This window comes from Budorcas taxicolor, chromosome 19, assembly GCF_023091745.1.
Source record: "Budorcas taxicolor isolate Tak-1 chromosome 19, Takin1.1, whole genome shotgun sequence".
In the NCBI taxonomy this organism is placed as follows: domain Eukaryota; kingdom Metazoa; phylum Chordata; class Mammalia; order Artiodactyla; family Bovidae; genus Budorcas; species Budorcas taxicolor.
Window position 1 is genome coordinate 52960428 of NC_068928.1, and position 60948 is coordinate 53021375.

At 48.4% G+C, this 60948-nt stretch overlaps 1 protein-coding gene across 2 annotated transcripts; it reads left to right on the forward strand.

Annotated features, from left to right (window-relative positions):
• The first annotated feature begins 16863 nt into the window (after window positions 1-16863).
• Window positions 16864-56259, forward strand: CYTH1 (cytohesin 1). 2 transcript variants are annotated; one of them, XM_052658532.1, is made up of 13 exons: window positions 16864-17251; window positions 34835-34917; window positions 36043-36107; window positions 38240-38306; window positions 38581-38699; window positions 38988-39068; window positions 40912-41024; window positions 41789-41937; window positions 42316-42427; window positions 47618-47694; window positions 51437-51508; window positions 52391-52545; window positions 54398-56259. In XM_052658532.1, the coding sequence occupies exons 1-13, from the start codon at window positions 17224-17226 to the stop codon at window positions 54474-54476; spliced, it is 1200 nt and encodes a 399-aa protein (XP_052514492.1). In that variant the 5' UTR covers window positions 16864-17223; the 3' UTR covers window positions 54477-56259. The 2 variants fall into 2 exon arrangements, with proteins under 2 accessions (XP_052514492.1, XP_052514493.1); XM_052658533.1 differs by lacking the exon at window positions 16864-17251 and adding an exon at window positions 27701-27844 and having other exon boundaries at window positions 42316-42428; window positions 47616-47694.
• The last annotated feature ends 4689 nt before the right edge of the window (window positions 56260-60948 follow it).

Consider the following 60948-nt stretch of genomic DNA (forward strand, 5'->3'; position numbering starts at 1 on the left):
GGAGGCTTCCGGAAGGAGGAGTAAACTGTGGGGAGACTGGGTAACCCCTGTGTGCACTCTTTCTCTTGATGTATCCCTTGGATGTCTTGTTTCCCGACCAGGATCATATGTGACTTTTTTGGCCGGACTGTCTTTTACTAAACAAGAAGTTTTGTACTCTACAGAATATCCTTTGGTTTTGTGTTTAATTAGACGTTTTACATTTTCAATATAGGATTCAGTCTGGGCCATCACTTTGTGAAAAGGTGGCTGTGACATCACCTCCGTCTACTTGGTCAGTGTTAACAGACTCACTGGCGTGCTTTCGCATCGTTATCAGTCAGCCATTGTCTTAACCACTGACAACATCATTTGTCCCGATAATCCCAAGCCAGTTAATTGACGATATTCTCCTCCAGTTAGATACGTTTTAAAGGTAATCTCTATGGAAGTTGCTATGAAATGCAAATGATGAAGCTCTTTCCTTTCCAGGGAGGGAGAGCAAGCAATGAATAACAGTCTCTTCTTTCCCTGCCATGTTCTGAACTGCTGGATATAGAGAAAGGAAGGGGAAACTGGAGATCAAACCACCAGGCTTTGTGAAGAGGAGGCGTCCCCCTGATGCCAGGCATCGGGGAGCAGGTTGCAAATTTGTAAAGTAGGTCAGGTTTCTTTCTCTTTCTAATCCCTAATCGGATCTTTTGAACATTTGGGACCGCAGGCTTCCAGGACCTTCTGCCTTCCGTTTCAGTGCTCAGGTGGTAAGCAGGGGCCCTGGATCCACGCTGCTTAGTGCCATGTTTTTGGTATTTCTGTTGGTGATTTCTCTGTTTAAAATGGCCCCACACACAGTGCTGAAGTGCTGTCTGGTGTTTCCAAGTGCGAGAAGCTGTGATGCACCCACCGAGAACACGCGTGTTCAGTGAGCCTCCCTCAGGTGTGAGTTCATTGTCAGTGAGGCGTCCTGAAACATGCTCACATATTGGGCCATGAAGGAACTGGGGTCAGGGGCTCCCAGGAACCTAGCCCTGTATTCCCCTGGGACCTGGGTTCAGTATTTGGCAGTTCAGGGTTAACAGTGACTTTTCTAGGAGCCTTTCTAGGATGCTTGAATTAGGAGGACTGACTGGATTGCTAGCCTTCTTTCTCCCCTCTAAGTTTCAGGCTTAGATGGCTCACTGCCTCATTTCTCTTCCCTCCCCACTGAGATGTCTAAAGGGGGCCTTGTGCTCGGTGTGGCACAGAAGAACCCCCAGATATCCCCATTCTAGGAAGCAGCATGTCTACCCACATGGTGTGCAAACCGCATGTTGAGAAATCAACCCCGATTCCACCCTTTCTCTCACTTTGCACATTCAGTTTCTTAATGGTGCTGTCCATTCCACCTCCAAACATGTTCTAACCCCTGCTTGCTGCCACATGAGTGGAGACCCCGGCGTTGCTCCCGGGATGTGACTCCAGCTCCCTGTGTCGCCCTCACTGTGACCCTGTGTCCCGTGCTCTCCCCCTTATGGGCACTTGATCAGCTGTCCCTTCTCAGGTAGACCCAGAGGGAACAGGCTGAGAGAGATTTTGTGGTTTGAGCCGCTGACGTCACTCTGGGTGATGGTAGCTTCTGCAAACAGACCTGCCTCCAAACCTGGTAGGAATATTTTTGAGACTGGAAAGGAGGTTTGCTTTTTTATTTTTATAGGTAAAATAGACATCAGAACAGTGGTTTAAGAGCTTGAAGAAAATCTTGAAGAAATGCCCCTTCAAGAATAGATTATTAGAGTTTTCTTATTTGTTTTGTATTTCATTGAAACCACCTGTCTTCTAAAACAAGGAGATTAGATTTTAGACAAAACCATGGTTTCCGCTTAGTTTGTTTTTAGAATCAGTGACGGGCACCAAGAAGAAGTTCGGACTGGCTGTGTGTGTGGCACTGCCTTCCGCCTTCTCTGCCCTGCCCTGTGACGCAGGGTGAGCGTGGTCTGTCTCCTCCTGTTCCTCTCTCACGTGGTGGCTTCATCAGCAGGGCCCTGGCGCCTTTCCACGGGTTCACTTTGCACTCTGTCAGCTGAGTAAAAGGATGGGTGGAGTGCACCGATTTTATAACGTCCGTCTTGTGGTTTTACGAAGAAAAGGGGTGATGTATAATTAGTAAGTCAGAAAGGGAGGGAATGAAACAGGAAGAGAATTTGCAGCACTTGTGCATCAGAGTTGATGTAGAGGCAAGAAAGAGCGGGCAGGCAAGCTCTTGCATTCTCCAGCCCCACCTGTCCTTACTCTTGGAGCTGTCAGAGAGCTTTGCTTTCATATTCACGTGAATTTCACACCATAGTGACACTTGTTTTCATATTTGTTGAAGGCTGGCCACTTTTTCTAAAAACTACTAATTGAATTTGGTTTAAAAAAGTGCACAGTATACCCAATGAATTAATTTGATCATTCTCCCTGACCTTGTTCATATTCCCCTAAGTAGTAAAAGTATCAGAAAGATCATTTCTGGAAATATCAATTGAATTTATCTTCAATGGCTAGTGCTTTTCATGTATTACAGTTAAAGAATGAACTTGCCTGATAACTTAGTCACCGTTGTCCCCTACAAAACCTTCGGCTTGTTTGATCCATGAATGTTTTCCTTTTGATCCAGGACAGCGTTGAACCCATCCATTCATCATCCAGTGGGTGATGAGTATCGCATTGAGCTGATGGAACCCTGACATGATTGCTCTGTGATTACCTGAGACTGTAGGATGCTGGTTCAGCAGATGCTTTTCATCTTTGAGAAGGGGAATCTCAGTTCACAGAGTCATAAAATGTTTAGAGGGGAAGTGAAAAGTGAAAGTGAAGTCGCTCAGTCGTGTCTGACTCTCTGACCCCATGGACTGTAGCCTACCATGGGATTTTCCAGGCAAGAGTACTGGAGTGGGTTGCCATTTCCTTCTCCAGGGGATCTTCCCAACCCAGGGATCGAACCTGGGGCTCCTGCATTGCGGACGCTTTACCGTCTGAGCCACACCTACCATTAAATCTGAGTCAACAGCTTCAGCTTGTTTCCTGTGTATGTGGTGTAGCAGGTGGCAGTGAGAGGGTCATGGGACTCAGCGCTGGACTTTGAAGAACTGGTCTTGTAAATTTTGAATACAAACATTTACCATCTTGAAAAAAAGAAAACTGTGTTACAGAACTAAGAACAATAAAATGGAAAGCAGCAGCTCCCTGCACCACCTTGAGACCCTCCTCCTAGGGGGCAGCCACTTTGAGTTTTTTAAGCTGTTTAACAATATTCTCTTCTTGCTTCCTGATGGCCAGTTGCAGACCTGCTCTGCAGACTTTCTGTTGGGCACGGCATTGCCAAGCCATGTAGTATTCTGCAGTCATTCTGTCTTCCTGGTACCACTCTGTTTTCCCTGGAGCTATTAATTGCCTCAGCTTTTCCCTTTGCCCAGCTGTCTTTGAAATTATCAGTTGTTTTCTAGAGTACGGCAGCTGCACCGTAAGCTTGTCTGTGGTGGTCTGTCTGCTTAGGGGCCTCAGTCAGTTGTGCCCCCCTGGCCTGTGCCTGTCGTTTTTCTGCTCGGATCTAGGTCAGTTGCTCCTGGGTCTGCTGCCTGGCCTTTGTCTCCACTTCCCCCAGAGTCGTTTGGGATTACCTCTCTGTCGAATCACCTTTTCCTTGGTCTGTGTCTTTTCTGGTTTTGATTTACCTTAAGTACATTCTCTAGAAGTTTCCTTCGAAAGGGTATGTGGGAGGTCTGTGTTCTGAGTCCACATGTTAGAAAATGTCTTGGTCTGTCCTTAACACTTTTTGGACTTGGTATAAAATTCTTCTAGTGAAATTTTCTTCTGATTTTGAAGACTTTTAGTTTACTTTTTTTTTTTTTTTTTGCTTATCATTCTGCCTGTAAGATTTATCTATGTTGTTTCACATAGTTATATTCACTTTTACAAACATATGACGTTTTATCTTTTGGATATACCACTATTAAAAAAAATCTACTCCACTCTCATTGGCTATTTAGGTGGTTTCCATTGGGGGTTATTGCTGCAAGTGCCGCTGTGACCGTTCACGTTCGTATTTCCTGGCATTCATGGAATGGTGGATTCCCAGCAGCATTTATAGGAAACTCAGTCTGTGATTTTTTTTTTCCAGCTCTGTCATATGTCAAATGTTTATATCTACAAGAGTTTCTGGGCTCGTATTCTGTTCTGATGGTCTGTCCCATGCCAGAACCACCCATCTTGTAACCCCCAAAGCAGAAGTAAAAACCTCCCGGGATTGTGCTCCGCAGTGACGGGTCTGTGAATCCTGGAGGTCCTCTGGGGAAAGTGGCTGCTGAGAGTGCTGCATCCATCCTGAGTGTGCTTTCTCTCTCCAGGGACGTAGGTCCTCTCTCACGTTTTTCAACACAATTTTAGAATTTTTTCCATTAAACTCTTAAACATTGTTGAACTGATTCATCACCAAGTGTTGAATTTGTGGGCTTTCCTGGTGGCTCATGGTAAAGGACCCACCTGCCAATGCCGGGGACGTGGGTTCAATCCCTGGGTCAGGAAGATCCCCTGGAGAAGGAAATGGCAACCCACTCCAGTATTCTTGCCTGGGAGATCCCACGGACAGAGGAGAGTTGGACAGGACTTAGCGACTAAACAATTTAATATGTGCTTTTATATGCTGACTTCGTAACTAGCAGTCTTGTCAACCTCTGTGAATGATTCTAACAGTTTAGGTTTTTTTTTTTTTTAACCTTTTCTATGTGGATAGTCAGTCCACTAGTGAGATAATCATTTCCTTTTTTTTTTTTTTTCCCCCCTTCTTTACAATCTTTCTGCCCTTTTCCTTGCCCCTTTTCATTGGCTAAAGCATTTGGGCCCATTTCTGCTGGGGCTTCCTGACTGAGATTGAGCTAGAAAACCCTCCAGCACAGTGCCGGTGCAGTTGCTGAGTGTGGACCCCCTTCATTTCTTCCCCATCTTAAGGGAAAAGTTTCCAGCATTTCCCCACAAACTATAACATCTGCTGTGAGTTGTAAATACCTTTTATCATGTTGAAAAAACAATTCGTCCTGTTTCTAGTTTGCCAAAAGATTTTTTTCAGTCATGGACGGCTGTTCAGTTCTTCTAGTACTTTCCTTGTAGGTACATGTGTGATATTGTTGTGACAGTATATTATACAACTAAGTCGTGAACTAGTCTAGCCCTGCCTTGTCTCACGTGATAACCACGATTGAGTTCTTGAAGTATGTTCTAAGTGTAAAACAAATCCAGGATTTTGAAACCTTAGTACAAAAAAAAAAGCAGAATATTTATTATATTGATTATATGTAGAAATGATAATGTTTTAGATATATTGGGTTAAGTAAAACTTATTATTAAGGTTATTTTTTACCATTTATTTTTTAGTTGTTTACTGTGTAAGTAAGTAAGTGTAAGTGAAAGTTGCTCAGTTGTGTCTGACTCTTCGCGACCCCATGGACTATAGAGTCCGTGGAATTCTCTGGAATTCTCTAGGCCAGAATACTGGAGTAAGTAGCTGTTCCCTTCTCCAGGGGATCTTCTCAACCCAGGGATCGAACCCAGGTCTCCCACATTGCAGGCAGATTCTTTACCAGCTGAGCTACCAGGGAAGCCCCTGTTTACTGTGGCTGCTAGAAAATTTTAAAATACATATTTGCCTCATATTTTTTTTGGACAGCACTGGCTAGACATGCTGATGTTTGCATCCAAATGTAGTTTATAGTAAAGAATCTGCCTGCAATTCAGGAGACCTGGGTTCGATTCCTGGGTTGGGAAGATCCCCTGGGGAAGGAAATGGCAACCCACTCCAGTATTCTTGCCTGGAGAATCCCATGGACAGAGGAGCCTGGCGGGCTGCAGTCCATGGGGTCGCAAAGAGTCAGACAGGACTGAGCGACTGACACACTAACACAAGGTGTATTAAGTGTTTAATAGGCGTCCTCGTTATTTTAAGCATTATTACAGTAACCCAGTGAAGTGGGAAAAGTTTTCCATGTCTTGGATGAGAAAACTAAAAGTCAAGGAGAGAGTAACAAAGTAGCTAGTGGGCAGCAGAGCCAGGACTGTAACCCAAGCGGCTGACTCCTGTGCCTGCACTGTCGGTCACTCCCTTTTAGGGATCATATGACATTTTAGATCGCTGGGGAAAGGATGTGCTTTTCAGTGAACGGTGATGACAATTGATTACCCAGAAAATACTTAGATTCCCTTTGTCATTCTACACTTGAAAAATCAAACCAGAAGAACTCCAGATGGATTAGGCCAAAGTGTCGCTTATTTATGCATATACACTTTGACCTGTAACCCATCTGGAGTTCTTTGTTTTATTTTTTTAAGTATAAAATGACAAATACAAATACATGAATATATACATATATGCACATATATGTAATGAATATTACATATATTCATTAGAATATTTTTCTAATTTTATTGAGAAAGGAACACTACTTCCTAAGCAGGTCACAGAAACTTAGAATCTGTCATAAAAAAGCAATCAACAGACATGACATTGTATGAACAAACTTAATCTATATAAATGTATTATTTATATTCTTTTTTGTGTGACCGAAGCTTTCATAGAAAAGTAAAACAGGCAGTATAGTGGGAGAAAATATTTGCAGCACTTACAAGCAAAGATTGCTATCCAGAATATAGGAAGAGCACCTGCAAACCGGTGAAAAGACAAACAACAGTAGCAAAATAGGACAAAGGATATAAACAGTTCAGAGAAGAAACACAGCCAGCCAATAATCCTGATAGACAGGGAAATGTAAACTGCAACAACCAGCAGATTACCAGCCTGTTAAAGAGCGTAGGTGAGATTGTGGACAAGTGGACGTTCTCGTAGTGTTCGGTGGGGGGCATTTTGTGCCAGATTTCAGAAGGCAGTTTGGTAATGTCTGTCCCAGTTTAAAATGTTTATAGAGTACATCCTATGCCCAGAGCTTGGTTTCTAAATACCATTCTCCATTAAAAGGGACCTGTGATCCTTGGGGAAATGGTTGATTCTGGGGCTGGGTAGGGAAAAATACAAAGTGAGCCTGCCTGGAAAGTCTTGTAATGGCAGGAAGTGAAGAAGTGCTCAGCGAATGATGGGGACAAGTTGGAAGACACAGGAGCCAACTTGAAGAAGCACCTGGCTGCTGACCCCAAAATTAGGGATAATTTTGAGATAAAAGTGATGATAAAAGATGGCAAGGAACAGATACCCACATCCTCCCAGAGCATCTCCCAACAAGATTCTTAGGAATCACAGAGGGACAGACAGCCACAAAAACAGAAACCTGGTTGACTCACCTCTACCAGATGTTGAAGGTTTGCATCACCAGTGAAAGGCTGATCAACATCATGGACCCTGATGTCCTGCATCAAGAACGCAGCCTCATTTTCTGTGTTGTGGTTTAGTCGCTCAGTCGTGTCCAGCTCTTTTGCGACTCCATGGACTGTAGCCCACCAGGCTCCTCTGTCTGTGGGATTTCCCAGGCGAGAATACTGGAATGGGTTGCCATTTCCTTCTCCACATTTTCTGTGTAATTCTTGCCAAAAATACACAACCTCAGTTGCATCAGAAGAAAACTGCGGGCGAATCCAGATTGGGGAACATTCTACAAAGCAACTGAGCACTGCTCTGTGAAATGAAAAGGTTGCAACCCTGAGGCTGGGGGCCGTCACGACCAGACGAATTGCAGCGGGGCATCCTGGGTTGGATCCTGGATGGAAGAAAAGAACCTTACTGAGAAAACCGAGGCGGTTCCAGTAGGGTTACCAGGTTGCCTGTTAGTCTTGTGTTGATGAGATGGTAACCTGAGGGGAAGCTGGATAGAGGACACGTGGCAAGTCCATGTTTATGCAGTTTTTCTGCAGATCTAAAATGTTTCAAAATAAAAAGTTAGCTGCCCATACTTGTCGACTCTGGAATTCAGTTTCTGAATCTCTTCTGCAGGTTCAGAAAAATAGATAAAAAACAATGTTGATTTCACATAGCTTGTGATGGCAGAGTATTGGAAACAGAGATTCACCAGTACAAAATCAAAGTATAGCATTAATGCAAATTTTACTGTGGGATGTACCAATTTAAAAGCTTGAGGTAGATTTATATGCCCTGACATAAGAAAATCTCTGTGGAAAAAAAAAAAAAAACTTGCAGAAAAACATATATTAAATTTAACTTTGTGATATAGGCAGTAAAAAAAAAAGTACTTTTATTTTTGTATTTTACATGTTCTGCATCTTCCTCCCCACCCCTTTCTATAATTTAAACACTGGGAGACAGTAAGTATTTTCTGTCTTCAGTGAGATCATCCTCTTGTATGTTAGGAAAACTCAGAATGGTTATTTGATATTTATGCTTTATTTTATAAGCGGTTCTTTGATAAAAATACAAAGACCTAAACTCAGCCCTCAGGAAAAGTTTCTTATTGGTTTATATTTGTGTTTCTTAAACTAACCTCAGTGGAGAGGGGCTGTCTTTTAGGCAGTCTCAGAGTTCAGGGAATTCACAGTTGATGATTTCTTCGCTGGGGATGTCTGGTCCCTGTGCCCCGAGCGTGTGTCCGTCGGACTGAGGGAGCACTCTGCCCTGGGAGGGCCCCCTGGGCTTGGTGTTGGCACCATGGTTACGTGGCTCCTCAGCTCTCCCATGTCTTCAGCGTCCTTCATCGTGGAAGGGGAATGGTGGTGGTTGGGGTGCTGCCTGGCCTCCTGCAGGTTGTTTTGATGCCCAAGAAATTTTGTATTTCTGTGAACGTATCTCTGTGTCTCTTTGGAAGCTGATGCAGCTTTGGAAGGTTACCTGCTTGGTTGTGGTGCAGCAGCACGTTTCCCTTCAGTCAGAGTGACAGGCCTCAGGCTGTCCAGCAGCACCACGAACCTGGTTCATGCTTGGAATTCTGCATTGTTTTAGCTTTGAATCTGCATTTCTCAGGCCTCTTTTTCCTGCTGACTTCTTTCCAGGTAGGTTTCCTGGCTGGGAAGAGAATGTGCAGCCCCACCAATACAAATGTCATTCTGTGACTTTGGGTATAAAATCATTTTCAAGAAGAGTAAGGTAATTGAACTGAGGGTTTTGTTCAGTGGAGGGAAGTTAAGTTTGGGGCCCGTAGTCTTGGAAGGATGAATGATTACTATGTGAATGACAGAAATGCAGGTAGGTCTCTGAGGGTGGAGGGGCTCTGTTGCGGTGACACCAGACACGGGGGGAGACAGGCAGGACCACGTCTTGAAGGACCTCTTGTGCTGGGCGGTTCTATATCTAAAATGCCCTTTCTCTCCCAGACAGTGCCCACTCACCCATAAAGGTCACCTCTACTTTTCTCTTCAAGATTGTAACCCCAAGGCAGTATTTGAATCACCTGATCTCCTAAATGCCAGATATTGCCACTAAGATTGTGGATTTTCTCAAAAGTCACTCTTCTTTTTTGGACTGCTCCTGGCCCCATTCTTCCTGCTGCCCCCAGGGACTGATTTTTGGTGTTCTTTCTCCAAGACCTTGGAGCCCCTGACCCTCACATCCTAGTCCTGAGCAGCCCAGGTGGTGGTTTCAGGTGACCTCTGCCACCACCCAGGGCTAGCGTGGCACTCAGCACAGTTCAAACTGAACCACACAGTAGAGACCCAAGTCTTTTCTGAAGGAGTGCGGAGTACTCAGCCTTGAATGCTCCTTGGAAGGACTGATGGTGAAGCTGAAGCTCCAGTACTTTGGCCACTTAATGTGAACAAGCTGACTCACTGGCAGAGACCTTGATGCTGGGAAAGATTGAAGGCGAAAGGTGAAGAGGGGGGCAGAGGATGAAATGGTTGGATAGCATCACTGACTCAGTGGACGTGAACTTGGGCAAACTCTGGGAAATATTGAGGGACAGGGAGGAGGCCTGGCATGCTGAGTCCATGGGGTTGCAAGGAGTCAGACACAACTTAGTGACTGAACAAACAGCAACTTAGCACTTACGTTTTTCAAATAACGAGCACCAGCTTTGTGAGCACCAGCTAGAACATGGGGGCAGACCCTCAGGTTACCAGGGGATGAGACTTTTCTTAAGGACACAGGACGTGGGAGGTTCAGCCACCACAGTGGCTCTGGGTCCCCGAGCTCAGGTCTGTTCATGGGGAAACAGCCTTGGGCATCTAGTCATGCACACAGTGCCTGGTTAATTTCATTAGTCCATGTGGTGGGGAACAGGAAGCAGGAGGTTCACTGCAGAATGCCCCTCACACACTACGGAATTTTGGACCCGAAAAGCCTGCGTCCAGTGTTTTTGTTTTGGCTTGGGGGAGTCACATAGGTTCAGATTTCACCTCTGTGATGCCTGTTCTGACCACCACGTTTAGTACTTTTTGGGGGGCTGTGTTGGGCCTGTGTTGCTGCGCGGGCTTTTGTCTGGTTGCGGCGAGTGGGGTGCTGCTCCTTGTTGCAGTGCGAGGGTGGCTTCTTGCAGGGGCTTCTCGTGTTGCAACGCACAGCTTCTACGGTGCCTGGGCTTCAGTAGCTGCAGTGCCTGGGCTCAGCAGTAGCAGTTCCCGGGCTCTAGAGCCCAGGCTTCGTAATTGTGGCAGATGGGCTTAGTTGCGCCGCAGCATGTGGGATCTTCCCAAATCAGGGATGGAACCTGTGTCCCCGGCATTGGCAGGTGGATTCTTTACCACTGAGCCACCAGGGAAGCCCCGTGTTTAGTACTTTAATAATTACTGCACTCTACGCACACACTCCTGGATCCTTCTTTCCCCCATAGCACCTGCTACTTTCCAGCATGCTAGTTAATTTATTATTTATTGTGAATATTGTTTATTGTCTGTGTCTGCCTGTATAACGTAAATTCCCATTGGCCATCACCTATTCCCATAAATTAATCACAGTGGCAAGCCAATTTTCATATAACAAAAACCTTTCAGGAAATGAGAACAGTGGAATATCACCAGAGCACGCCCTACATACTAGGTAGAACATGACTTTCTTCTGTATACATTCAAAAGGTAATGTATTTGCAAAAAGGGCTAATTGTAAACCTTTTAACAATCTTATCATAACCAGCAGAGGGCAGCACAGTTTGAATTTATCACATCTAGTAATTTTGACTTTATTTTAAAGGACATTTAAAACTAACAACTGCTTTCAGATGTAGTTCAGTGTTTATCTCAACATCAAGTTTAATTTTTTTTTCTTTTTTTTGCTGCACCGTGAGGCATGTGGGATCTTAGTTCCCCAACCAGGGGTCAAACCCATCCCTTGTGCAGTAGAAGCATGCGGACCCCTAACCACTGGACCGCCAGGGAATTCCTCAGCATCAAATATAGTATTCTGCTTTCCCATTTGTGAGCCATGCTACTGCTTCTCTGTCTTTGTGGAGGAAGACGTTTCTGTTTAACATCACGAATAGGTCAAGCGCATGTTTTCTGAAGCACACAGGACCGCGTTTCTGAGTGTGATGGTGACGACAGGTTTGAGTCCTGTGGGGCGTCATTCCATCACCACTGGGGGGCGCTAATCACTTACCCGAGCTTCTCTCAGGGACGAGGCTGCCCTCACCCGCTCCTGGAGGACTGGATCCAGGTGCAGATCCCCCAGCACGCGGTCCTCACTGAGCACCTGGTGATGTGTCGACCCCCTTCTCAAGGGAAGCTGATAGAAACTCAAAACCACATGGGTTCCCCCCCGCGCCGAGTTTATGGCGTTCTATGGCATTTTTTTTTCACGTGCAAATTAAGATCAGACTCTGAAGAATTATACCTTTCTCTTTTTTTTCTTGCAAAAGTTAATGACTTCTTGGAAAAAATTGAAATTCAGATTGTGTAAGTAAGACAAAGGGAAGGACATGGTTTAGGGCTTTTGAAAAATATCTAATTGATTTTTACTGTTGATGATAAAACTGCTAAAAATTCGGCCTTACAAAGTGTGGGCAGGTAACAGTGGTGAGGTGCAAGTTCAGTGAGCATCCAGGAGCTTTTTATTTGCGCTCTCTGCGACACATGCCTAGTAAATCCTTTGCTCTCAAGCCTTTTTGTTTTTGTACTTTGCTGATTTGGTGCTGTTCATGTGTATGAGAAATAGTACAAATCCATATTTTTCAGGTAACCCCAAGAAGTAGAAAGAAAGTGAAGTCGCTCAGTTGTGTCCAACTCTTTGCGACCCCATGGACTGTTTAGCCTGCCAGGCTCCTTCATCCGTGGGATTTTCTAAGCAAGAATACTGGAGTGGGTTGTCATTTCCTTCTCCAGGGGATCATCCTGACGCAGGGATCAAACCCAGGTCTCCTGCACTGCGGGCGGACGCTTCACTGTCTGAGCCACCAGGGAAGCCCAAGAAGCAGAGTGACTTTCAAAAGAGCCTTGCAGTGTTTCTAGGCAGCTGTGGGCTTCTCTCTGTAGAAGGCTGAGGTCTTTGTCACTTTCCACGTCACCTTACAGTTACACTTATGTGGGTGTTTGGACGCTTGCATGATTGTGTTCTCTAAGCCCTTCCTATTGGCAGCTTATCAGGAAAGATCTAAGCTGCAAAGAAAGAGGTCATCATGAAACAAAATGACATACCTTCAAATCTCAGAAATTCCTCTGAGATTGGAGATATGGAATGACGCTAGAAACCGGAGGGTGGGTCTGAAGTCATGACATGCAGTTAAGACACCCAGTTCTTTTCCGTCTCCTGCAGCAAGGCGATTTCTCTTTCCCTTTGGTAAAACATGGAGATCAGGCTGTAAGGGGACTGAGTGAAAGTCTGTGTACTTGGGAGCTCCTTTCCCTTTCTCTGTCTCTGCTTACCTGCCCAGGTGCTGCTGGCCAGCTTTATTGGAGATCGTGTCTTTAGATCACTGCTCAAGACAAGAACCTACAGAGCCCTACATGTGGGGTCTGTACGTGTTAATTGCTTTATTATTTTACAAAGACACTCACCACTCAACAGGCCATAGCTACTACACAGAGTTTTTAATCAAATTGTCAGTGCCTCTCTCTTAAATATGAAGAAATAGCTTCTGTTTACTAGACATTTAAGGAAAATCCCTGAACATGAATAGAACAAAGTAAACAGAAGAAAAGAAATTAGAGGAAACAGGTCATGGAAGATATAGAAGAACACTTTAAAACTGTATACTTAAGAGTCTCAGAAATTATATTAATGAAATAAGAATAGGATGCTATCAAAAAGATACATTCAGAGATTAAGAGTGAGATTAAAAATAAAAGAAACAGGCTTCCCAGATGGCTCAGTGGTAAAGAATCTGCCTGCAGTGCAGGAGATGCAGATTCAGTCCCTGGGTCCAGAAGATCCCCTGGAGAAGGAAATGGTAACCCGCTCCAGTATTTTTGCCTGGAGAATCCCATGGACAGTGAAGCTTGGCAGGCTACAGTCCAGAGAGTGGCAAAGAGTCTAACATGACTTTGGGACCAAACAACAAATACCAGAAATAGAACATTCAAATAGAAAGATTGGAAGATAAAGCAGAGAATTGTCTTAGCTCAGGCTGTTGTAACAAAGTAGCACAGGATGGGTGGCTTAAAGAACAGATGTTTGTTTCTCACAGTTGTAGAGGCTGAAAGTCTAAGATTTCAGTGCTGGCTGGATTGGATTCTTGGTCAGGGCCTCCTTCCTAGTTTATAGAGAGCTATACTCCTGCTGTGTCCTCACAAGGCAGAAAGAGAGCTAGCTAAATCTCTGGCCTCTTCATATAAGGGCACTAATCCCATTCAGGTCACTCCACCCTCATGACCTGATCACCTCCCAGAGGCTCCATTTCCAAATACCATCACCTTGTGCATGAGGGGACATAAACATTTGGTCCATTGAAAGATTATTTCCTAGAAAGCAGCTCAAAAAGAAGAGGAAAAGTAGGAGTGAATAGGTAAGAATAATTAAAGGATCCACAAGACAGGTCCAGTTGCTAATAAAAATGTCCGAAAACAAGAACTGGGGGGAAAAAAGGACAGAAATTTAATTATCAGAGTCTAAGATTTCAGGCATATGTTCTACCCGATGGCTAACATAACATGAAATTCCCTAACACTCTGCATAGAGAGAAGTTCCTGAAGGCTTCTTGAGAGGGGAAAGAGATAACAAAAGTTTGGGCATCAGAATGGCACCACTGCCACCAGCAGCACCAGAAGAGGGAACAGCGAGAGGGGCGCCTCCACCGTGCGGAGGGAATAAAGCTTCACTCAGAGTGCCACACCCAGCAAAGCGTCAGGTGTAAGAGAAGAGACACGCAAAATTCACAGCCCTGGTGATGAAAGCCAGCTCCTTCACAGCCCCTCTCTGTTAGTTGTGAGAGGATGTGCTCCACCAAAATGAGGGATTAATCCCAAGAAAGAAAAAGACAACATTGTATCAGAGACTCAGGAGCAGTGGTGGGAAGCAGCAGAGGGAGCGCACAGGGTGGTCTCCAGAACTTGGGCCTCAGAACCACAAGACTAGGCTGAGCGGAAGTGTGGAGGTTTCTGAAGGCTGTCTCAGAAGACAGACCGCTGCACAGGTTTGACCATATTGACGGCTTCATAGCATGGTAGAGAGTTTGGCAGTGAGCAGAGAGAAACAAAAAGGACACTTAATGCCGTCATGTGGTTATTTTAATCACAGTACATTAAGTAGCTAGGTTTTGAGCAGTATTTATGGGAATACTAAATACTGGTTTTACCAAAAATGTTTGCATAGTTATACCAAGGGGGTGTGTGCGTGTGTACAAGGGGTGTGTGTGCACAAGGGGTGTGTGTGCGTGTGTGCAAGGGGTGTGTGTGCAAGAGTGTGCGTGTGCAAGGGGTGTGTGTGCGCGCACGTGGCTGAGGTGTGGCGGCAGAAGCCGAGACTTCATTTTCCGTGGCAGGCAGTTGATGTCTAGAGTTGAAAACTCAAGAACAAGTGGTGTAACTAGTTATTTCGCCAAAGGGAGGTGATGAGCAAAAGTAGCCGAGACCTACATCTGTGGAGCGTGATTTTAGGTGTGTGTGGGGGAAGGGTAGGAAACTGGTTTTCTGTTTTAAACCGTAGATACTACTTGCTTCCCTGGTGGCTCAGATGGTAAAACGTCTGTCTGCAGTGCAGGAGACCAGGGTTCGATCCCTGGGTTGGGAAGATCCCCTGGAGAAGGAAATGGCAACCCACTCCAGTACTCTTGCCTGGAAAATTCCATGGAGTGAGGAGCCTGGTAGGCTACAGTCCATGGGGTCACGAAGAGTCGGACACTACTGAGCGACTTCACTTCACTTCACTACTTGCTTTATGTGATGTGTGTGTCTTTTGCTTAGAGAACAAACCAGGCATGGTGGTGAGAGACGAGCCCGGAGAGGCACAGGGTCCCAGGAGGAGGGTCTTGACACCGTGGTGATTACAGGGCTGAGGACGTCAGGGCTGGCTCCTGGCCTTGGGGGCTGTGTGGTCCATTTGGTCACTGAGGGTTTGTGCTCTCCCAGCTCCACTCTACGCTCTCCCCAGCCCTCGGGCCCTTTAGATTGTCCGGGAGGCTGGCGGGCTGGGGGACATTCCCCACCAGCCAGCTGGGGTCAGGGGTCCCCTCCAATCCACCGTCCGGCAGGCCTGGCCTGGTCAGGGCCGCCCCCTTGCACTGGCCCTGGGGCTGGTTCTCTCTCTGTGGTTTCCCCAGACCCTGCCCTCACTTTTCTAGATGGCCCTCTCTTCTGTCCACACTCCCACTCTTGAGTGTGTGTCTGTCTCCTTGGGATTGCGACTGATGTGGGTATTAGGCTGAGAAAAAGACTTTCCCCAGAACATGATGTGAATATTCACGGAAGCTTTCTTTCAGGTTACATCCTGATAAACACATCATAAGTTGAAAATGTCATAGGTCAGCATGTATGTAATATACCCAAACTGAACAGCACAGCTTGGCACAGCCGACCTTAGTGTGCTCAGAACAGGCCAGATCACCTGACACACAGCCTGTGTCGACTGTCTGCTGGAACGACTGAGCACTGTACTGACACAGTGAGAGGAAACAACAGTTGTCTGCGTCCAGGGTGGCTGTGAGAGTGTCGGTTGTTCCCCTTCATGACAGTGTGCTGACCGGGGGCTGTGCACGCCGCCACTGCCCAGCAACACAGGAGCGGTTCGGACCACATATCGCTGACCCAGAAAAGGGCAACATTCAGAGTATAGTTTCTACTGCTGTGTGTCACTTTCACGCCAAATACTATCGAAAAGTGGTGAGTCAACCGTTGTGAGACTTGGTGGGCAGTCCAGTGGTCTGGGGCCCATGCCCCCGCTGCACGGGCACAGGCTTGATCCCTGGCTGGGGAACTAAGGTCCCTCATGCCCCACAGAACAGCCACAAAAAAAGTCAATCATCGAAAGTCAGGGCCTATCTGTGTACTTATCTCTTGAAGTGAATATATTTTAAGAGAAGGATAAATATATTTCATATATTATATAGTATATGTGGTTATTATATGTAGTAAATATGGCAGCTGTAATGAGAGATAATAGATGTTGATATATATAAAGAGTTAAATATGTAAGAGAGAATGAGAATATAATATAGAAAACAAAAATCTGGGCGAATATTAAGAATATATACTGAAATGTCATTAGTGGTTATCCCTGAGTGATAGGATTAAGGCCCCCCCAAATCTAATTTTAACAATTAACATGTCATGAATATATTAAGAATATGCAGAAAAGAATAGTTTGGTGCAATATATTAGAACATAGGATGGGGATGAAATTGAACTTAAATGGGAATGATGCCCTTAGTTGTTTTGGGGTTTTTTTTTTGCCTCTAAAATCTGCCTCCTATTTTTATCTTGTGACCTCACCACATACTGTAATGATTATGATCTCTTAGTCACACTCTTGGGAAATGCGCTGTTATCTCACTGTGAGACAACGCGGTGTTTTTAAGTGATTTTGTTCTAAGAAAGTACTTGAGAAGTGAAGAGAGAAACACCAGCTCTGTCTATTGCTTTGGATGAGTCTGAAAGCAGAAGTGCCACTGTTCCTCATTGGACTTCAGCCTCAGACTGCTTCCAGGGAGGAGGTGGTTAACCTCTGGGGAGCTCCTTGAGCTTGACTTCAGGAACTGGGTGGTGGCCGTGACCTGGGAGTGACGCTTCTGTGGATGGAGGCTGATTGGTCCAGGAGCGCAGCCAGGGAGTCCCTGGCAGTCCAGGAAGCAGCTCTGAGCTGTCCCAGTGTTGGACGGCCCACAGGTATTCCCGCCCCACCCGGCCTCCCAGGAGTTACTCTGAGCTCTCTTTTGAAGTACAAACCCCAGCAGCCTTCAGGGTCCTGCTGTGACAGAAAAGATGGTCCTTAAAACCGAAGAAGAGGATGGTGAGTCCCAGTCCTGGTCTGGGTGTGTGGGGTGAGGTTTAGGTATCTGTTTTGATCAACATGTGACGACGTGTTGTGTGACGACAGTTTTACAGCCCCTTGAGGAGTACCGACTGAAAGGCTCTTGCTTGTGTGTGTGAGAGAGAGAGAGAGTGTTTTTAAACTGAAAGTGTCCCCCAGCCCCCACCCCCACTCTGCCTCTTGCTGGGGATCCGCCCTGGGTGCGTCTTGGTGGCGTTTGCCCTCCTACTTGGCGATGGTGTCTGACTTCCTGAGTCTGAATAACAGTCTTAGAAGCGGTAAAAGTTGCGTGTACACCAGTGTGACACTAAAAAAGGAAAGATGTTAGAGACCAGGTTTGAAAGTACTTGAGGATGAATAATAACCGTGAGGTTCAGGATGAATAATAACTTTTTATTAAATAAAAATGTAACAGAGGGACTTCGTAGTTGTTTGATCTTCCTCTTTTGGTATTAGGTAAGGACTGAAGCCTTGCAGGGTCTGGGGAACTTCCTTTGTCTTCTCCACACCCACACTGTATGACAGTGACGCTAAGAGTAAAGGGGTGAAAAGTTCTGTGGATTCTAAATCCCAGAAGCTTTTGCAGAAGAACTGGCTTTAAAGCACCCTAGGTCAGGGCTCTCAAATGTCTTGAAGTTCTGTGTGTGGATCTGTGTATGTTTTATTGTGATACTTTCACTGGAGAGCCATGTGTTTTTTGTTTTGTTTTTGATTTGTTTTTGACATGTACACACTGCTGCTGCTGGTAAGTCGCTTCAGTCGTGTCCGACTCTGTGTGATCCCATAGCTGGTTTTGCTTATTTATTTATGGCTGCCCTACGCCTTCGTTGCTGCACATGGGCTTTCTCTGGTTGCAACAAGCAGGGGCTGCGCTTTAGCATCGGTGCACGGGCGTCTCCTCGAGGTGGCTGCTCCTGCTGTGGAGCACAGGCTCTAAGCGTGCAGGCTTCAGTTGTTGGCAGCACGCAGGCTCGGTAGCTGCGACGTGCTGGCTCTAGGGTGCACGGTCTTCAATAGTTGCGATACAGGGGCTCGTTAGTTGGGGCTGGAGGGCCCTAGAGCATGCCGGCTTCGATAGTTGTGCATGGGCTGAGATGCTCAGCAGCATGTGGAATCTCCCCACACCAGGGATTGAACGCAGGCTTCCTGCACTGTCAGGCAGATTCTTACTCACTTGTGCAGCCAGGAGAGTCCCAGGTAGCCATGTTTTAGTGCCTTTAAGACAAAAAGCAAAATATATACTGGTTTGTAGCTGGTATTGGATGATATGAATAAATATTAAGCTGTTTTTCAAAATGAATTTTGTGAAAGTGATAATAAACTTTAGGGGTCCTTTTTATCTTTTTCTTTATCTGGTTCACTGTAAAATGTATTTGAAGTTTCATCTTCGTGTCAGACAGTATTGTGGACCATACCCCGCAGGGTGGCTCGGAAAGCTGTACTGTGTGTGAAAGCCTATGGGAGAGAGGGGCATTTGGTGTTGACAACACCCAGCATGTGAGGAGGGGATGATGAAGCAGTTCTCCGTCAGGGCTGAGCTGCCCCCGTGGGGGCTTTCGTATCTGAGAGGTGTGTCCACAGTAGCCAAGGTCTCTAGCTCGAAAGCGGACCCTTGTGAGAGGGGAGGAGGACTCTGGTGGATGATGCTGGGGTGGTCAGGGTGCACTGGCCCGGCCTAGGCAGAGGGTGACCGCTGCTCACTGAGCTGGTTCTTCCCTCTTACTTGCCGCTGCTCCTTCCTGGTGGCCTGGCTTCAGAGTCCCTGAGGTGGTGCCAACAGTCACTTTAAAGTCAAAATCAAGGGGTTCCATGCCGTCAGCTTCTGGCCATCCTAGAGGCTTTAACATTCAACATTAACTGCTCAGTGTGTGTGCCCTTGATTCATGGGTGGGAGTGGGGCTAGGGCATTTAGAAATCAATTTTTAGAGATAGGATTAACAGGCAACTTTTGTTTGAAAAAGTAGTCTTCAGAATGGGTGGTTCTCCATTTCCCTCAGCCGCCCCCCGCCCGGGAATGTTTCACCTTGTTGTCTGAGACGTTGGGGGGCGCAGTGTTGCTAAGATAGTTGCCCCTAGATACTGAGACGAGATGACAGAAATGGCATTGGACACATGTGAAAGTGAAGGGAGCAAATGGGCTTTCGCGGGCCGGTCCCCAGCATCCCGGGAGGCGGGTGAAGGGTCAGCGTGTGCTTCTCACACAGCTGCATTGGTTAGATTGTCACCCAAAGGGCCACCCAACACGGGAATGAAGGTTTAAAAAATGTCTCTAAAGAAGTCAGATCTTACCTGCTGCATGAGAGTCTGCAGTCCTTCAGTTACAGACATGGCTTTGCCTCTGTCCTTCCCTGTTGCTTAGGCTCATCAGGTTCCATTCTAGTTACGCAGGTGCGTGTAAGTGAGACTTAACCAGGGTCCAGTTATGCAGACATGTGTGAGGATAGTGTCCAGGTATGCAGGTGTGTGAGACTTAACCATTACACTGAATTGAGCACTGTTTTCTTAGCCGCCTGAGGCTGTTTTTAGCTGTCACCTTTTGAATGTTTGACCCCCCCTCTGCCTTTGAACCTTCTCGCAGGACTGGGATCCCAGCTCCCTGCTGAGGGGACACGGGACCCTCGCTGGCACAGCTCAGGCTCTCTGTCAGGTGCCCCGGGCCCCGAGCAGAGCTGTGCTCACTGTCCCCAGGCACTCAGCCACCCCGGCCTCGTCCCTTTGCGTGATCTGTGCATCCACATTCTCTCTGCATCTGCGTTGGTCCTCAAGTCCAGGCTCCGAGGCTCGTCCGAGTCCTGAGCAGACTGGCCGAGGTGGCTGCCTGTGCCGCTGCCGAGGGCTCGCCCGCCTCCCCTGCTGGGAGGCCCTGCTGAGCTCTTTAAATCCCCGCCCCGGCGCTGGCCGGCACCTGCAGATGCGCAATGAGTGCTGGGCTGACGTGGTGCGATTATTCCGGGGAGAGAAAAGAAAGAGCTGACGGCTCAGCCAGGGCGTTTGAGTTGGACTTGGTCTGTTCCTGGGTTATTTATACTCCCTGAATCTTACCTCATCTCTAAACTGGAGGTAACACCGCATACATGGTTCATTGTCAGGAAGTGTGCAAAGTTCACAATTGGGCTTTGTCGTAAAGTTCAAATAATGAAATGAAAAAAGATTTTAGGCTGTGGATCTTATGTGTGTATAAGTTATATTATTTGTAGGAAAATATACTGAGCATGTAATTAAGTAGAGTATCTCTCCCTTAGGACACTGGATTTTCAGTTTGCATCTGAGATACTCTGTCTGGTGGTGACTTACCCCGTATCCCACCCTCTTGATGTGGTCCTTGCCGTTGCTCCAGCCTCACAGTGGGCAGGTTGCTGAGGCTGAGAGGGGTTTTAATCCGGAAAGCAGAGGTGCTGTAAGTGCTCATCCCATAGATACGCCCTTCCTCACGGGTGAGTTTGTATTTTGCAGAACCAAAAATGGTTACATCTCTATTTTTAAGCAAAAGCTCTTGGCATTGTACAGAGCACACATCTCAGCAGACCTGCATCACCATCTGCCAGGACCAGTTTTGAGGGGGCCTCTCTCTGGGCTGGATTTCTTTGGCTCTAGTCTCAATTTCATAGGCTGTCTGTGGAGCACGCTGGCGTGAGTGCCTGCAGCGCTGAACAGAGGGTCAGGACTGCCCTTTCTTCTTGATGAAGGAGGTTGAAGAAATGAGGCTCGGGTTCTGCTCTGAAAAGAGTGGACCTTTATCTGTCATGTGAGGCTTTCCACAGCCTCCCAAGTTCCCTTGGCTGTGGAACATAAAAGCATAGGGCTGGCTGTCGGTGGTCAGGACCCCGCATCCAGGAGGCAGGTGAGGGTGGAGGGCAGCAGGTGGAGTTGTCTGAGGAGCCAGCATTGTGGAAAGAACAGGCAGGGAGTGTGGTCTTGGCAGGACGCAGGACTGGGGCTTTAGCATCCTCCAGCCTGTAGAGTGGGCCGCGGAGCCGAGGGCAAGGGAGGTGCGGTAGATACGGACCGGCGTCAGGCCCTTGGCACCCAGCCCTCTCTGTGGCTCTAGAAGATTCGCTGAGTGTGTTGGTGGTGGTGATGGGGAGGGGCTGACTGGACCTACATACAGCTTGCTGTTGGGTACCTTAAAAGTGGAGGGCTAGATCTTCTGCACGTTTATGTAGTATCCATTTCTCACGCTTCCCTTGCATTTTGACACCCTTCCAAAGGCACCTTTACTGAGTTTACATTGTTCTTGTCTTTGCTTCTCTGTTTGCTGAAGCCAAGCTGAGATTTCCTTTTTAGAAGGATTCTTGTAACAGCTTCTGTCTTCTCCTGTTACCTTGTGAAGAGCTTCTGCTCATGGGGACCCAGATGGGTTCACCTGCAGCTGGGACCGTCACTAGTGTAGAGGGGCCTCAGGCTTATGGGGCCCTGGCTCCCAGGGGCGGCGGCGGGCAGCACTGCTGAGACTCGCTGCTCTCGCGACCCACGTGTCCTCCTCCTGAGCCCGTGCTGGTTGTGACACGCCGGGGAGGATGGACACACAAGTCAGGCTTGCTGCCCTCAGCTCTGCTCACGCTCAGGGCTCACCCGCCACTTCCTTCCCTTCTTCCCAAGATAATTTCTTGACTTTTGTATGGTCTTCCTTCCTTACCCTACAGAGAAATCATGAAAGCTTAACTTCTGACCTAGAAAAATAAAGCACGTTTCTTTTCCAAGTTGGTGACTTTCTGCATCTCCTCTCTTTCTGGCGTCTTGAGTCTCTTCTCCTTTGTCTCTTCTGCTAAGATTTCAGGATTCTGATTGATAGAAATCCAGTGGAATCCTACAAAGATAACACAGCATGATGGCATAGTTCCCCCCAGGTATTTCACACGCATTATATATAACAGGACTCCAGGTATGTTCCTCCCACAAAAGAAATACTTGGGTGTAAGCAGAGCAAATGTTTTGGGGTAGTTGGCTGGTGACATTTCCATATTCCTTTCTGAAGAGATTTCAGCATAAAATTTTGCCTTAGTTTTGGATCCAGATAAACAGAAAGGTATAGAGTGCGGCATCGCTGCCTCCATTCATTCCCTGTCCACACTCCTTGTCTCTGGAGAGGGTCCCTGTCGACAGTTTCGAGTGCACCCTTCTCAAATCTGTGCATTTCCCAGCATCGGTGTCACATGCGTGGTGTCCTGTTGCTTCTCGTGGCACCGTGTCTGGGAGATCTTTCTGTGCTGTCATCTGTGACCAGCTCACTCTTTTTAACAAGCAAATTGTGTGTAAGTAGCGTTCACTTTTGCACTTTTGAGAGCATGTCCATTGGGTAAGTTCTCAAATGCACTTGCTGAATGGAGAAGTACTGCGCAAAGCTTGCACCCTCTCCACTCCCCCAGCGAAGCCTGGGCCCTCGCGCCCTTGGTAGACCCATGTTTCTGCCAGGCTCTCGGGAAGCTTTAACTGCAGAGTTGGCGCGCTCGTCCTTCGTGCCTGGCCACTGTACCTCCTGTCTGCCTTTCCTGTCCTCACAGCTGTGTGCGTCGCTGCCTCCCACTGCCCTGTGCTCTGCTCTCCTTGGGAAATGCGTGAGCCTCTGCCACAGGTGGGGCACACCTGCTGTCCTGGTTGCTTACCTTTTAGCTCATAGAACTTTATTTTCCATTCTGAAGCCTTTCACTTTATTATTGCAAATTGAACAGATTCTGAGATTATGACCATGTTAATCTATGCTTTATTCTAGAATTTCTGTGGTTTCTTTTTTTATATTAAAATCTGATTCAGCTAGAATTTATTCTGATGTAAATGAGGTAAGCATTCAGCTTAGCTTTCCCTCAAATGGGTAGCTAATTGCCCTACCACCATTGACTGAATAATACTATTTTTCTTTATATTTTTGTAGCTTTTAAAAATACTTTCTTTATGAGACTTCATGACTTAAAGTGTTTCAGTATTTCTTGAGTTTCTTTTCTGCTGTTTTCCTTCTCTATTGCTGAAATTTCAAATTATTGACACCTCACTTTAATCTCTTGGAGAAGGAAATGGCAACCCACTCCAGTGTTCTTGCCTGGAGAATCCCAGGGATGGGGGACCCTGGTGGGCTGCCGTCTATGGGGTCACACAAAGTTGGACACGACTGAAGCGACTTTGCCGCCGCCGCCGCACTTCAATCTCTGGCGGCAGCTCTCTCACATTACACTTCTTCCTCTTTATAGTTGCCTGTGCTATTCACATATGCATTTTCCACGTGAACCTTCTATTGTTTTATCCATCACACTTCCTGTAAAACTCTTGTTGGTAGTGTAAATAGTATTTTTAGAAAGCGATGTACAAACTGAAGACCACCTTCCCCCACTGGGGTCCTCCTGCTTGTGCTCAGATCGTTCTCATTTTCTTGGTGGCTTTCTCAGCCATGGTAATCACGGTAGCTTGCAGGGAATTTGCTGGTCTTTGGGGGTAGATTAGAGTGAGGATCTGTTTGTATTAGACGGAGGCGGCCCGTGCCCTCTCCCGGGTCTCCCAGAGCTGGCGGTGGAGGGGCACGGAGCCACCCTGCATTTCCACGGGCAGACCTGCCCGCCTCCTGCCTCCTCCCCTCCTTCCTCCTGCCCTGCAGTCTCTTCCTGCCCTGCTGTGCCCTCTGCCAAGGGCAGGAGGGAGCGGACCCCAAGAGTGGTCCTGGCAGCGATGAGTCCCCTTGCTGGGGCTGGAGCAGGCCCCCGTCTGGAAGGCGGGCTGCCTGCTGCCCCAGCTTTGCTGCCTGTGAACGGACTCAGGGCTGCTGGGACCTGGAGAGCGGGAGCCTGGGTCGGTGCCTGCAGCTGCTCTCGGACTTCTCTCAAACCTCGAGAGCCTTCTCTGGACCTCGGGCAGCTCTGAGAAGGGTTGATGTCTGGCACCAGGAGCCAGCTTTTTCCAGTCTGAGGTTAGAGTTAGGAACTGCTACCCTCTCAACTGCTTCCGGCCCTTCTCAGAGCGGGAACAGAAGCCAGTCTTGACTTCTTTGAAGAAGCATTTATGCTTGCTGCTGCTACTGCTACTGCTAAGTTGCTTCAGTCCTGTCCGACTCTGTGCAACCCCATAGATGGCAGCCCACCAGTCTCCGCCATCCCTGGGATTCTCCAGGCAAGAATACTGGAGTGGGTTGCCGTTTCCTTCTCCAGTTTATGCTCCTAGCTTTTACTAAAGAGTAACTCAGCATTTTAAAGCAGAAGGAATGGAGTAGAAAGGTTGAGACCTCACTCCATGCTTGCGTTTCCTGTGACGCAGGAGCAGGGGAGGTGGGAGTGCTTAGACGCCCAGGGCTCCGCCTGGTGCAGGCTGGCCTGGGGCCTTTGCCCAGAGGATGTGGGGCTTGGGGATGCGTAGGATTAGCAAGTTTGCGATGCTGATGATTTGAAAGACACTGATCCATTGCCTCTCAGGAGTTGTCTGTGGAATTAAGCACAGGTGGGTGGCCGTGGAAGCTGAGCTGTCGGGGGGCAGAAGACACTTAGTTCTGTGCCCCCCTCCTGAGCTGAAGTTTCGCTGCCTTAGATGACTGCCCTGTGTCCCTGTCACTTCTCTCTGGTCACCCCAGAAATGCCGCCTGTCCCTCTCTCCTGGTGCCCCCGCTCCCCTTGTGACTCTACCTCACCACCTGTCCAGCAGCAGTCAGATGTCGTCTTCAGGCCAGACTCAAAGGACACTAAGACACCAGTCAGATAGGTGTCTTCAGGCCAGACTCAGAAGACTCCATTTCTGACTAGTGCAGCTTTTCCAGGAGTTTCCAGTTTGTTCTGTATCCCCGTTTGTCCTTTGTCCCCAGCCTCGTGTGCCCTCTCCCCGCTGGCCTGGCCTCAGCTCCCGTGAGGCCTCTGGGACAGCCGGCTTTGCCGGCTTTGCTGTTGCTGACCCCGCAGCACCTGTCACCAGTGTTCCATTGGCACTGATGCTGCTTGATTCTTTTTCTTTAAAAGGAACAGTAACACGGAAGCTCTTTGGGGGCTAAACCCATGTCTTACTGTCTCTGTATCTTCTGCAGTAACTAATAGAGCACCTAGTTTATGGGTGGTAACCATTTTTTCCCCAAAAGATTGTTGGAGTATGAGTCTGAGAAAGTCATTTTTTGAAGCGTTTATTTTCTCTGTTGGTAGATTTCCTGAGATTACTACCCTGTGCCCAGTCTTTTTCTCCAGTCATCGCTGTGATTTCATAAACTTGATTATGGGGCTCTTTATTTGAGATCTGTCTGTAGATATGAGGCGAGCCACACTGCAGACTTCCTGTCGGTAGCTTTTCCCTGTCACTTCTTTTCTCCTTGCTTCCTCGGATCATACTGTTTGTGCAGAGAATTGACTGTGGTGTAGGCTTTGCTGCCAGCGAGTCTGGCCTGGAGGCACGTTGAGGTCTTTGCCAGTTTACACGTTGGAAGTCCAGCCCCAGCAGTGGACCCTCTGTGCTCAGTTGTGGCTGGTGGGTTCAGGACAAGGCACAGCAAGCCTGTGCCTTAGGACCGAGTTGTGCACAGGAAGTGATGTCAGGATCCACCTACTGGGACCTTTAAATCCCTGGAGGGTTTGTGTGCCTATTTTGATGTTACCTCAAAAAGGGGGATGTAGCCCTTAGGACTGTGTAGAGTGCTGTGAGAATATTTATGATATTTTACTGGAAGGCAAGAGCTTCATTTCATGGACAGAAACCCCCCTGCGAATAGGACAGTTTCCAACCAGGTGTTAAACTTCGTGATACAAACATGTTCAGGGGAGACCGTATAGATGAAGAAGGCCTTTAGTGATGGTTCTTTTATGTGAACTGAGGGAGTTCTTTCTGGAAGAGGTGGTCTTGGCTGTGGAGGATGAGCCTCTGAACAACAAGAAGGAAACGGAGATAGGTTGGAAACCTGTCTCCCTGGGGCCAGGTGGTGTGTGATTGCTTACCAGACCCAGTACCTAGTAGGGACTCTCAGCTGGTTCGTTTGTTGAAAACTTGTCTTCCTTTGTAGCTTTAAACAGAGATTTCATAATTTTAGCATTTATTTGTCATAGATTTGGTATGATTCTTTTAGATGAGAACTCTTTCATATTGTGACTGTTTCTTTAAAGACAGGCTGGGCCTGCAAAGCCCAAGTGTTGGTCAAGTCTGGTGACCCTGTGCTGGTGATGAGGAGCTCACATTAGTGTAGTGGAAGGAGGGAGCCCTCTATCAGCAGCTTCCTGAAGACAGAGCACTCGAAGGCAGGCCAGAGTGTGGGATTTTCCGTTTTTCCCTCTTTCTGTTGTGTGTCTGGAGTGGTGGTTCTTAGGCAGGGAGGTTTGACCCTGCAGGGGATATGGCATGTCTGGAAGCCTGTGGGGCTGTCCTCTCGGGGGGGTAGGGTGGGATGCTGCTGCGGGGGTGCAGTTAAATGTGCCCTAAGGCACAGGACACCCTCCCACACAGAAGGAGCCCCCAAGCATCAGAAGTGCCGAGATCGGAGAACTTCATCTAGTGTAGTGGTTTATTTTCTCGTTTTCTCCTCGTGTTTTTGGCACTTGTTGTAATCCTTAGGTCTCTTCCCTTATTAGTCAAAGGCAGTGCTTCCCAGAGGAGTCGGCAGACGCAGCCTGCAGTCGCCCCGTGTCCTGAGCCTCCAGACTCCAGGTCTGGGGCCTGAGGTCCCCGATGTGTGTGTCTGCCAATGCCCTTGGTGATCCTCACACCTCGAGGTGGACAGCCACTCCTCAGGCTGTAGTGAGCCTGTCACCGGCCGTCTTACAGCATTGTCCTAGACCCGCCTGCCACTCGCCCAGCGTGTATTGGCACACTGGGTTGGAGCCTCTGGTGCTTGTGGCCTGAGTAGGAGGCAGGCCGTTTTAGTAAAAGGCTGGAGCAGGTCACCTGGAGACAAGGGGCTTAGGGCTGCAGAGGACCAGAAGGGGGGAGGCGTGGGGGGACGTTCGAGCAGCGGGGTCAGGATCCCTGCCTGCTGAAGCTGTTGCCGGGGGAATCAGCGGGTAGGGGGAGACAGGAGGTGGCCTTCTGCTGAGGGTGACAGAATAGTCTGCATTCTGGATCCTGCCCTCCTGTTTATCCACTCAGGGAGGAGAGGCACCTTAAGTAAGGGTTAACATCCTCCCAGGGAAGCCACCATCAGTCTTTTGCTTCCAAGGGGGAGAAAAAAGCCGCTGCAGCCTGTGAGCAAAGGCTCGTGGTGCATCCCCTCCCCCTCGGAGGCCTCGAGTGGGGGCGCGGTGGGCGGGGCGCTGTAATTGCATTCATGGAAATAAGCCTGGAGGACTGAGCACACGCTCGGAGTGTCCGCCTGGCGATAGCTCCGCGGCCATCTCCAACCACGCCGGCCTTCCGCACCAGGATCGACTTCCTCCGCACCCGGGTTTCTGCTCAGCTTTTGTGTCCCCGCCTGGCTGCCGCCTCTGCCCGGGCAGTGCGTGCGCACATGCCGCGCGGGCCCTGTCCCTGCCTCCACCCGGCGCTGGTGGGGCGGCCGGGGGCCTGGGACTGGGGAGTCTCGGTGCCGGGCCACCATGGCCTCTGAAGCGGACAGCTGCCACCTGCCAGGGCGTTGACGTCGCTGCCCCAGGGCTGCCGGGATCCTGGGGCCACCGGAGAGGGGACTCGCCCCGGGTAAGAGGCCGGGTGGGTGGCGCGGGTGAGCCTGCCGTGTGGAGCTTCCCGTACAGCGTGAATCCCTCTGCTATTACTATGCACCGCTGCCGGCCTCTCCCACCCCGGAGCCAGGCAAGCCTAATGTGTGCAGCGGCTGCTTCTCTGCATGTCTGTCGTGTGGTTTCGCATTCTACTCTCTCTTCCTAGGTTGTTGGTTTTTTTTTTTTTTTTTCCAGTAGCTTTTAATAGAGGTTTCAGCCTTCAGTGTGGTTTCTTCTAGGCCCCAGATTAAGGAATAAGCTAATAACCAATTTGTATGGTCCTGCTAGGATGAGGTTAAAAAAAGGAGGACAGAAAGCAGAGGGGCAAATTCTGAGAGATCCCCCTCCCAACTCACCCCTGGAGTTTTAATTTACTCATTAAAACTTGGGAACCTTCCCCTGGTATGAGTAGCCCTCTTCCCAAAAATGCACAGAGAAGAGCAGCTGGAGCCCCTTGTGTATTTTGCTGCCATGAGTCTGTTCCAGCTGCCGGGCTGAGGGGGAATGTCTCAGTCCGCAGAAATAGTCAGGGTTTTACAAAGGGCCAGCATGCACATAGGTTTTAGGAAGGGGAGTAAAGTGAGAGGGAACTGAGTTACGTGCCTCGGGTCCCCACCGAGCCTCTCTTTTGGGGGGAAGGGGTGTGGTGGCACGGCTGTGTGGTGCCCAGATGGCAGTGGGCTTGGGGAGGGGGAGCTTGCTCTGCCTGGGAGGAAGGAGAAGGGCACAATGACGGTGGGGTTTGTCTGCTGGGACGGGAGCTCCCAGGCTTGCCCTGAGAGTGGAGGGCTCCTTTCTCGAGAAGCCAGAGGTGGAACGTGGTTCTCCTTGTCAAGCTGGCTCCAACTCTGCTTTCAGTCCATGAGACCCTTTCAGAAACAGCCTTGGAGACAGAGATTGGACGTATGAGCACTGGAAAGAAACTGGTACAGAAGTCCAGCTGGACCATGTATACCACTGCCAGGTTTTAGAAAAAGCTTGAGGTTCTTAAATGATTGTTTTCTAGTTTTCAGCTTTTATTGAAAGCAGATGTTAACTTTATTTTCTAAACCAAACTTTCAGGATAAAATTTTATGACTTTGTCTCTTTTATTACCTTGAAATTCGATCTCATTTCCCTCTGATTACAAAAACCTGTCTTCAGGTTCTCATTTTTATTAGATAAAATGTGTCCATTCCTTCTCTAAGAAAGGTAAGATGATAAAATACTTTGCTTTCATGAGGCAGTTTATGGAGCTGTTTAATAGACACCCTCTCGCTGGGAAAGGCGAGGATGCTGACATGCCCATTCCTGCTTAAGGAAACCAAGGTAGGGAGAGATGGTGGTTTTTACCAGGTCACAGAACCACTCACTGGTCAGTGAAGCCCCACTCAGCTCCTAGGGGTAGGGGTAGGTGCCCCCTACCTCAACTCCTGGGCAGTGTCTCATCTCAGTTAAGGAGGCCTGAATTTTTAGGTTAGTGGTTAGATGAGATGTCTATAAGATTGATACAGGAATAAAGTTGTCCTTAAAGATGCAGACTACAGGAATAAAATCTTTAATATCCTTACTTCCGGGTGGGAGACTGAGTGGTTTTTAAGTGGAAAGAATTTAAGCTATAAGAGTAAATATTCACATTGGTAATTTGCTGGAAGGCACCTTTCACCTTTGATGTTGAATGTCAGTTATGCTAGCACATGCCAATTTAATTCCTTTTGGTCCTGTTGGTATGTCTACATTCTTTTAGTCACTTAGGCTGTAAATTGCTTGCCTGGTGGCTCAGACAGTAAAGAATCCGCTTGCAGTGTGGGAGACCTGGGTTTGATCCCTGGGTTGGGAAGATCCCCTGGAGGAGGGCATGGCAACCCACTCCAGTATTCCTGCCTGGAGAATCCCTGTGGACAGAGGAGCCTAGCAGGCTACAGTCCATGGGGAAGCAAAGAGTCGGACATGACTGAGCAACTAAGCACAGCACAGGCTGTAAATTGGTGGTGAGACCCTTCTTTTACAGTGCTTTATACAAAGAGCAGATCATAGCTTCTGAGAATAGGGACTAAGCTTAGCAGAAATCAGGAATTCAGTATATTGCTATTAAAACTCTTGTTTCATTTATTTTTAATTGTGGTGAAATATAGGTAACATAAAATTTACCATTTTAAGTGTACAGTTCAGTAACATGAAGTTCATTCACTCACATAGTTGTACAAACATCACCATTATCCATCTCTAGAACTTTTATGAAACTGAAACTCTGTCCCTGCTGAATTTTGGCTCCCCATTCTCCCCTCCCCCAGACACCCGCCATTCCACTTTCTGTCTCTGTGAACTTGGCTTCTCTGGGAACCTCATGTAAGTGGAATTGTCCAGGATTGGTGCTCTTGTGGCTGGCTTATTTCACTGAGCGTAATGTCTTCTGAGTTCCTTCATCCTGTAGTGTGTGTCAGAATTTCATTCCTTTTCAAGGCAGAATAATACGGTATTAAGTTTTACAAAGGGTTGCTATAGTTTGACTTACGGAGGGAAAAGGAATTGTTTCCCAAAGTTGGAAGACCTTCTGTAAAGTCGTGAGATGATCAGGTCAGCACCCAGTTGGCCATGTATGTGTCCCCGGGTTTCCGGTTTCAGTCACATCCCTTTTCCTCGTCCTTCTGTGTCTGGTCTGACAACACCCTGAGGTCTGTCTCAAGTGTGAGGCTGTCAGCGAAGCCTCTTAGTCATTGTATCTTTTTGTTTCACTCATCTCTATGTTGCCTGTTCTTAAGGACCCTATGACTTTTGGTTGTTTTCTTGTCCCTGTCAAGAATATCTGACCTTGTGTATTTCTAATGTCAGCATAGAATTGAGAGTTTTGTGAAAGTTTGCTGACTGTTTGTGTGTCACCCAAAGCCTGAGTTTTTTCCAGTCGTTAGAATTTTTTCACACTGGCAGGTGCTGGGATCTCCTGGGAGACCAGGTGACTTACCCCAGGGCAGGGCAGAGCAGGCGATCTGACCGGAGGATCTGTCTGCATAGGCTGAGTCAGGAAGGGCCCAGTGTGTGACCAGCACTCGCCACATGGCAGGCTCTTTGATCTTTGTCTCTGGAGGCAGTAGACACAGCACCCTCAGTCCATGGGCAACTTCCCAGATTTGTGCTCTTAAGCCCAAAAGCTGTTCGTAAATAGCTTGTGTTCCCTCTGGAGCTGGTAACATTTTCTGGAGAGGGTACAGGAAGGTCCAGTTCTTAATTTACCTTTCTTTCTTTTTTAAAAAAAATTAAGTATAGTTGATTTACAGTGTTGTGTTAATTTCTGGTGTACAGTAGAGTGATTCATATATATATATATATATATATATATATTTGTGTGTGTATATACACACACATTCTCTTTCATATTCTTTCCATTATGGTTTATCACAATATATTGAATATAGTTCCCTGTGCTCTACAGTAGGACCTTGTTGCTTATCCATTCTGTGTACAATAGTTTTTGCATCTGCTAATCCCCATCCTTGACCCGGCTGCTGTGGCTCCAGGCAGGCGGATGGTTTCTGAGGCCTTGTGTGTTTTCAGTTTCATGAAACTCCAGCCTTGCTTAGCAGGGCCCCCTGGCGCAGGCTCTGGAGGGCTGGAAGCCCGTCTGGACAGTGGCACCCTCCTGGGCTGCATGGGGGCCAGACCTGTCTGTCTACCCTCTCCACATGTAGGGAAAGGGAGTGCCTTCTGACTCTTGACCTGCCTTTTAAAATGTTGCCCTGCTGTGCTGGCTTAAATTTGGACCCTTGTTATCACCGGAAGGCAGGGGCTATATATAAGAAGGATGATGCTCGATGATTATGGTGGAAAAGGTAAGGCAAATTTAAATCTAGGCAGTGGGACCCGGTGTAGCTGGAACCTCTCAGGGAGCTGTTTCTGGGCCCTAAAGCGCGCCTCCAACACTTTGATGTATGTCACTCCTGGGGACCAGGGACAGAAAGCAAACAAGGTCCCTTTTGGCCTGTATTCTTGTTGAGCAGAAACTGCTGTCAGTAGATCTCTCTTTTCAGTTGGACTTCACTGCAGGTCTCTGGGCACCTGCCTGTGGCCTCAGGGGCTGGAGAAGCTGGACCTAGTGATGCCGCCCTGTGCATTTCTACTTGCCCCCAGCCCGGAAGGAGGGCACTGTCCCTTTAATACAGCCTCCTTTGTATGCGCTGGATGGAGCACATTGCAGCTCTGGGTTTCTGCTGGTTAAATCTGCAGAGCAACATTTAAATAAAGAAATAAATAGAGGGTCCCCTTGTGTGGCTTTCCTATTCACAGCTGAGTACAATGATCCCTTGTTGTTGTAGGCTCTTTAATCCCCTTCATTAAATAGGAGCCTTGCGAGGGAATGGTGAGGGGCTGCTGCTGGAATGGCCCCCATGCTGAAGCAGGACACCTTGTAAATTAACCTTTGCAGGCATGAATTCCCGAGGCCTCCGGGCCCTCTGCTCTGTGTCCTTTCTGTGCAGGCCGCTGCCTCCCTAGCTGCCATTCTATTCAGGAGAAGAGGGCTTAGCTGCCTCCCTGGCACAGAAGTGTGGCTGCAGCACGTGGCGGTCGGGGGAGGGAGGAGTTGTTTGTTGCTCTGCCATCTGGCCCATCAGCAGATATTTTACAGTTTAACCCCAGTGGCTACGCAGGAGAGCCCGGGCCTGGGCAGAGAGATGCCTTTGCCAGGTGCCCCTGCCACTCCCTCAGAATCTCGAGGTGGATGTGGTGGGTTCTGAGTACCAGCTGCTCCTGTCCTGGTGGTGGCTTGCAGGGTCCTGGAGATGCCAGCCAGGATCCTCGGGACCCATCTCTCCTTCAGCTCTCCAGCTGTGGTTTTGATTCTTCAGGCTGTTAAATGAAATTAAGCATTTTGTCCGTGAATTTTTTTTCCTCATGGGCAATATGAGAATGAAGGCTTGAGTTGAAGATTTGGTGTTGCATTGATAAGTTTAATCAAAGGAAAATACATTTGTTAAAATGTTGGGTTTTTTCTCATCTCAGAACAAAATTCCACTAGAAAAATGAGATCTAAATCTGCTTTTTTTGGGTAAGTTCTTAGGTGAGTTATTGACCCCTAAAGGAAGCAGTGTTGTGATTTGAGGGGGACTAGATGTAGAATGGAGAAGTGATTTAGAAATCACGGGGTTAATGTCAGGAGACTGCTTCAAAGTAACTGTGAATGAATGTCTTGCTGATTCTAACTGCACATGGGCTAGAACACCTTCCATCTATCTTTTCTCATAACCATAGATTAACATTTTTATTTTTCATTTAAAAAAAAATCCAGTTGTACCTAGCTGTATTTTTTTAAAGCAGATATTCAGGAGCTTATGTTCCCCATCTCTCTCCACTCCCAGACACACCCTTCTCAGAAGCAATCACTCAGAATTAGCTTTCTCTGACTTTTGATCTTCTGGTAGGTGCAGCCAGGTCTGTATTAATATTCTTGTCTTGCTGATTGTTTTGTCAAAGACTCTCTCCTGATTTCCTTCACTCGCAGCATTCTTTCTCTCCACTTTCTCCCTGTCTGATAGTTCATCACAAATGTCTGGTCACTTAATTTTCATCTTTGAGATTTTCACACACACATTCACAACCTTGATTTCTGTCTATGGTCTTTCGTGAGTGCCTCCTGCCCCTTTTGTAGGAGGAAACGCAGGGACCCTGCTTGCCCTTCGTGTGCTCCCTGCCCTCCTCCAGCCCTCTGCCTCTGTCCACTCTTTCCCCACTCAACAAGTTGACAGCTGATTACGTACAGCTTTTGTTGTGGAGCCTGGATGAGCCTCTGTGTGTGCTCCGCTAGCGCCGCCCAAGACCAGAGCGCATGCTGCTCATCTCTCCTGGGAGCTGCTCCCAGCACCAAGGTCCTGCCTCTCCGTCCGTGCCTCCCCTTGGCCTGTGGCTTGTACCCTGATGCCCTCTATCCTCTGTTTCTCCTGTTTCCAGCTGCCTTGTTATTCTGCTGAGAGGAGACCCAGCGATGCCTTCTTCCATCGTAAATGCTCCAGCTCTTTCCTATTTTTTCTCTCGTGACCTTCCGGAACAACTGTCCTGTATGAAGGCTAACCCAGAATAGCCGAGTGCGTAGAATCTGAAAAGGAAGCCACCACTGAGAGTTTCCAGTTTGGAACAATAAAATTTGACTTCTCAGGGTACCCAGCAGTCTTGAGATACAAATTTTTCTTATCATGGTTCTGCTTTAAATGCACCTTGTTATGGGGACTGTAGTCCTGCCTCTGATGGGGGTAAGACTCAGTGGTGATCTGATGAGGCCATCTCTGGTTCACAGTCAAAGCCTGGTTGTTCATTCCCCCGTGGAATAGCTGTTAAAGAGATGAACTATTACCTCAGATTCTCAAAACCATGTTATATTGGAATGAATCTTTGTCTTTTAGAAGCTCAAAAAATTAGTTTCTTAAAGGGAACTTCTCATCTTCATGGACTAGAAATTTTTCTGGTTTGTGACGTCCAGAAAAAGCAGAATAAACTCCCTTTAGGCTTGCTTTTCTCTAGAATGGGGTGTGAATCAGTAGAATTTGTGTTGTTTCTGAGTGGTTTTTGCTCAAACTAGAGCTAAGCTGTTGTTAGTTAACTTTCTCCCGACGTAGCTATTGGAATGCTCACCCTGGCTTCCCAGAGACACAGTTGGAGCCTCACGTGGAAGGCCTGGGCTGCATTTAGGTGGTCTGTTGGGATCTCTAGGTGGCTGTGTCTTCCAGCCTTTAGTGTACTGAGAGTGTGTTTCAAACTGCAGTGCACTTATTAGGCTTTGAAATCAATTTCATGGGCTAAAGCTACTGTTAGGAAAGTTAAAACAGTAGGAAGTGGTCCTTTCCAACTTTGGTCAGCCTGAATTGGAGCCAGAGTTTCCCCATCAGTCGGTCATTTCAGACACAGGCTTCTTGCCTCTTCTGTGGTATCTTTGTGGTCCGAGTTGTATTTATTTTTGGTAAGGTAAAAGCGTTCTTAGTAACCTTTCCCTCCTTTTTTGTAGTTCCCAGTGACCTGACTGCAGAGGAGCGCCAGGAGCTGGAGAACATTCGGCGGAGAAAGCAGGAGCTGCTGGCCGACATCCAGGTAGGAGCTGGGCAGCACCTTGACCAGGGGTCTTCTCATGACGCCTTCTGACTTGCTCTCACCACAGTTTGGACCAGGTGCAGGAATTGACAACCATCTTTGCTCAACGAGGGAGAATGGAATCTCAAAGTGGGGGGGGTGCTCTGTGAGCTGCACCCAGCTGGTCAGCTGTCAGGCTAGAGTGACCCCAGGTCTTCTGACTGTGACTTCAGGCTAAGCAGACCCACATCCACGTCCTGGTGGCCATTTTTTGGCAGGGCAATTCTAGAGAGAGAATTTTGGTTCTTTGAACTTTAGTTTCTTCTTCTGTAAGATAGGAGTGAAAGCACCTCTTGATACGTTGTCATTAGTTGGATTATTTTAGGCCTTGGGAAGCCATTTCTTTTGGAATTCTCTGTAAAAGATTTGGAAGCCCAAGGGCAGTGAAGGGAGGGGGCACACCCTGTAACCCCGAGCTGCAGCGTGTTGAGGAAAGACTGGGTGTGCTCCAGTGTTGGTGTGAGCGTACTTTGCTGTTACCTAGTTCTTTGAGTCCTTCCTCACTGGTAGATGCTGGAAAAGCATAGCAGTTCTTCACTCAAAGCCCCCTCCACCCCGCCAGTGAACTCTCCACTGTGCAGACCTGCTTCGATGGGGCAGGAGGTGGAAGGCATAGCCAGGAGTGGCGTTCCCTTTGCTGGCCACTTGGCGGCAGTGTTGGCCCAGTACAGGCACTGCTGGCTGGGCAGCTGGGTGCCTGGGGGACTGGTTTGTCCTGGTTTGTCCCCGCTTCAGTGAGCTGCAGATGCACTGCGACAGACTGTTCAGGCAGCTGTTTTCCAGTGGAAAATACATATTTCACATAGTGTATATGATTATAAACTTCTTTCCTAGACTGTAAACTCCCTGAGGTCAGGATGTTATCTTTCTCTTCTTTGTATTCCCTAGAATAATGATTACAGTCTGGTAGGAACTCAAGAAACATTTGTTGAACAGACAAATTTTCCAGAAATTTTTAGGTTTTGGGGGGCGTTGTCTTTGTTTGCTCTGTTTTACTTTTTGGTCAGAGCGAGTTACAGGAGATTTTGGTGATTTTGTTCTGATCTGTATCTTCCTCCTGGTGATTCTGGACTGTGTGTTTTGCAGAGGCTGAAGGATGAGATAGCAGAAGTAGCTAATGAAATTGAAAACCTGGGGTCCACAGAAGAGAGGTGAGTCTGTCCTTTTCTGGGTGGTTTTGTGGTTGTGGCATTGCCAAGTGCCAGCCTAGAATTGTGCCCGTGCCGCGTGCTTAAGGAGAAAGTGCATCTTCTGCCATCTTTTCTGAGCAAGCACGTATGTAGCCATACTTTCTGCCTTCCGCGCAGGGACTCCTGAATGTGAAGGCTTTTGATGTTTTTGGAAAGGCTGAACTGGAGAACTTGGCAGGTCCCCCAAAATCTTAAACTGCCTTTAAATTGTTGTGTGAACTATTTCTTCTCTTCTCTTATCCACTGGGTTCCTATTTTAGTGTTTCCATTTTTTGCTTTGGGTAAAGGAAAAGCTTAACGGATGCTGCTGATGCAGCTCCAGAAGGCTGGAGGCCCAGTTGTGTCTAGGCATCACTGCAAGCTTGCTTGTGCCTCACTAACACTTAAGAGAACGTAGAAGTGAGATTATAGCACAAAGTGCCAAGGCGTGTCTACTGGTTCTTTTTTTCCTTTAACATTCCTTAAAGCAGTGTTAGTTGCTTTGAGAGTTTAATTTTGAATGAGGTTCCCAGACCATTTTCTAACTGCTTAATGTCATAAATGGGCTGTTTCTAATTCACTGCATGTCTGTATTTTTCTAAGCCTAAGTCTCCCCGTCTAGCTTCAGGAGACCGTTGGATTTTGTTATTTTAAACTTGTGTGCACAGGGCCATGTGGATTAGTGAAGCTGCATGTCCAGCAGAAACCAGCCAGCTCATCCTGTCCAGTCTCTGCTTTGCCAGTTCTGAATTACAGCTTTCTTACTTGCCACTAAAAAAAAAAAATTGCTGCTTCAAAGAAATGGACAAATTGGTATTTGTCAGAATTTACCATTTCTGCTCTTACAAAAGGTACTCTTAAAAGAAGTGAATAGGGATTTCCCTGGTGGTCCAGGGGCTGAGACTCTGCACTCCCAATGCAGTGGGCCTGGGTTTGATCCCTGGTCAGGGAACTAGAGACCCGGGTTCGATCCCTGGGTGGGGAAGATCCTCTGGAGAAGGAAATGGCAACCCACTCCAGTACTCTTGCCTGGAAAATTCCATGGATGGAGGAGCCTGGTAGGCTACAGTCCATGGGGTCAGAAAGAGTCGGACATGACTGAGCGACTTCGCCTCACCTCACCTCAGGGAACTAGGTCCCACGTGCCACAACTGAAGATCCTGTGTGCTGCAACCAAGACTCAGCACAGCCAAATAAATGTTTCAAAAAGGAAATGAATAGGCAGGCTACACACAAGGGGAGAAGACCTGCATTACCTATATTTGAAAAAAGACTTGTATCTGGAATCTATATAGAAAGAGCACATAAAACTCACTAATAAAAAGACAACTTGACTAAAAAGCAGGCAAAAAAACCCCATGAACGCTTTTACATGTATAATAGACACGTGAAAAATGCTCAGTATCATGAGTCATGAGGAGATGCCACTTTACACCCACTAGGATGGCCAGAGTTAAATAGACAGGTGGTGCCTCATGTTGCTGAGAGCTGGTGAGAACAAGCGGTGTAAACACTGGGGAAAACCGACTGGCAGTTCCTCCTAACGTTGACCGTATACCCCTGCTCTGCCCAGCAGTTCAGCTCCCAGGTATTTACTCAGGAGAAAGGAGAACACAGCCACACGCATGAGGGCATCTACAGTGTTTTTATTTAAAATAGCCCCAAACTGGAATTAGCATTAATGTCCCCCAACAGATGAACGGATGAACAGATGAATTCATGAGCTATTAACTTACATAGTTAATATGTAACTATGACAGTGCTCTAAAACTGGATTATGGCGATGGTTGCCCAACTCAGCAGACTTATTAAACATTGTTCAGATGTGCATTCAAAATGGGTATGTTATGTGGTATGTAAATTATACCTCAATAAAATTTCAAGAATGACATGGAAAAAAAAAGAAACCCACTGTAGTAGAAGAAACAAAGGAGCCTAGGACCAGGGTCAGGATTTCAGTTGACCTTCCACAGTTAGACCCAAGTGTGCCTGAGCTTTCCTGGATAAATCTCAGACATCACTGCAGTCCACTGACACATGTGGGAGTTATGTCAGTCTTTCAAAAATTCCCGATTACCTGGAGTACTGAAGTGGCTGTGATGGTTGTTTTACAGGAAGAACATGCAGAGGAACAAACAGGTAGCCATGGGCAGGAAAAAATTCAACATGGATCCTAAAAAAGTAAGTGACGACAGCCAGCAGCCAGAGCCTGCAGTCTGTAAAGTGGCAGTTTCCACATCGTCAGCTGCAGCCTGGGGCATTTGAGACAGCCTCCCTTCCTTTCATGGAGTACAGCTCATGCCATGAGCCCTGCCTCCTGCAGAGCATAGGAAGTACTTACTGGACACTTCCTCTGTGTGCAGAGCAGCCGTCCCCAATTCTTCCTGGGCCCCCACCCCCTTTCTGGATGTTCCTGGTGTCTGAAGCACTATTGGTGTCTTCGCTGTCTTTCCAGGGGATCCAGTTCTTAATAGAGAATGATCTGCTGAAGAACACCTGTGAAGACATTGCCCAGTTCTTGTATAAAGGGGAAGGGCTCAACAAAACCGCCATTGGTGACTACCTGGGGGAGAGGTAAGACCTCCGGAGACCCCTGCAGTAGAGAAGGTTGGGCGGCAGTTACCTAGAGAAACACTCCAAGATGCCCCGAGTTTTGTCCCGGGACAGGTGGAGGTGTCCAGCAGCTGGTATCCTGTGTTCAGCCAGTACACAGAGGCTGCAGATCTTTCATTTAACATTTGGCTGCCTCCTGGGCTGCGGGGGGTCTCAGCGCTCAGCCTGGGGGCAGCCTGACTGAGGGTCTGCACGACCTTGGATTCTCAGCATCATTGTCTGACTTCTGTCTTCTGTTTCTCTTGCTAGAGATGAGTTTAACATCCAAGTTCTTCATGCATTTGTGGAGCTGCACGAGTTCACCGATCTCAACCTCGTCCAGGCCCTACGGTGAGCATGTTTGCAGCCAGTACCTTGTTGAGGGAGACGGGTCTTTGGTTGTAGGTCTGTCCTGCACAGTTCAGTTCAGTTCAGTCCAGTTGCTTGATTGTGTCCAACTCTTTGCGACCCCATGGGTCCTGCACCACCTGGTGTTTTAGTGAAGTTGTACCTTGGGTGGTGATTTGAGTACATGTGATTGAAATGATTGGATGGTTCAGTTCAGTTCAGTCTCTCAGTCATGTCTGACGCTTTGTGACCCCATGAACCGCAGCATGCCAGGCCTCCCTGTCCATCACCAACTCCCGGAGTTTACCCAAACTCATGTCCATTGAGTTGGTGATGCCATCCAACCATCTCATCCTCTGTCATCCCCTTCTCCTCCTGTCTTCAATCTTTCCCAGCATCAGGGTCTTTTCCAGTGAGTCAGCTCTTTGCATCAGGTGGCCAAAGTATTGGAGTTTCAGCTTCAACATCAGTCCTTCCAATGAACATCCAGGACTGATCTCCTTAAGATGGACTGGTTGGATCTCCTTGCCATCCAAGGGACTCTCAAGAGTCTTCTCCAACACCACACTTCAAAAGAATCAATTCTTCGACACTCAGCTTTCTCACATCCATACATGACCACTGGAAAAACCATAGCCTTGACTAGACAGACCTTTGTTGACAAAGTAATATCTCTACTTTTTAATGTGCTGCCTAGGTTGGTCATAACTTTCTTCCAAGGAGTAAGCATCTTTTAATTTCATGGCTACAATCACCATCTGCTTTTGGAGCCCCCAAAAATAAAGTTTGACACTGTTTCCACTGTTTCCCCATCTATTTGCCATGAAGTGATGGGACCGGATGTCATGATCTTTGTTTTCTGAATGTTGAGCTTTAAGCCAACTTTTTCACTCTCCTCTTTCACTTTCATCAAGAGGCTCTTTAGTTCTTCTTCACTTTCTGCCATAAGGGTGGTGTCATCTGCATATCTGAGGTTATTGATATTTCTCCCGGCAATCTTGATTCCAGCTTGTGCTTCCTCCAGCCCAGCGTTTCACTCATGATATACTCTTCATGTGAGTTAAATAAACAGGGTGACAATATACAGCCTTGATGTACTCCTTTTCCTATTTGGAACCAGTCTGTTGTTCCATGTCCAGTTCTAACTGTTGCTTCCTGACCTGGTTAAAGGGGATTAAATTGAAAGCAAAATTTGTAAAACTCTTCCTCAGATCTTTCAGTTAACATTTGGAAATTGATGAATATTTCCACTTTGAATCTTTCCCAATTTCACTCAAGAAAATCCTTTAAATTTCTTGCCCTGGAACAGGAAATAGGTAGTGTGCCCTTCATTTTAGAAGGAAAAAAGTCAACATCTAATTTTTTTTTGCTAAATCTAGTCCCCTTGTGCTTTTTGAGAAATTGTAATTTGGTATTTTCATTGCTGTTTAACAGTAAATAATATCATGTTTTGTGTTGTTGTTTAGGTAGGTGAAAAAAAATCCAGAATTAAACCTGTTGGCCGCGGGTTTCTGTTCGACTTAAAGGGCTTAGTCATGACTGCTTTGATAGAAAATCTCTTTTCCTGCTATGTCTTTTTTTTTTCTTTCTGGAAATTGGAGTTCTTTTAATTGGAGTTCTTATGTATCAGTCTGAAGAGGTGAACCATTCTTTTGAATAGGAAAATCTTTTTCTTTTTTTTTCTTTTCACAAATACATTCCCTCCTATCGAGAAGACAGAGATGTGGAGTGGTTAGCCTGCATCTGACCGAAGGCTGAAGCCCCCGACATCTCCCTTGGCTGCAGAAAGCTCTCACACACAGGGTGTCCCCCCCAGTGCCGTAACACACCCTGTCTTCACCCACAGGCAGTTCCTGTGGAGCTTCCGGCTGCCAGGAGAGGCCCAGAAGATCGACCGGATGATGGAGGCGTTCGCCCAGCGCTACTGTCAGTGCAACCATGGGGTGTTCCAGTCCACAGGTGCGCGCGCGTCCCCTCCCGGGGCTGGCAGCGCCTGCCCGGCGCTCTGCTAGGCACTGGGCCATCCCAGAACCAGAGGGGTTGGGTTCCTGCCTAAGAACATCACTTTAAATGGTATTTGTAATGGTAAAAAGTTGGAAACTATCCAAGTCTGCCAGTAAGGTAGTAGGCGTCTAAGTAAGGGCACCTCTTAATTATGAAGTGTACAACTATTAAAAATTACGTTTTTATAAAGAGGCTTTATTGACATGGAAAAATGCTAATAAGATTGGCCAAAAAGCAGACCTCAAAACTGTGTATCTGTTGTAATTCTGACATGTTACACTATGTATCTCTGAGGTTCATATTTTTAAAAAATTTATCTAGTTTTTAATTGAAGGATAATCACTTTACAGAATTTGGCTGTTTTCTGTCAAACCTCTGAGGTACATTTTGTGATACATTACACATAGTCACATTTATGTAAGAAAGCAAAATAAGTTATTCCTAGGTAGTGGGATTGTAGGTAGTTTATATGTTCTTTTTCCTATATTGTGCTTTTCTGTACACGTTCTTCTTTTACAGTCTGAAAAAAATAAAACCCTTTTAAGTCGTGAATGCTTTACATTCTTTCTCATGCCTTGCCCTTTGCAGTTAGAGTATACCCAGATGCGTGGATTTTGCTTACTCTTTTGAGAGCACTGCTTTGCATTCTCAGTCTCACCTGGTGCTTCTTGTTCTTTCTGGTGGGATGTTTCTGACTGGATTTTGTTTTTCCCTTTTAGACACTTGTTACGTCCTCTCATTTGCCATTATCATGTTGAACACCAGCCTGCATAACCCCAATGTCAAAGATAAGCCCACCGTGGAGAGGTTCATAGCCATGAATCGAGGCATCAACGATGGGGGAGACCTGCCTGAGGAGCTGCTCCGGGTGAGCTCAGCTCTCCTTCAAGGCCATGGGCTCAGGCGATGCTGATGGACGTGGGGTTAATCCAGTGTCTGCTCGGACCATCCACTCAGCTACATGAATTGCATTAAGAAACTAGTAGCGAGGCCCAGTGAGGAATCAGTTGGGGAGAGTGATCTATGACTCTGAGACCTAACGCTCAAGTGGAGGTCAGGCTGCTCTCGCGTCTCTCTTGCTCCCTGGCTAGGCCTCTGTCTCTTTTGTCTCTGGGCACTGAAGGCAGAGGGGTTCTCGTGCCACCGGTGCACGGCACGCAGTGGTGCTTGTTGCACGAGTGACGGAAAAGGCGGGGGGAGAGGTCTTTCTAGGATCGGAGACATGCAGCGTCATCTTTTCTTCCAGAATCTGTATGAGAGCATAAAAAATGAACCCTTTAAAATCCCCGAAGATGATGGGAATGACCTCACCCACACTTTTTTCAACCCAGACCGAGAAGGCTGGCTATTGAAGCTCGGTAAGTGATGCCCTCTGGGTCAGGGCTCCTTACAGATGCTTAGAAAGGACGTGTGTGTGCACACCCGTGCATGCACTATGGGGAAAGGGGGTTTGGTACAGGAGGCTTTAAGAAGAGACTTTGGTATGAGTTCCTACTGTTCTAACAGAATTGCCTCCCAAAAGACAGTGAATGCATGGCCAGCGCCCCACGGGACACACAGACTCCTGGGGACAGACTTGCCCACATAAATATTGCCCACGGGTATTTGCGCTCCACGTTTCCTCTCTGGGGTGGATTGAGGAGGGTTCGTTTTCAAGGCGGTTCCCCGAGGACCTCGTCCTTTTCCCTCCCCGGCCCCCCTGACCACTGGGAGGGTGGCCAGCTGTGCCCATCTCTCTACTTCCCATCACAAGTTTGTGCCCAGTGCTCCCGCCTCCCCCACCCCCAGTGCATCATCACCTCCTTCTGCATCTGGCTCCCCACAGGCAGCGTGCATGGCAAACCCAGGGCCCTGGCTGCAGCGCAATCCACGGCACTCTTACTCATTCTTGGGCGCTGGTTTTTTTTCCCCCCTCCTTTCCAATCCAGATCAGCCACATTAATGATTTTGTTCATTCAGAAAAACTAAAAATTGCTCCCGTTCCCTCTGCCAAAAGTGAGCTGGTATTGCTGAGCTGTGTGGTCATGATCTGCCATCAGAGGGACAGGAGTGACCAAAAGGATCAGTAGGTTTTTACGCACACTCATCTGCACCTGTGACTGTTTCATTGACAGTTTCAGCATGCAGAGAGAGCCCCCAGACACAATGGCGCTGATTTTTGGCCGCTGAGAGGGCACATTCCTCTGTTCTCTTCCCCTTGGCCTTTTGATGCAGGGGTTCCTGCATTCTCAGAAGGTGTCGTTGGAATGATCCTCCTGTCACCATTCCAGCCGTAGGTCCAGTGAGATTAGAAGTCCTTATTATACTCTGGGCTGTTACTGACACATCTGGGAAGTGCTGAAATGGAATCTTCAATTTCTGTCTCGTTCAGGAGGATTTGTATCCCCTTTTAAAATCCTAAGTCCTTGTGTTTATACATAATGACTTAATCCATAAATTCTCCTTAAAGCACTACCTCACTGATCAGAGTTTTTAATGTCTCTCAAATTGGTCAGCATACCATATACGTTTAAGCCAGTAGGATCTTTGAAGGCAAGGCTCTAAAATTACTTACCCCAGAGGCAGCCACTCTACTCTGTATCCTGATTGCTAAGTGGACAGAGTTAAAAGGAAACCTGCTGGAAATGTTAAGAAGTATATCCAAGTTTGGGTTTGCTTTCCCCTTCAGTGAGATTTGTTTAAATGCTAATACTAAGTGTTAGCTTTGACAGCCCGGATACTAAATTTAGAGCAGTACGAAGATTATCTTGGTTCTTACACCATGATGACATGTAAATTCATGAGACATCCCATATTTTTAAAGAAGAAAAAAATTTAACTAAATGTAAAACTCATTTTTAGGTCATTGCATTACTTTTTCTGAACCTCCACCAAACCCTCCTAAACTCTTCCTGTCGTGTTTTCATCGTAGCACACTTAGAATCACCCCTTCATGTGTGTGCCACGGAAGGCGGGCCTTCCGGCCGTCTGTAGTTGTATGTGTATGTCTGTGTACGCATATAACTGTAAGAATGTGTATTCTTGTGTATACACATATGTACTTATGTATTCACAGGCTTGTGAGTGTGCATTTTCACACAACACTTTAAAAAGGAGTAGCCATCCCAAGAGAGACATTTAATTTTTCCCAAAGTGATCTTCACTGTGTTTGCTCTGGATTCTGGATATAGTAATAAATGTCAGCTCGGTGAGAACTGATCGGTGGCATCTTTGGGGCCAGGATTTGGGTGGTGCCTCAGATCTTGCCTTTACTAGGTAGGGCATGGCAGAGGAGGCAGGCCCCTTATTCCCACGCCAGACAGCGGCGTTTGCCCCATGGCTGTTTTTATGTCCCCATCCCCCACCCCGGCAGACATGAATGACTAATACAGTGCACCTTAAGATTAAGGAGTCGGGTTTAATTTCTTTGTTTTAATTTTCTTTTCTCCCTCATTTGTATGTTTCCATGATTTTGGCTCTCCTTTTCCTTGCCCCAAACTCCAGGAGGTATGTAATCCCCTCAACCCTGCTCGCTCGCTCTGCCCAGGCCACTGTAATCGCTGCAGCGTTTTCTTATTTTTGTTATTTTTGGTTATTTTGTTTTTTAATTGCTGGTGGTAGTGTTAATGCTGCTTCTAACTTAACCATGCAGTCCCTCGGGAACTGGTCAGGCTTGGGGGTGTGGAGGGATTTTCATCTTTCCCTGGTAGAGGTGGTGCACGGTGTGTCCAATAGCTGGGCCCAGATGTGGAATAATTTGACCTTTCCTGAGGGCAGTAGTGTAAGAAAACACAGTAAGAGCGGGTCTATAAAAGCAAGCAAAGCAGCCACTGGATTCTCTCTTGGACTTTATTGGTCAGGCGGACGCTATATTGTTGATTCAAATTGGCACCTATGAATTTCTGAGATTTCTCAAGTGGAGAAAAGGAGGAGGAGAAGGAAGTGACTCCCACGGCCGTGTGCTTCTGGCACACCTCCCATGACCGGAGAAGCAAAGTAGGAAAAGAATTAAATTAGACAACGTAGGACATTTGCCTTTGCATGAAAAAGGGAAATGATGTTTCTTAAACTCAGAATGAGGCCAAGTAAGGTTTTAAAAAAAAGAAGACAAAAACCCCAAAACCCCTTCTTGAAGGCCTTCCGTTTAATTTCCTGTTTGGGGGGAGGGCATTACAACCTCGGCTCTGTTTTTTATGTTTTGTTTTTATCCCGCCTCTCTTTCAATGAGTCATCGTTCAGACCCCCAAATTGGCCTCTTAGTTATGTCACTGGTGTCTGCCCTCCCCTTGCTGGTTTCGGGGCACATGTTTTCCAGATGAGGAGTCCCTGGATGTCTGCTCCAGAGGCACTTGAGCAGAGCCACACAGGAAAGAACGGCCCCAACACTGATGTGTATAAAACGTTTTGGGGCCTTGTCAGGTGGTTCCCAGCTCCCAGGGAGCCAGAGTCAGGCCTTTGTATCTACGGGGTGGAGGCCCGCGGGCTGGGCAGTGGTCCTGTGAGTTCCTCAGGGACTGTCTTAGGTGCGCGCAGCGGTCTGTCTGCTTGTTTCATGTCTGTTTTCCTTCCAACATAATATGTGCCCCTGGGACCGCGCGATGCTCCATGGTAGGAGCTCGTTAACGCAGCAGGTCATTGGGAAATAGCCAGGCTTTCATCGCCAGGGAGAGGCTTTGTCCGGCTTTGCTTTCTGTCCTAGATTTCCTCCCGTCTACCTTCTTTTGGCATCTGACCCCTCTTCCACAACCTCCCAAGATCCGAGGGCCCCCGGGGTGGTCCTGTGAAGGGAGCGCACGGCAGTGGGCGTGGGCTGAGGTGTCCTGTGGGGGGTGCCCCACGTGGGGTGCAGGTCCAAGAGGCAGAAGAGCCATTTCCTCAGATGCTGACGGGGGCGGGCTTCCTTTTCACAGCAAATCAGCTCAAGTTCTAAGTATATCCTTGTCTTCCTTCTCCTTATTTATTTTGGTTCTGCCCAGCCTCTCCCATTTCCTCATGCATGTCATATTTCCATCCATGGTTTTCCTGATTCATGCCCTAGGGCCTCAGGGGCCAGAAGCACGTGCTCACAGAAGCTGGCAGTCGCTACTGGGGAGAGAGTCAGTCTTTGCTTGACACCAGCACAGGATAGGGGATTCGGGGTGGGGGGCGTAGCCCGTGCTGGCTTACGGCCAAGTTCCTTCCCTAACCAAGGTCTGTGCCATTGAGAACCTCGGCAGTTTGCGATCAGTCGCTTAACCTCTCAGAGTTTGGGCACCCAAGCAGAGCCGTGCCAGGAGCCCAGAAGTTGGGTAGCCCTCAGAGTTGCTGCCGGGACCTGTGCTGGGCCCTTTATTTCTGGGACAGGATTTGCATCGCTCCAGCAACCAGATCCTTTGAGGAAACCAGGAGTGAGGGCACAGCCACATCCTGGAAGCTGGAGACGCTCCCTCTAAAGCCCCTGCTCATCTGTTGGGGGTGAGGGGCAAGTGAGGAAGTGTGACTGGGGTCATTGGATTCACATGTTGTGGCCCTGTTTTCTGAGGATCGGAGAAGCAGTGCTCTCTGTAGGTCACATTGGCAGAGAGCACGCCTCCTGTCCAGGGCAGCACGAGGTGTTTGTGAAACGGCCTGCATATCTTAACCACGTGAAGGCCTTTCATTTGGTTCGTATTCAGAAAACTTTTCCTGGACCTGGTGTGCGTTGAGGAGAACGACTGTGCTCAGAGTCAGGCTGAGAACAGGGTGTGCCTTCCCTCACCAAGGTCATGGTGAAGTTTCCCTTCCTTCATGTCGTCTCAGGACAACATCATGACTCTGATGTTTCCTTCGATTGAGCAACGTTTAAAAGTACTGAGGGAGCCTCCACCTGCTCACCGCCACCCTTGAGAGCTCACTTGGCTCATGGCTTCCTCCTCCAGTTATTATTGTTTCAAGCTTCTGGTGAGAAGTCCACAGTTGAATAGGTACCTCAGCCTACCAGTGGATTCTTCCCTGTTCCAGGAATCCTGCTTTGTCCCACCCAGGACTCGGGGGGAATTGAGGACACTGGCCCAGAAACCTAAAAAGCCAGAGTAGAAACATGCTACCATCAAGAAGGTGGGCTAAAAGGTGAAACTGCAGGACTGTGTGTTCCTTGCTCCAGGAAGACTGGATTTGATTGTGAGGGGATTAAGATGTTACTTCCCAGCTCTTCTCCCGCCCTCTTCTGATAAAGCCCTGGGCTGGTGGACCGGCAGTGTAGTGTGGCCAGGGGGCTGACCCTCTCCCCTCCTCTGTGTGCGCCCATTTCCACTGCATCCATAGGCTTCTGCTGATGCTTCTCTGGTTCATCACTGTCCCGGCTCCCTCCCCAGCCCGTGCGCTCATCTGCTGTCCTGATGTCATCTGCAGGGGGCCACCCGACTTGCTTGCTCTGCTTGTTCCCACAGACTTTCACACTGTGAAAGGTGCTTCTGTTTTGGCTCTGTGTCTCGTTACTGATGTAAATCTGCCATGGTCTCAGTGTCTTCCTGGCGCCCTGCCTTCGCTTCCTCATCCCACACCCTGGCCAGTGGACTCCTACCCAATATGCATCTCTCTTTGCTCTCCAGGTGGCAGGGTAAAGACCTGGAAAAGACGCTGGTTCATTCTGACTGACAACTGCCTTTACTACTTTGAATACACGACGGTGAGCGCCTGCTGGTCGGCTGGGACAAGGGGTGGGCCAGGCCTTGTGGTTAAGCAGCTCTAATCAGATAAGATTGGAGGAGGTGGGGGCGACAGTCAGATGCTGCATCTTAGGGCGGGAGAAGAGTCTAAGTGAAGTGGGAGGGCTAAGAGGAATCTCAAAACTGGGACATGGGCGTGGTGTGCAGCGTCTGGCCACAGGAACCATGCTTCAGAGCCAGTGTCCAATTCTCAACTGGGACAGCTGGTGCCTGGCTGGGAGACAGTGGCAGAGAACGTCATACATGGCATTAGAAAGGGGGCATGGAGCCCAGCTAATGAGTTTGGATCCATGGCCAGGAGAGAGTCTGTGGCCCCACTGAAAGGGAGACAGAGGTAATTGTGATTTGGAGAAGGCACATCTGTGGTAGCTGGAATACTGAAGCACTTGATTTAGAAGGAACAGCCAAAGGGCACAATGTGTAACAGGGGAAAAGAAGGTAAACGAAATGGGGGGAGTTGGAGACTACCTGGAGTTTTAAGGAGCTGGCCTTCACCTAAATTGAAAATTTTGTTGGTTTTTATTCAGTGGGAATGAAGTTGTAACACAATACAAATACTTGTTACATACAAGTCCTGTTTGTAACAAGACCTATGAGCATAAAGATTGTACAGTAAAACCTTTTCTGAAGCTCCCTCTAACAGAGCCCCCAGGAGGCCTGGCAGGTTGGTGGGCTCAGATTGGAGCCCTCTCAGACAGGCTTCCCATGGCTGGGCGCCCTTGTTTCTGCCCTGTTCCCTGGGCATCGGAAGAGGAAACATGTACTGCTGGCAGCACTGGAGGGTGTGTTGCCTAAATCAGGGCAGTTGAGATCCTCCTGCGAGAAGGAGGGCTTTAGAAGTGTCTTGTGTAATAAAGGCGGGGCGCCATGGGACAGTGTTTGTGTGATGCTCAGTGGGAGCCAGGAGGCAGGTCCACGCCTGGCCCTTTGCAGCTTGAGGGTAAGCAGGTTCCTCTGTGTCCCGCACGGTGGTTCTTCAGCTGGTAGACAGCGTGTGGATGTGGCTTCTCACCTGGGAGTGAGAGTCCTGACAGTGTCAGCTGGTGGCCCAGCCACTCAGCAGTTTCCAAGGAAAACGGACCAGGATTTTGCGTGTGACGGGCTAAACTCATGCCACAGAAGTTCTGCAGCTTTGCTTTTCTGTTACGAAAATCCTTTCAAATGTGAAAGTAATGTATTTCAAATACCAAAAACAGTACAAACATTTTTTTCACCCCATCAAAGTACCACTATGAACAATTTGGTAAATTTCCTTCTGTTTTGCCCCCGTTCCCCGGACATGTATTGCCCTTTTTCTTCTGGACTGATGACATCTCTAAAATGTTGTTTAGATCTTTTTCATTGGTCTCTGGGTTAAAATGAACTCAATACAGGCATCTCAGCAGTGCACCCCTAGGTCCCCTGTAGTGTCAGTGGTAGAGCAGTGAGATTCTGGAATCTTGTGGTTCTTAAAATGATGCCGACCATGCTGGTGTTATCCGAATTCAGTCTAGCAGTGCATCAGCATTTTATCAGGCAGTGGGAACCAGAGAAAATGTTCCCAAAGATGCTGACGGGGGAGCCTCGGGCTTAAGATGGTAGGTGGAGACGTCCTCATGGAATTACCTAATAAAGAGGGAAAATCTAGTAGAAATAAGTGGGAACAAAGCAGCCGGATAAGGAAAAGGCAGAACTCAGTCAGCATGCTTCCCATTTGGCAGAAGGGGCTGCAGCATGTCCTGGAGCCAGCAGAAGGGCCCTTGCTGTGCAGCCAGGCACAACTAACCCCAGACCTCCCCGCCCTGTGCCCAAGTCTGGGAGAAGCAAACTCAGTAGGAGTTCTTCCCTTTACCCCTTTGGATGGAGGAGTAGAGAGGGTAGAAACCAGGGAAAAGTGGAAAAACAGGACTCGCTATATCAGTAAAAGCTCCAAGTATGTGTTCATGTGAGAAGACTGTCCGTGGAGGGTCTGGAGTATGCGTCAGCTCCAACACATGCTGGATACCAGCAGCCTCAGGGGAGAGTCAGGGCTCAGGGTGTCTGAGGGCACTCCCTCCACTCACTCCTCTCCTGAGGGTCTGAAGTGGCCAGAATACAAAATATCCAACCCTCCAGAAGTTTCAGACTAAAAACAAATAAGAATTAAAACTGCATATTCAAAGTATAGCTATATAATTGTGGAATTATAACTTATTAACAAATAAGGTAAAACTTTAAGGCACGATTAGCTAGAAATGTTGGAGAAGGCAATGGCAACCCGCTCCAGTACTCTTGCCTGGAGAATCCCATGGGTGGAGGAGCCATCCCTCTGGTGGGCTGCAGACCGTGGGGTCACGAAGAGTCGGACGCGACTAAGCGACTTCACTTTCGCTTTTCACTTTCATGCGTTGGAGAAGGAAATGGCAACCCACTCCAGTGTTCTTGCCTGGAGAATCCCAGGGACAAGGGGAGCCTGGTGGGCTGCCATCTGTGGGGTCGCACAGAGTCATACACAACTGAAGCAACGTAGCAGCAGCAGCAGCTGCAGCCAGAAATATACTTCCTGTTCTAGAGAAAAGGCTTGAGATAGTCCCAGAGATTGAAAGATAAGCATTAAAGCAGTTAGTGGGACTTCCCTGGTGATCCAGTGGTTTAGACTCCCAAGTTCCCAATGCAGGGGGCCTGGGTTCAATCCCTGGTCAGGGAACTAGATCCCACATGCTGCAACTAAGAGTTCACATGCCAGGACTAAAAATCCTGCGTGCTGCAACTAAGATCTGGTGCAGCCAAATAAATAAAATATTGGGGGGGGGGGGAATGGGAAGGAGAGCTAACAGGTGAGAATGCTCCCAGTGCCAGAATACTAGGACCTGCAAATGCAAAGACAGGTCATGAGATTATAGCCCTGAAAAGGAGAAAGAAACCTGAGTCTGCAGATCAAAAGGGTGCACATGGTATTTTAGGAACATTTGCTCCAGGAAGTGTGGCATGGCCCAGTTAAACTGTTGACCTTGGAACACAGTCTTTGGCCATTGGTGTCTGGACATTTGAGAGAGGAGGTGAAGGCTGCTGGTCAGGTGCCAGCAGGTGTGGGAGTGGCCTTGGCTGAGATGGAAGCCCTGCAGGAGGGCTAGTCGGGGGTGAGGGGACACGGGGCTCTGTTCTGGACAGGAGTCTCTGTTCTGGACAGGGGCGCCTTTTTGGTCCAGGTGGAGTTGTCAGGCAGGCAGTGTCTCTTTGAGGATCCTACAGCCTGGAGCAGGAAGACGGGACCGGAGGTAGTGATAAGGTAGTGACACGTGATGCAGCTGTAGTCCAGATGTTGGGGGCACAGAACTGGGGCCACCCAGGGCAAGACTGGGGCTTCCTAGCTTTGCTGACACTAGAACTGAGGCTTGAAAGATGAGTTAGGCAAAGAAGCAAGAAGGTTTTGTGTGAAAGGGACTTACACGTTCCCCACTGGAAGGCCACCCACAGCTCTTGTCACACTCATGCTTTCAGAGCGTCTGCGGAAGCACCTCTTCCAAAGGCCTCTCTGCTGTAGGGGTTCGTCTGTGATGTGCTGACAACACCCATACGTTTCTTGACCCTGTTCTCGTCTTAGAACATAGGGTGTGGGCTCCAGCGCTGATCTGTGGGCTTCAGGTCATGTGGGCACAGAGGTCGGGCTGAGCCACTGTGTGAAGGCAACAGGACAGGGGTCCGGAAGCCGAGCAGTGAGGTCTCTCTCCATCTCTCGTGCAGGACAAGGAGCCCCGGGGAATTATTCCGCTAGAGAATCTGAGTATCCGGGAGGTGGAAGACTCCAAAAAACCAGTGAGTATTTTTGATGAGCTGCTTCAGGGGGACAGAAGAGATGGGCCTAGCAGCTGTTTAACACAAGATGAAGTCACAAAGGTTTACCGTTGACCTTGGGCAACACGGTTAGGGCTGCGCAGGTCCCCTTACAAGCATATTGTTCTCAGTGGCAACTGCTGCAGTAGAGTACTGTCTGTGCTGGGCCGAGTCCTTGGAGGCTGAGCCCCTGCTGCATAGACGGAGGGCACCTGTCAGTCAGACGTGGTCTCTTAATGTGCAGAAGGTTGGTGCTCACCCCCATCTTACTCCAGGGCCAAGGACTTCAAAAAACTCCAAAAGTACTAATTTAGTTTAGCCTAACTTTAAAATTATCTTTACAGGTAAGGCAAAGGTGAAAGAAACTAAACAGTGTCCTTCTTTCTGTCCATCTGCTTCAGTGTCACTTTCTAACTATCACACGAGGTGTAGGATTGTCCTGGCTTAAAAGGCTTTAGCAAGCTCTCATGATTGGGCCACTTATTTTATGATCTTCAGATGGCTTATAAATATTTTTCCTTTGTTTTGGATTGTTGTATTGCTGACTTGGCTGTAAAAGGCATTCGGTTACCTGCAGTTGTCTCCACATTTTCTATACCTTAGGAGTAGAGCTAACGTGTATCTGCTTGGTATCTTTGCTAGCAAGACCTATTTATATACAATGTATGTTCTCCAGGATTCCATTTTTAGGCTACTCTTTTCCAAAGGAAATGTATGTTTCCTATATTTTATGAAAGTCAGAATAAAGAAATTAACTTTTTTTTTTTTAATAAAAATTGGAAAATAAATGAACCTTTTTTTTTTTCTCTTGGTCAGCAGCTTTCTTAGATCTTTATCACTCGCTCTCTCTTTCTTAATTCTCAGAACTGCTTTGAACTTTACATCCCCGACAATAAAGACCAAGTGATTAAGGCCTGTAAGACGGAGGCTGATGGGCGTGTGGTTGAGGGCAACCACACGGTGTACCGTATCTCAGCCCCAACCCCCGAGGAGAAGGAGGACTGGATCAAGTGCATCAAGTAGGTGACATATGACAGCTTGGACCTTGCGTCTCAGATAGTTGCGCCCCAGCTGCCTGTGTGCGGCCCGCCCCACCTCAGCACCCCTTGTGCTGAATCTGGAGTGGGTAGTTTGGTGACTTTTCACTGGGTCCCTGGATTCTTGACCCTTGGACATTTTTAAGAGAGTACCTCACGTGTCGGTTTCTCAAGAGCAGCTCCTGGCTCCACGGAGGGGACTGGTGAGCAGGCTTACATGCACAGACGCCACTGGCCAGACTGGCCTTCTCATGTCTTTGGAAGCAGGTCTTATCTTCATGGTGACAGTTCAGCAGAAATTGTAACCATTCCCTTTTATAATTCCTTAATCCTGCGAGACACTGTTGTCCCATTTATAGATGGGCAAACTGAGGCCTATTGAGGATAAATGGTAAACGCTTGTCAAACTCATGTGGCAATGATCCAGGGTCATAAAGCAGAGCCCCACACTCCCCATTGAGCTGGGAAGAAGAGAAGGTCTGGAAGAAGGCAGGTGTAAACAGATTCTCAGATCCAGCGCTCTCCCTGGTCCCTGCTCTGCCTGTCACTGACTTTATCACAGGGGAGGTATCCTGCTGCAGCCCCTCTTCTCCACCCGCCCCAGGGCTTCTGCGAACCCTGTCCCCCCCCACCGTCATGCCCACTGCCCATCGCCATGCTTGTCTCCATGGCTCTTCCTCCTGGGAGCACGTCCTCACTCTCGCCACTGGTGCTGCGTTCATTAGGCGTGACCCAGCCGATTCCCGGGTGTCCCCAGGACCAGAGTGAGGATGGCCACGGGGAGCACACCTGCATGTGCAGCTGGGCGGGGCCTCCAGACCTGAGCATGTCGTGTGTCCCGTGGCGTCCCTGGGGGCTGGCCCACCCAGGAAGCCAAGGTGGACTCCTTGCCCTGACGCCCTGAAGACGGAAGCAGGAGTCCCTCCCGACCTCTCCACGTGGTCAGACCTCTCCACATGGCAGAGTCCCTTGGGACATGTCCCAGCCCTGTGCAGGTCCTGCCTCCCGTGCACATGTCCTCTCTGTGAACAGGGCCGGGTCAGCTCGCAGGAGCCATTGTGTGCCTGGTCACGTGCCTGTGTGCTCGCAGTCACATGGGCTTGGGACAAGCCCGGAAACTGTCGGCACTTGGAATACCACTTCTCTGGAAAAGCAAATGAAACTTCAAGTTGTGGATCACAGCTCGCTTGAAAGTGGAGAATGACTGGTATAAAGGGGCAGCAGGGGGCCGTGGCCTGCCGTCACCGCCTGTGCAGGTGCCTCTGGGGCCAGTGTGGGGGCTGCCCGGGCTCTCTCCACACCGGGCTGTGGATGCCGGGCAGGCCACTGGCCGCTGCTCAGGCCCCTGCTGCCCAGTGACGGGTCTTGGCTGTTGAGCTGGTGCACTTGGGGACTCAGAAGTTGCTCAGTACAGACTGCAGCTGCCAGCCAGGTGCACCACATGCCAGGTGACACACAGGGTATGTGGCAGTTACTGCTCCAGACAGATGCCACTGTCATCACAGAACTGAAGCATCACGATGGTTTCCCTGAGTCAGAGCACAGCTGTGAGGAGTGGAGGACTCCTGAGCTTAAATTGATTCATTGGTTAAAACAGGCAACGAGTGCCCCACAGTTACCTTGTTACCTGTACCTCATCTCCCTCAAGACTTGTCTTTTGTGCCACGTGTGGGTCCAGTGAAGGCTGATGCCACGACGTGGCCTTTACAGGGACGGTCAGGCGGCTGAGGGGAGTGTGTGGGCACGGCTGCCACTAGGAAGCCCTGGCCTGGGGTTGTATCTCCTGTTCCTCTTCCTCGGTCCCCGCTGATTTCTCTCCTTTTCTGTGCTGCAGGGCGGCCATCAGCAGGGACCCTTTCTACGAGATGCTGGCCGCGCGGAAGAAGAAAGTGTCCTCCACGAAAAGACACTGAGTCTGCACAGCCAGCGGGGCCCGCATGCCCGGCGAGTGCTTCCCAGCCAGTGAGGCCCAGGGTGGCTGCTGAGCCTCCAACAGAGTGGGAGCGTCTGGCCAGGCATCACCCTGAATTCCTAGAGACTAGCTTCAGCTTTTGCTAATTTTTTTAAGTGGGAGAAGGGTAGGTGGTCACCCCTGAGGAAGGGGGCCTGATGCCTTCACACTTGGCTTTTGAGCCTTTCTCTCTAAAAAAGAACAGAGCTCCTGTAGGCCAGGCCACCCCCCTCAGGTCTCTGCTCAGCGGGTCTGAGAGCAGAGCTCAGAGCCCACCGTTTACCTCTCGGTTATTCCCTGGGAAGAAGCCTTCAACCCTGCACCATAAATACGTGTATCTGTATCTTATTATATGTTAAGGAAAAAGGGGGAATGGAAGAGAAGCCACATACTATAAAGATATATTTTTGTTTTTTAAAGAAAGAAAGTAGAGCTGTCCAGATGCGTTCTGTCCCATGTGCTTCGGGAAGCTTCTCCCTGGAGAAGAAGTTCTCTGGACCACTGCTGCAGGTGTCAGCCCAGGGCAGGGGCTGGGCAGACTGCCTCCCCGTGCTCGTGGGGGCTTGGCTGGCTGGGAGAGGGGGTGGCGAGAGGGTGGAGGGGGCCACGTGTCGAGGACAGCCTCGGGGTCTGCAGGGCAGCGCCAGCCACTCCAGTCAGTGCTTGTCTTTCCTGGTGCTTGGGGAGCACTGCGGGGAGAAGGGAGTCCGCCTGCCGCCTGCGCTCTTCTTTCTCTTTCAGGATTCATTCTTGTCAGGCTTTAAAATAGAAAGTCAGCATCTTTCCTTGAGCTACATACCTAATAACCAAAACTGTGAGGAAGGCAGTCCCATCAGAGGTTCTGGGATGACCTGTTTCTTATTTGGTTTTTCTTCTTTCTGCCCCTACGCTCCAGTCCTCGTTTTAGAGGAAGGAGCAGGTCTGACCCGATCACCTGAGGGCTTCAGCCTTCTCTGCCTCAGAACTGGCCTTCACCTGGACCACGCCGTGGGTTTAGTGGTGGCCCTCAGAGGGGAGCAGGCCTTCACCTGCGCGGCAGGGTCAGGGGGTGAGGGCTCGGCCCCCGCTCCTGACGCATGGCTGGAAGGAGCCGCGGCCACCGCTCTCTGCTGTTCTCTCAGGGACTCTCATCCGGGCCCGGCACCCAGTCCAGGCAGAGCAGGGCCGGCCGGTGTCGCCAGACGCCTCCCAGGCTGTGTGACCCCAACTCCTCCAACTCCTTCCAGGCAGGCTCGCATCTCTGGAAATAGCTTTGGTAGAGGGGAGTTGGGGGGCTTTCTGGGCCCCACCTTTGTGTCGGTCCTCCCTGGAGTGGCTTCAAGCGTTTTAATGCCGGAGCTTGTGAAGGTGACAGGAGAGGGTCCAGGCTGGTAACCTGACCTTTCTGGGTGAGAGAGCCAGGGCGGGGCCACCGGGATCCAGGGAGTCCGGGCCGGTGCTGGAGCCCCTCTGGTGGTCTGAGTCCTGGGCCTGGGTTCTCGTGAACATTACCTAGACAGAGAGGCACCTGGATCAGTATTAGTCTATTTATCAGAGGTGTAAATAATCCATGTATAGTTTTTCTCCTTTTAGATTATTTTGTATTTGTTTTAAAAAAAAGTTTTGTCAAAATATAAAGAAATGACTGAAAGTTGTTGACAGGGTTTTTAAAAAATTATAATTATTATTCCAATTTCTTTTTGTTTGTTTTTTGCATTGTAAACTAGCGCCAAGGAACTGCAGCGAATAAACCACACCTGCCCAAAGCACTTTGTCACCTGTGGCATTGCTTCATGCCCAACTGGGCCCTGAGAAGGAAGGTGCTTGTCTGGTGCGCTCGTGAGGGTGGGTGTGTCGCCTGAACCTCACCCAGGCCAAGTCTAGTGACGATAAAGACCGGAAGTGGGGAGGATGGTGCTGTCTTCCATAAAAGAACCGAGCAAGAAAGATGAGTAGCCTAGTGATTTCCCCCCTTTCATGGAAGAAGAAACCAAAGTCAGACATTGACTTTATTTTCTTTTATTAATTTTTATTGGTTATAGTTGCTTTATAATGTTGTGTCAGTTTCTGCTGTACAACAGAGTGAATCAAAGGGCATCAACAAAGTGTACCCCTTCTTTTTCAGATTTCCTTCCCACTTAGGGAACCGCGGAACACTGAGTAGAGCTCCCTGTGCTACACAGCCGGTCTCATCAGTTACTTGTCTCATACATAGTAGCGCGCATGTGTCAGTCCAGCCTCTCAGTTCGTCCCACCCTCCCTCCCCTGCTTGGTGTGCGCGCGCCTAGAGTCCACACATAGATAGGATCACATAGTACGTGTTTTTCTCTTTCTGAATTACTCCATTCTCTAGGACAGTCTCTCCAGACATCAGCTTTTATTAAGATCAAGAAATGTTCCTTCAGGCTTTATGATACCTTTTCAGTATCATTTCAGTTTCCAGATGTGCCTCCATAATGCCAGGGAAGAGTCACAGTGAGGTAGAACCCAAAAGCCCAGAAGATACTCAGCATAGCATCACAGGGTAAGGAGACGGACAAGCCCTAGCCTGTCCCCTTGGCTGGTGGCTCACCAGAAAGCACCGTGTAGAGTTAGCGTGTGGTTCAGCAGTTCATTCCCAGGCATCTGCCCAAGAGAACCGCAAACATGTCCCACAGAAGCTTGCACTGGAATGTTTATAGCCACATAATTCACAGTGGCCAGAAGGTGGAAACGATACAGATGTCCATCACCTGAAGAATAGATAAGTGAACTTTGGTGGGTTCCTGCAGTGAAATATCACACAGCCATGAAAAGGAATGAAGTTGGGATTCGTGTTATGACATGGCTGAACCCTGAAAGCATGCTGCGTGAAAGAAGCCCGACACAAAAGCTCACGGTTTATATGATTCTGTTTATATGCAGTGTCTTCAAAAGGCAAATCTGTGGAGAGAGAAGGTGGGTTGGTGGTTGTCAGAGGCTGGTGATGCCGGGAAAACGGGAGTGACTGCCCATGGGTACAGGGTTTCTTTTGAGGGTGTTGAAAATATTTGTTGATAGTTGCACAACATTGCAAATGCACTAAAGCTCACTGGATTGTACACTTTAAACGGGTGAATTCTGGACTTGCCCAGTAGTCCAGTGGTTAAGAATCTGCCTACCAATACAGGGGACACGGGTTCAGTCCCTAGTCTGGGAAGATCCTACATGCTGCGGAGCAACTCAACCCCATGGGCCACAACTGCTGAACCCTAGAGCCCATGCTCTGCAGCAAGAGAAGCCACCACAGCGAGAAGCTCGGACACCACAGCCAGAGAGTAGCCCCCACACGCTGTGGCTAGGGAAAGCCCATGTGCAGCAAAAGGCCCAGCGCAGGCAAAAGTAAAACAATTTTAAAAATAAAAGGGTGAATTCTTGGTAAGTGAATTAGATCTCAAGTTTAGAACAGCAGCAGTGAATAAATGCCATCACTTCCTGTGGTTCTGAAAGTGTGGTTCCCTGGACAGCATTTCCAGCAGCATCTGGGGGTGGGTTAGAAGTACAGGTTCTCAGGCGCCTGCCACACCCACTGAATTGGAGCCTGCTGTGTTAGGACCTGTGGAGAAGGCAGTGGCACCCCACTCCAGTTCTCTTGCCTGGAAAATCCCATGGATGGAGAAGCCTTGTGGGCTGCAGTCCATGGGGTCGCTAAGAGTCGGACACAACTGAGCGACTTCACTTTCACTTTTCACTTTCATGCCTTGGAGAAGGAAATGGCAACCCACTCCAGTGTTCTTGCCAAAGAATCCCAGGGACGGGGGAGCCTAGTGGGCTGCCGTCTATGGGGTCGCACAGAGTCGGACACCGCTGAAGTGACTTAGCAGCAGCAGCAGTGCTAGGACCTGACACGGTTTAACAAGTTCTCCAGGTGCTTCTGGCGCCCAGGACTGTTTGAGAATACTACCTTAAACAACCACCCCGATTCTTTTTGTCACCAGACAGGTTTGGCTGCTCGTTGGTCAAGTATCCAATGTTGAGAGACAACTGTTGATTACAAAGAAAGATGGCTTTATTGAGAAAGCCAGCAATCCTGCAGAGAAAGTGGACTCATGTCCCAAAGAACCCATTTTCCCTTGTCAGTCGGGGGCGAGAGCTAAGAGGGAGTTTTCAGGGTACACGTGGGGTTGGGGGGCCACATGCAGAACAGCACAGACAGCCCCAACAGTCATCTTGAGACTTCTCATGGGGTGATCTGATCAGTGTCACCTTGATTACTTTAAGTTCAGTTACCGTTCAGATCCAGGGTCAGTTTGTTCCCATTTCCTTAAGGCCACTTCCTGGACTTGTGCAAGGCAGAGCAGCTTCTGTCACGTCTGCAGTCCGATCATCGTGTTGTTAACAACTTCCTCCTGGTTGGGGTTTCAGTATCTGTAAAACAGCCAAAGGGATATTACTGAGGATGTTACCTCCAGCCCTTGATGAGAAACTAAAGGTATTTTGTTTAATGACTGTTATTTTGTCTTGTTGACTGTTTTCCTCTGTTTCTGCATTTTCTCATTTCTCTGATTAAATTTATTCTTTGGCTAAAGTTTTTCCAGACAAGGGGCAGGTGGAGGACATGAGGGGGGTGGGGGGAGGTGTCTCTCCAGGGAAGGCCTCGTAGATTCCTGATCAGTTACACGTCTTTCTCTTCCCTGTTAGGCAGACATGTGTACATACGTATATACACATCAGGTTTAGTGAAGGATAATTCTGAACCATATAATTCACCCATTTAACAATTCAGTAGGTTTGGGGTATTCACCAAGTCATTCAGCCATTAACCATCAATTTTGGAATATATTCATTGTCCCCAAACTCTCTTGTTCCCATTAGCATCCTCTCATCCCCCTGCAGCCCTAGGCAGACCCTCATTTCAGCCTCTGGGGACTTACTCTCCTGGACATCTCATACAATTGGAGTCCTACGCGGTGTAGTCCTCTGTCTGACTGCTCTCACCCACCATCACTTTCAAGGTCCATTGGTGTAGGTTGTCAGTACTTCATTCTCTTTTAGTACTGATGTCCCATTTTATGGATGTACCACGTCTTTATTCATTCATCTGTTGATGGGTATTGAGTAAATGCCACTCTTGGGCTGCCATGGACAGTGGAACCATGAGCATTCATGTGCAGGTTTTGTGAGCGTCGCTGGCGTTTCTGACAGCTTGTCCTGTTGCATCTGCATCCTCGTCCTCAGCCGAGGGCCTGCCTCCACTCCCTCCGCTCAGCTTTGATGGACGAATCTAGGCTCACCTACCTCTCCGCCACCTCAACGTCAGGCTCTTTCACTGGCCCCTCTGCCCACCCACCGCCTGCTGACACGCCACAGGACTAGCCTCTAGTGTTCGCAAACGCCTGGGTAGGTGACCAGTCACATGGTTGTACCCGCTAACCAGCTGAGGCCCCAAAGTGTGCCTCTTGTCTCCCCACTTCCCCTCCTGTTGGGCCTGTGCCCCGGGGCGTCCCGTGCGTACTCAGTGTGCTGTACCTGAGCTCATGCTCTGATCGCCCCAGGAGGGCGCCTTGTCAACACTACCCCCTGGACTTAGCCTCACTGGTGATTCTTGCCTGAGTGTTCTGCACACACTCATCTCTACCCTGGTGGCTGCAAAATGATGAGCCCCACCTCCAGCACCCCCTTGAGTGACCGGTTGGCCTCGGCATCCTGACTGTGAGAAGGAGTCTTTCTTTTGCACACCTGTTAATGGTGTGGATGCACGGATTCCTGTTTCCAGAGCTTTGTAACATACTACTGTCCTTAGTGAGTCTAATGTTCAAAATGTCCCCAGTTTGGCCAGTGGGAGCCCCATCCATTGGCTCCATGTCCTATGACATGACCTGATATACCCTGCATTTTCTTAGCACTGATGCCTTTCCTGGCATCACAAAATACTTCTGGATCACCTCATACCCACCCTTGCTCAGTTCCAAGTTCAGCCATTTCTCCAGGGGCCCCCAGTTCCTTCTAGAGGCCAAGACTTGGCCTCTAGGTGTGCCGATTGCTACTGAGGTGTCTTCATCTCTTTGCCCTTTCAGTGAACAGGGCTGGAAAACATGCACGTAGATACACATGGACCACATGGATACTGCACACTCCAGGGCAGGTACACATACATGTAATAGGACGTACCTCACTGGGCTAAGGATGAGTGAATCGGGTGATGCATATTAAAAAAAAAAACAAAAACAGCTCTTAGCCTAGTGCCTGGACCTGGAACTCAGTTTCATCACCATTATTTTAATTATTTTTGAAAACTATGGAATCCTTTGCTGATCCTTTGCATGCCATGCATGAAATCCCAGTTTGGGGTCCAGAGCAAGGGGCCAGCTGACTCACCTGCTCCCTCCAAGCAGGTGGACAGCTGCGCCAGAGTTCTGCTTAAAACATGCTGTCTGGGGGTTCTCTGGTGGCTCAGCAGTAAAGATCTGTCTGCCAACGCAGAAGACATGCGTCCA

Excerpts from the sequence above, each read along its gene's own strand:
- CYTH1 (XM_052658532.1), top strand. The coding sequence starts at position 17,224 with ATGGTCCTTAAAACCGAAGAAGAGGATG. Across the intron at positions 36,108-38,239 it reads CTGGGGTCCACAGAAGAGAG|GAAGAACATGCAGAGGAACA; the intron begins GTGAGTCTGTCC and ends GTTGTTTTACAG. Across the intron at positions 39,069-40,911 it reads AACCTCGTCCAGGCCCTACG|GCAGTTCCTGTGGAGCTTCC; the intron begins GTGAGCATGTTT and ends CTTCACCCACAG.